Source organism: Lycium barbarum, chromosome 11 (assembly GCF_019175385.1).
Source record: "Lycium barbarum isolate Lr01 chromosome 11, ASM1917538v2, whole genome shotgun sequence".
NCBI lineage: Eukaryota > Viridiplantae > Streptophyta > Magnoliopsida > Solanales > Solanaceae > Lycium > Lycium barbarum.
The window spans coordinates 28,788,310-28,860,398 of record NC_083347.1 but is presented as its reverse complement, the minus strand read 5'-3'; the positions used below and the strand labels follow the sequence as shown (position 1 = coordinate 28,860,398).

Genomic DNA, 72,089 nt, shown 5'->3' with positions numbered 1-72,089 from the left:
GTTGGACGTTCTCCATAATATGGTACGCATGGATTAGCTCTAGCTTCCCAATTCCTTTTTGAAAATATTTGTTACATATCCTAAAATCTATTTTTTAGAATTGTGAGTTAATCTCGATTTATGTGCATGTAATCTACTCGAGTTATGTGCCTACAATCTACTGTTTAAAAGAAATGGGATTTCAAAATTCTAATATTGAAGAGGCTAGTTATATTTGAATATATTAATACATTATGACATCATTCCTTGATATTGTGAGCATGTCAGAGAGTTATATTATTAATAAATTGTATTAGTCATTTTACGTGGCTTTATCCTATATAAATTCTCGTGATACTATAATCTTGTTAACAAGATAAGTGTTATAAAACTAAGCTAAAAGAATAATAATATTAAAGGATGAAAATCATAGAAATAGAGTGACAAAAGAGGAGAGCTTTCTTATTCATCCAAATGTGTGTTCAAGTACACTCCATATGAAAACTTATGCCTCTATTTATGGTGCTAAATATGCATTCAATATATGAGATAATGGAAGAACCATTAAGATGGTGGAAGATAATGGAAGAACCATTTAGATGGTGGAAGATCCATTAAGATGGTGGAAGATAATGGAAGAGGCATTATATTTGTGTAGTGGACATCCATACTCTATATTTCTTATATTTCATAACACTCCCCCTTGGATGTCCATATATGTGCCTCGTTACGCATTATTTGCTGCCTCGTTAAAAACCTTGTCAGAAAAACCCAATGGGATAAAATCTTGACCAAGGAAAAAAGAGTGCAGCGCGTATTTTCTCCCCCTGATGAAAAGGTCACTTTAATTCTCGAAGACGACGCATTCCAATCTTGTATATCAGCTTCTCAAATGTCGATGTTGGTAATGCTTTAGTGAACAGATCCGCTAAATTATCGATCGAGCGAATTTGTTGAACTTCTATCTCACCTTTCTTTTCAAGATCATGAGTAAAAAGAACTTTGGTGAAATATGTTTTGTTCTATCTCCTTTAATGTATCCTCCCTTCAGTTGGGCAATACATGCAGCATTATCTTCGTACAATATAGTTGGAATATCCCTTTTCAAAAGAAAACCACACATTTCCTGAATATGTTGAGTCATTGATCTCAACCAAACACACTCCTGACTAGCTTCATGAATGGCTATTATCTCCGCATGATTTGAAGAATTGGCAGCTATTGTTTGTTTCATTGAACGCCATGATATAGTTGTACCTCCATATGTAAATAAATAGCCTGTTTGAGATCGGGCTTTATGTGGGTCAGATAAATATCCTGCATCTGCATAACCGATCATATCTGACTTGGATTCATAAGAATAAAATAATCCCAGATCAATTGTTCCTTGAAGATATCTGAATATATGCTTAACACCATTCCAATGTTTTTTTGTTGGGGAGGAGCTGAATCTTGCCAATAAACTTACTGCAAAACATATATCTGGTCGGGTATTATTGGCTAGATACATCAATGCCCCAATTGCACTGAGATATGGAGTTTCATCACCAATGAGCTCTTCATCATTATCCTTAGGTCGAAATGGATCTTTATTTATGTCAAGCGATCTCACAACCATCAGGGTACTCAACAGATGTGATTTATCCATGTAAAAACACTTTAAAACTTTTTCAGTGTATGTTGATTGATGGACAAATATTCCATTTGTCAAATGCTCAATTTGTAGGCCAAGACAATATTTTGTCTTACCTAGATCTTTCATTTCAAATTTTTTCTTCAAACACTCTATAGCTTTTGAAAGCTCTTTAGGAGTGCCAATGATGTTCAAGTCATCAACATACACAGCTATTATGACAAATTCAGACCCATATCTTCTTATAAAAACACAAGGACAAATAGGATCATTTTTATATCCTTCCTTTAGCAAATATTCACTAAGACGATTGTACCACATCCGCCCTGATTGTTTCAATCCATATAAAGATTTCTGAAGTTTTATTGAACAGGTTTCCTGCGAACTTTTGTATGCTTCGGGCACTTTGAATCCTTCAAGGATTTTCATAAGAATATCTTGGTCCAATGAGCCATATAAATAGGCTGTGATAACATCCATCAGTTTCATATCAAGCTTTTCACGAACTGCCAGATTTATTAGATACCTGAAGGTAATTACATCCACCACAGGAGAATATGTCTCCACATAATCAATGCCAGGCCTTTGCGAAAATCCTTGTGCCACAAGTCGTGCTTTATATCTTATGACTTCACCTTTCTCATTTCGTTTTCGCACAAACACCCATTTGTACCCCACTGGCTTGACGTCTTCAGGTGTTCGGACTATTGGTCCGAAAACTTCACGTTTTTCAAGTAAAGTTAATTCTGCTTGAATTGCGTCCTTCCATTTTGGCCAATCATTTCTCTGTCTACATTCATCAACAGATTTTGGCTCAAGATCCTCATCTTGTTGCATTATCTCAACAGCAACATTATATGCAAAAGTATTGTCGACCACAATATCATTTCGGTTCCACCTTTTCCCCGTCGAGGCATAACTTATCGAGATCTCTTCACTATCATTATTTTGAAGTATCTGGACCTTCTCTGTGGGCTTATCATTTATTATGTCTCGAGCCTCTTCTTGAGCAATTTCCCTCACATGATGATCATCTTGATAATTTATTTCTTTTCTTTTTCGAGGATGTTTATCCTTGGAACCGATTGGTCTACCACGTTTCAGACGTGTCCTGGACTCATTTGCATTAATCGTGTTACACCCCGCACTTTCAGAGCATGAGCATGACATGTACATCACCGTAGCAACGAAGTATCGGAGATGTCCCATGATGTTTTGGAAGATACAGGCCATGGGAAGTATGTAACAACGAAATAAAAAGACGAATTACGATCTCGTAAGTCGTAATCGGGAAAGAGTGTTTTGAAACACGAGAACATGGCCATTATTAGTATAATAAGTGATAAATATCATGTATGGAGAGTTTCGGAATATTTCGAGATCGAGCGAATTGAAGAAAATAAGTCCGACGAAAATTTGAGAAATGCTGGAAGGCTTTTTAGTCAACTTTGGAGGGGTATATCTCCATGTATAGTTGGAGTTTTAAGGTGTTTCAAAAGCCTAAAATGAATTTCATCGAGTCTAGTTTATAATGTAACAAAACGCTCGTTGATAGGACCTCGGAGTAGAGAATTATAGACGTTACAAACTGAACTGTCGCGCAGAAACAGGGCTGCTACAGTACTGTAGCTACAGTACGTCGGCCCACCCACTATAAAAGGGCTAAAAACCCCCATTTTCATCACAAAAAAATGCTACAATGTTCCAGAAAATTCAGCCATTAAAAAGGCTCTTAATCTCACATAAAAGTGAAGATTTTGGGCGAAATTTCAAGCTACGAAGTACTAATCGAAGTCCGGGCAACGCATAGACGCGATTATGATTTCATTTTGGAGTTGGAGGAGCTTGGGAGCAAGTGAAATGTTGAAGATTTGGCTACCTTCATATAAATAAGGTATGAATCATTGAATCTCTTTCTTTATCAAGTTTGATTAAGGAATATTTGCAAGAAAATAAAAGTTTTAGTTGTTGTGTTGATGTTTTGATCTATGGATTGAGGGTTGAAGAGAAATTTGGATGGAAATACCTATATTTATCTTGTAGGATGTTGGGGATGTTGTTATTAATGTTCTTAGTATTAATTTCAACTTCCTTACGAAAGTAAAGATTTTTGAATAGTCGTATCACAAGTGGGTTAGTTGAGAAATTTAGGAAACATCGTGTGGGATGTTTATATTGATATGGAAATGATTGTATTGATGTTGGTATTGTCATTGTTGTGTTGGTTGTTGAATTGAGAATTTCGGGCTAGGCATGTAAACAAGAGAGATGCTGCCCGAATTTCGACAGAATCTAAAAGGACTTTCATTTAGTGTTTAAGACGAGCGTATGATGATGATTCTAATGATATTATGAATGGTTATATATGTAGATTACGAGGCTACGAATAATTCTTAAGAGAGGTGCAAGACGGGAAGTAAGTTAGAAGTCGAGAATTTTCTTCCAGGTATGTTAAGGCTACTCCCCTTCTTTCTAAAGGCATGATCTTTCCGTTATAAATCTCTATGTCGTATCCATAATATCGTTGTTCCCGCAAATTCTAGAAGCCTGCGAATCTCGTGATCCTTATGAGGTTCTTGAAATTATAAAAGCATGATTCTTTTCCTACCAAACTATGTATGAATCCCATAAAAATTTTCATTTCTAAGAACGTTAGAAATTCATGATTCTCAAAGTCCTTATGATGGCAAAGATGAATAATTCCTTATGAGAACCATGATGATGGTTATGAGAGATTTATTTATCCAAACTCCAAGGCATACGGATTTCATGCTATTATGAGATAATTTTTCATTCATAGAGATTTCCATGTACATGAGCTTTACATTATTATGTTGACTATGATAAGAACGACTTTATGTTCAAAGGTTCCAATTTTATGATTTCAATGACGATATAAGAATGTCGAGCTATTTATTGATTTCTCAACTTATTCATAGATGGTGACTTTATTTCTAAATCTTCCAAAAATACATGACTTGATGCCTTATGAGATTTACGATCCTATTCTATGTTTTCTCTTAATTCTATTCTTCATCGATAGTCTCACCTTAAAATAATTGTTCCTTCAAGGTGAGACAAAGCGACGACGATTATTCCATAATACAATCGGAGGCTACCGACCTTACGTCACTCCGATATAGTTGTGGCTTTTTATTGGACTCTTATGCATGCCTTATATATATATATATATATATATATATATATATATATATATATATATATATATATATATATATATATATATATATATATATATATTTTATATTTATATATATATATATATATATATATATATATGTGTGTGTGTGTGTGTGTGTGTATTTTCTCACACCGCGCCGCGCTATAGTCGGTCGGGCAGGCACGTAGATGTGCACACCACTGCAGTGGGCATGTTATGATATTGCCCCGGACGCGGGAGGCCTGGACGCAGGCTAATGATGTTAACACCGAGCCTTAATGGCCGGGCATGATATTATATATATGACACCGCGCCTTAATGGCCGGGCATGTTACTATGTATATGTATGAAAATGTTTTTTTTTTAAAAGGCTAAGCATGCATGACATCCGCCTTACGAGGCATTCAGATGTACAGGTTATATCTCTTATTCCTTGTTACTTTTCATATCTGTGTTATATTGTTACTCATGCCTTACATACTCAGTACATTATTCGTACTGACGCCCCTTCTTGTGGGCGCTGCGTTTCATGCCACGCAAGTGCATACAGATGAGTAGAAGACATTGCTAGAAGATGTTCCAGCGGGATTGGCGAGCTCCATTTCTTTCCGGAGTGTTGCCGAGTCAGACTATCCATGTCATGGTATAATGATTTATGTTAGAGACCTTGCAGACAGAGTCACGTATTTAGCCTGCCAGTCTTGTATGCGGCTATATAAGCTGATGTATTCATTATGCATCACTTTACAGATTTATATGATTATAAATTTTATTTGATTCGAGAAAGATAAAAAGAATGATTTTGTTAAAAGTTTTCTCTATGCATTTTAGTTCATGACTTAAGGATTATGAGTACAATGAGATCCAGCGGGTTCGCTCGGCTCTAAGTAAGGGTCGGGTGCCCGTCACGCCCTATCGGGATTGGGGTGTGACAAATCGTTTGTCCTACCGGTACATCAACTCGAACTGTTGTATTTGCAACTGGAATATGAGATTTAGTAACTCTTGGAAGATTAGTAAATGCATCTGGCAGTTGATTTGCGACATTTTGCAAATAAATCATCTTTTGAACCTCTTGCTCACATTGATTTGTTCGAGGATCTAAATGAGATAGTGATAATGCATTCCAATCTATCTCCTTTTCCAACTGCTTATGTTCTCCCCCTAATGTTGGGTATACTGATTCATCAAAATGACAATCAGCAAATCTTGCTGTAAATAAATCTCCAGTCATCGGTTCTAAATATTTTAAAATTGAAGGAGATTCATACCAAATATATATCCCCAACCTTCTTTGGGGACCCATCTTTGTGCGTTGTGGTGGAGCAATTGGAACATATACCGCACATCCAAAAATTCGAAGATGGAAAATATTTGGCTCCTGACCAAAAGCCAATTGTAATAGGGAGAATTCATGATAAGTGGTTGGCCTTATACTCACAAGTGCTGCTGCATGCAAAATAGCATGTCCCCATACCGAAACAGGAAGTTTTGTCCTCATTAGCAATGGTCTAGCTATCAATTGTAGGCGTTTAATCATTGATTCTGCCAGACCATTTTGAGTATGAACATGAGCAACCGAATGTTCAACTGTTATTCCCGTGGCCGTACAATAATTATTAAAGGCCTGAGATGTAAACTCACCAGCATTATCAAGACGAATTTTCTTTATCGCATTATCTGGAAATTGTGCTCTTAACCTTATTATTTGAGCCAACAATCTCGCAAAAGCCATATTGCGAGTTGATAATAAGCACACATGTGACCATCTTGTAGATGCATCAATCAAGACCATATAATATTTAAATGGTCCACATGAAGGGTGAATTGCCCCACATATATCACCTTGTATACGTTCCAGAAATGCGGGGGATTCAATCCCAACCTTAGTTGCTGATGGTTTAATAATCAATTTTCCTTGAGAACAAGCAGCACAAGAGAATTCCTTAAATTGAAGAATCTTTTGGTTCTTCAAAGTATGCCCATGTGAATTCTTAATTATTTTGCGCATCATACTAGAACCGGGATGGCCCAACCGGTCATGCTAAATGATAAAATCATTAGAATCATTAAACCTTTTATTTACTACAACATGTGTTTCAACCGCACCAATACTTGTATGGTACAACCCGGAAGAAAGTGCGGGTAATTTTTCATGCACAAACTTTCCCCAGCTTTCATTGTAATAATATAAAGGTACTCAACCTTTCCTTCATTGGCAGTCTCAACATGATAGCCATTTTGGCGAATAACCTTGAAACTTAATAAGTTTCTTCGAGACTTGCTGCAATATAGTGCATTACTAATGGCCAATATTGTTCCTCCAGGTAGTAACAAGGTCGCTTTTCCAGAGCCCTCAATTAATTTTGTACTACCAGATATTGTATTAACAGAAGCCCTTTTCATAACCAAATGAGAGAAATATTTCTTTTCCCTTAATATAGTGTGAGTTGTAGCACTATCCAAAAGGCACATATCTCCATTACTCATCTTGGATCCAATTAAAGACTGGAGAATTTTATTTATCTTCATAAAAACAAAAATACATCGTAAGAAATACGGAAACTAACAATATAAAACTTAATTACTAATATTTGAAAATAAAACAACATAGAGAACTTAAGTACTTCTCGAAAATAAAACAACATAAGGACAACTTAAAACACATAAAGAAAAATAATAACATAACACATTCCCCAGTGAAACGATCAAATCTCAATTTCGATCTCCAAAGAAGTCTTCAACTTCCAAATGAGCAATATCATCAAGCCCATCAAAATCAACATCTTTCAAAGCCAAATTAGCTTCAACATTATCATCATATTTTCGTGAAGGCCCTGCCTCAACGTTATTTTTAAAAGTCATGTGTGACTCCACCCGGGCATTAGCAGAAGAGGCACCACCTCTATTTGCCTTTCTTTTAAAGGAATTTTGATAAAGCCTAACAAAATGTTCAGGCGCCCGGCATTAATTTTTCCAGTGACCTTTCAAACCACAACGATGACAGTTGTTCCTTGAAGGATTGCCTTGATAACCATATTGTTCTCCTTTTTATGGTGACGACCATCACGACGATTATTATATCGTCCCTTGCCCCTGCCACGCCCACACTCATTATTATGGCCCCGATTATGTTGTCTTTTTTCAGTTGGGCCATGTGTTGCTACCACATTCGCTTCCGGGAATGGAGCAGTTCCAGTGGGACGGGCTTCATGATTTTTCAATAAAAGGGTATTGTGCTGCTCAGCCACAAGAAGACATGATATCAAATCAGCATGCTTTTTGAAACCCCTTTCACGGTACTATTGTTGTAATACCAAATTGGAGGCATGAAAAGTCGTAAGAGTCTTTTCCAACATATCCTCGTCAGTTATATTATCCCCACATAATTTCAATTGGGAAGTAATTCTATAGACAGCAGAGTTATAATCACATACAGTTTTAAAATCTTGTAACCGTAAGTGAATCCACTCATAACGAGCCCTGGGCAATACCGTTACCTTAATGTGGTCATACCTTTCCTTCAAACCAGTCCATAATTCAAGTGGATCTTTCACTGTCAGGTATTCAACCTTCAATCCTTCATCCAGATGATGACGAAAGAAAATCATTGCCTTCGCTTTGTCCTGACTCGATGCTGTATTATCCTGAGTAATCGTGGCACCAATTGCAAGACCTTTGGCGTCTAGGTGAATTTCAGCATCAAGTACCCATGATAGGTAATTTTTTCCGGAGATATCAAGTGCCACAAACTCAAGCTTCGACAAATTCGACATGATGATCAAAACTATCATAAAAATATTTGAGTTAGAAATAATAAAATAACATAATCTCAAAATAGTATTTTTATTTCCACAAACCAATAACCTTTTTTTTTTCTTCCACAAACAGTATGCACAACCAAAAGTAAAAATTACTCGTACAGTTAATATATCATGTATGATAGTAAACTAAATGACATCACTGACGGTGCTACCATCCAATCCTTTTGTGAATAGTGCTATGTTTTAGAAATTCGTGGGCCACCAAATAGCTTTGCACCTTAAAGTTCGTGGCATTAAGTAGCAAATTTACATAAAACATTCTGTTTTGAATTGGTGCAGAATTGAGCGAAAAAATCGTTATGCCACATATCAGTATGCGAACTCAAATCCTTTTTCTTGACTCACCATTTTGACACAATGATGAGTCTGAGAAGTATGATGAGAAACCTAGAGTAGCAAACACGATTTTCGACCATTATCAAACTTTCTTCCTTCTATCAAATAAATACGAGCTAGAACAATTGGAACAGACTGAAACCTAGACTAGAAAAACATAAGATTCAGCCATTTGATAATTTCACTCAGCAGATACAGCAGCATATGCAAACTATATGCAGCTTCATTTATTGTCTATGAAATGGAAATCCATGATTTCATTCAGCAGGTATAGCAGCAGCATAAGACAGTCACTCCCATCCAAATCGTGGGAAAAGAAATTCCCCTTTTTTTTTTTTTTTGATGCTATCTAGTCTATGTTCACGGAAAGATCACAAGCCACAAACCAAATGTAAGTATGTTTAAAACAAATAAATCTGCCACTAAATATTTATCGAATCTTAACAGATAAATAAGACCTCACCTGAAAGAAAACCGAACTCGAACTAACGATGCAAATAGAATTAGAGAGCTTCGTGCTGATAACGTGTTATAAAACTAAGCTAAAAGAGTAATAATATTAAAGGATGAAAACCATAGAAATAGAGTGACAAAAGAGGAGAGTTTTCTTATTCATCCAAATGTGTGTTCAAATACCTCCATATGAAAACTTATGCCTCTATTTATAGTGTTACATATGCATTCAATATATGAGATAATGGAAGAACCATTAAGATGGTGGAAGATAATGGAAGAACCATTTAGATGGTGGAAGATCCATTAAGATGGTGGAAGATAATGGAAGAGGCATTATATTTGTGTAGTGGACATCCATACTCTATATTTCCTATATTTCATAACAATAAGTTGATTGTGAAGTGTTTTATTGAAGTGTTATTAAGGATTGAGCAAATACAATTTGGGGTGAAGTACAAGAGGAATGCGATAAATTATTTGATCCTAGAGATGCATATCTCATGTCGTAAATTTATTAGCATAGACGTTGTTTCATATGTCTGGGCACAATTTTTATGTCCCAGGACTGAATTAGTTTTGTGAATTAATGTGGATAGTGTGCACCAAAGTGGCATGTTCGCTTTGATTCGCAAGGCTTATTCGTTTCATTATGTGGGATTTTATTGAATTACTTCATACAATTTAATTTTATACGGAGTGTGCAGCTTGAAAAGTGAATATCTTAGTTTATTAAATTCACCTGCCCAAAGGGGATGAGTTTTCTAATACTGGAATATTTTCTCGTTACCTGCCCAAAGGGGGTAACATTGTGAAGGCTCACATTAGTTCCCCATAATTTTATTATATCGCATTCATCATAATTTTGCCCAAAGTTATTTGCAGGCCTTAAAAGAAAATATTTTAGCTTAGAAAATCTGTCTGCCCAAGGGGATAGATTTTCTATTACTAGGATTTTTTTTTTATTACTCGCCCAAAGGGGGTAATATTATTATTAAGGCTCACATTCATATTTCGAGGAGAATAATTGAGTTATACTCTCAGACTTTCTAAATCATATCATTTTGTTGTGTTGGCCTAATTACCTTGTCTCACACAGGAAAAATGTCACAGATGATGATTATTAATGACTATTCAGAGATGGAACTTAGTCTTGAGTCAGCCCAGAAATTTAGTGATGTCAACCGTGCAATGTTAGACAACCCTTTGAAAATCTACTTGTGTCGAAAGATTTGTATTGTAGGGGGATATATATATATATATATATATATATATATATATATATATATATTTCTTTTACTATTTCTCGTTGAGATAATATTTGTTGAACTTATGTGATATCTTTGGTCTTCTCTTAAATTGTTAAAGATGATTAAATTTCATAATCCTTGATTTTTGACCATATTGAAAAAGGCCAAACATAACTATTTGACTACCTTCCTCTTCTGCATAATTGTTGCTTATATGTAAGTACTTCTTATAGCATGTTATTAAGGGACTAGTTAAATGTGATTAATCCTTATAAATGAGAAATAGAGAGGTTGTCAAATCGAAAGAATATGTATATCTCCTGTATTATAGGGCATAAAATGTTTGAACGCTTTGTATGAATTTTGACAATGAAGAATAGATAATTTTGATATTAAAACTTCTGTGATGCTTAAATCAATAGTTTATTTGTTTTGTTGCGACTTTATTTGTGCTTTTATAAAGCTCTCAATCATGTTGAAGTCTGATGAACTCTGAGCATAGATGTCAATGTATACGCGTTATTTTTTTTAAAAAAAATTAGGGTGAAAGCGTATATGAGCTCCATTATTTGTATACACGTTATTGTAATGTTATATGTGGTCGAATCTCCTCCTCCTCCTATTCTTCTTCTTCTTCTTCTTCTTCTTCTTCTTCTTCTTCTTCTTCTTCTCCTTCTTCTACTCTTCTTCTTCTTCTTCTTCTTCTTCTTCTTCTTTATTAAATTGGGGTGAAAGCGTATATGAACTCCATTATTTGGTTTAGCATCAATTTTTCATTTACTTTGGAGAATCTCATTGACTTTGAAAATAAAGTTAATGACTTATTGAAATAAGGAAATGAAGCAAGCATTTTTGTGGCTTGTAAAATAGTGAGTTCTAGTATATTGTTGATGATTGAATGACCTTTTTACATGAGTCAATTAATTGAATTGGTAGATGTGTTTGTATAAAATAAGATCCTATCTATGCTATTTGTGTATCTATGTGATATTGGTCTTGAAATTACTTTTGCAGTAATTCAAAAGTAATTCAACAGTCGTGCTTAAACTAAAAATAAATTTGTTCATCGGTGGGCGTGAATTTTGTGCCAGTTACTCCATTATTTAGGTTATAATTTTGTAACTTAATATTTATAAAGCATGACATTATATTTATATTTTTGTAGTTGAAATCTATTAGAAATTAGTATTTACTAATAGTTGATTCACTGTGAACTCTTTTTAAAGATCAACAAAAATACGTAGATTCATTTTCAGAGATGGTGAGAATGTGTTTAGATTATTAAATCGTCGTCGAACATCTTTTTCCTTTTGGGAATTTCATTAAGTGTGTGAACGTATATTAAAATTAATGCTGTCGAGAGTATTGACATATATTGGTCGTATCATTTCTTGTTGTCTCTTTGATTTGAATTGATAATCTCGTTGATGTTTATTCGCAAAAATTATCATTTTTTATTCATAATGGAGCCACATTTTTATATGCCTATTTATGAAGACTTCTTTAATGTTATTGATAAGTTTTGTGTTCATTAACGGATAAGTTGACAATCGTTGATAAAGTTTTATTTAAAGGGCATATACTAATATTTACATCGCTTACCATTGAGTATATGATAACACTTAATTGAGTGCAATTACATGGCCTAATTATCCTATGTGACATGGCACAATCAGAAAAATTTGAGAATTTACGGAGAGTTAGTGAAACATCGTGTTTATGATTCAATTTATTTGATGAAGTATTTGGACCCATGTCAGAAATTTCATTATGACTAGTAATGTTAGGGCCTTATGCATATACTTTATTAGTTGGAGTCTCCTACTTGATATATTTGATTTCATCAAATGATTTGTTCAACCTATTTAATAATGGGTATCTTCGATTTTCTTATTGGTATATGATGAGCACCGTTTATATTATACATATTTATGTGAATAGATCTGCATTGACAGACTGTGATGCTTATTAAATCTTGAGACTTGTTGTCTTATGTGTGGGTATGTCTCATGTTGATAAGATCATGTTATTAGGCCAAAGTCATAGATGGACCTCTGAACTTGTCCTGATTTTCCATCTAGACCCCCCAATTGAAACGTTGACCATCTGAACCTCCGAATATAAGATAAAATGTGTCATTTGAACCCGTCGTGTCAGCTGGGCACACGCGTGAAGCTCACTTGCTGTGACATGGAAAAATAGACTAGTGACATGGAGCCATTTCATGTTACCTGTTTTTTTTTTTTTTTTTTTTTTTTTTAAATAAGCCATGTCAACAAAAACAGTTAATTTTAACAAAAATTCTATTTTAAAATCTATTTAAATAATTAAAAAAATTGAAAAACCCAGCCCATTCTCTCCGATAGCCCACCTTGCCACCGCCATTGCCGCTGCTGCCTCCTCCGCCACCGCCGCTTTCTTTTTTAAAATTTTTAATCATTAAAAAGTAATTTTAACAAAAACTCTATTTTAAAATCTATTTAAATAATTAAAAAAAATTGAAAAACCCAACTCATCCTCTCCGATAGCCCACTTCACCGCCGCCACCGCCGCCACTGCCCCCGCCGCCGCTTCAAAATCTATTTAAATAGCGTTTTTGTTAAAATTAATTTTTAATGATTAAAAATTTTAAAAAAGAAAGCGGCGACGGCGGCGGAGGAGGTGGCGGAGGAGGAGGAGGCGGCAGAGGAGGCAGTGGCGGCTGTGGCGGCGGTGAAGTGGGCTATCGGAGAGGATGGGTTGGGTTTTTCAATTTTTTTTTAATTATTTAAATAGATTTTAAAATAGAGTTTTTGTTAAAATTATTTTTTAATGATTAAAAATTCAAAAAAAGAAAAAACATTGGTCTCTCACGCTCTGTTTAAAGCAGTGAGCTTCACGCGTGTTCCAGCTGGCACGAGGGGGTTCAAATGACACAGTTTATCTTATGTTCGGGGGTTCAAATGGTCAACGTTTCAGTTGGGGGGTCTAGATGAAAAATCAGGATAAGTTCAGGGGTCCATCTATGACTTTGGCCTATTTTCTTTATTGGATCTTTATAGAGACATACACGGTATATTTTATGCCTTGTGAATTTTCTTAGTTGTTGCACATTATGACCCGCTGGACATGTTGGGCTTAGAAAATCATTATTTTCTAGTGGCGCACATGTTGATCTGTTGCCCACATGTTGTTACAGAAAATTGTAGTGATATGATTTTTCTGTGGTGCGCATGTTGATTTGAAGCGTGCATGTTATGTAAAATCGTTGAGGACCGACAATGAAATAACCTTGATATGGACTCCACGTTGGTTATTTCTTGCTACACTACCACTCTATTGGGTTTAAGTCGGCAAAGCTTCAATGTTTGTGATTGTGGATTTGTCATATGTCATTGATTGATGCATGTACTGCTACATTTCGGCATTGATAGTCTTGTTTGACTGGATCATGTTTGAAGTGATGTTCTACCAGTATGTGTTTGTGGCCACTGTTCGTTTAGCCCGAGAGTCGTTTTATAAAATAACATTTCCTTTAAGCTTTAAAAAAATTCAAGATTAAGTTAATGATTGTCCAAGTGGGAGAATGTTGGAATTTTAACTAAATGTGGACTAACATTAACTTAATTATTGCGGTTTATAAAACGGGCTAAATAAATATAGTTAGTAAACATGACTTGGCCATTCAAATATTGGATTCCTTGTTGGGCCTGAATCACCTCTTGTATTGGTGTGGACTGACAGTAGTGTAGGCCTTGTTGAAGACCTAATAAAACCTATTATGGGAGGACCCATTAGGTCAAGGCTTGACGCCTATAAATATATGGCTAGGTCCCCTCTCGTTTCCTCAACCCAAAAAGACAACCGCCCCATTTGACTACCAGTTGTAGGAGGAGCAATTAGAGAAAGACCTAGTCAATCGTTCCATACATCTGGAACGCGCTTCCGCATTGATAAACAAGATGACTAAACAGGTATGCGCCGCGTCTTAATCTTGCTTTCGTTATTGTGTTCTTGATCTGTGTAATAATCCTAAGGCTGTTAGAATTAACTTACACGTCACAGCATGTCACTCCATCTTCATCATCGGATGGAATCTCTTCACAACCTATTAATTACTAAATGTAGAAAAGTTAAAGAGGTGGAAGTCCATGGTGGTAATTGGCATATCCACAATATGGTGGTTTTCCCAAAACCACCGTAATAGTATTAATAGTGGCAGAGATAGTGGCGGTGTTGAAAACCGCCATTTCAGCTGGTTATGGTGATTTGAAACAACCATTATACCTATAAAAAACCGCCGTAATCGTTCCGATTTTTTTGAAGTGCAAGGTCTAATACGCTTTTTGATTAAGTATTGAAAAATTATGCATAGAGATCTAATTCATTTTCCTTTTGTCTAATATTCTATCTTTCTAACATTTCACATCAATTGGACACAGGCTACGAAGTATAATTGCGTTGATCTTGTTTTAACATTCAAAATACCAACTAGAAATTATTACATGTCATAAAACATTGTGGAGAACTCTAGTACGTAGAAACTGACTTCATTTATAACAATCCAAAGGTTGGCCTCAATCAACGTTTTCCAAAGAACACTAAACACACGAGAAAGTAGAATATTCCTAAGTAAACAAAAGAAAAAAGTATGGGGTGATGTGTTGGGGTCGAAATAATTAGGGCGTCATGCGGGCAACAAAGAAATCGGGCAACAAAGAAAATATACTAAAAGGCATAATATTATAATATGGTTTGGTCAAGTGACCTACATATTGAAAACTAATATAAAAGAAAAACATAAAAATTATGAGAGAATAATCTCCTCCAAAACAAGACTCTTAAACGACTACATTGTGCATGTTATTGTGTTATTTTGTGTGTGAGCGACGGATCCTCAATTTATAGAAGTCCGAAACTTTTTCTCCCTAACACAATGTAGTTTAAAAAGATTTACAGTCATATATTGTATAACCAACTATTAAAAATAATGCAGAACAAGCAAATGTGAAATTAACAATAATGTGCTTTGATCAATTAGCTAGGCCCATTTAGCTATGAGAGCCATAAGTCCAGCACCAAGAAGAAGTGAAATATTGGCCCCTAATTGAAGCTTTCCATTGCCCTGCATTCTTGGATGCATAAAATCAGCAGCTAAAAAGTCAACCAATGCCATATAAATCAAGATACCAGCTGAAGCTGAATTAAATATTCCTTCCACAATAAGAGCTGTTGGACTGTTTTCATCGTAAATATTTGTTATTCCTATTCCAATTACTATTCCGATTGGAGTTGTGAGAGAGAAAAATAAAACCATAATTGCAATTGCACGAGACTTCAATTTTGCCTGCAAAAGAGCCAAACAAGAGTTTATGTTTTGTTAGTCAACACGTGTAACAAATATTTTTCAATCAAATCATTTGAAAAATAAGTTATAATAACTCAAATTTAAATAATTTTACACTTTTAACGGATATAACTTAAAATCGAATAAACACGTGAAATACAAATAAGAAATTAAAAGTACTAGCACTTTGTTGAGTTATGTAGATTTAGCTAAGACGATTTCGAAAAGTAATACTTCTTCCTTTTGTCCACTGGTTAGCTCATGTAACGAACACTGCGTAATGTGCCGACACCTAAATTTTTGCAATACATAATAAGTAGTAATGTGCCCTCAATATTGTTCCTCATTGACTTGAAGTAGCATATGCTTTTCTGACTTTGAATGGCAAAAAATTTGTTACTATGCAGTTGGACAAAAGCCCCATAACACTTCACATTCCCTTCTCCCCCCCCCACCCCCACCCCACCCCACATATGTTGAGAATAAAAAGATCTCTAATGAAGTATTATTATGCAACAATTATAATTAGGATTGTGAATTAAATATCTTACAAAAATATTTTTGTTTTTAAATAATTTAGCCGTTGAATTGTTAATATACGTGTTCTTATCCGCAATCTATCCCGCATAATATTTTAGCTATGTGTGATCAATATCTTTTTCTTATGCAGCCAAGCAAATAATATATTATCTTATGCGGGATTTTATGTTGTCAACTATTTCAAACCATCAATCGAACAAACCCTTAGGAATCTTGTGTTAAACATAGGACAATAAACGTGTAAAAGTATGATATCTCATCTCATATTTACCCATGTTAAATGGACGGATTAGGTACAGTTACATAATTAAATTAAATTACGAAACTCAATGTGACTTATGGTTACATTAGGATTCATAGTTATCCAAATCTGATCATCAACCTCGATATACATATAACACAAGGTTAGACTATTCCAATAATAATGACAATTCAAAAAGAAACAAAAAAAAAAGTGGAAAAAAATAGTGTAATTACCTGAGCAATGGATCCACCAAGTCCCATGCCTTCGAAAAATTGATGAAAAGTCAAAGCACCTACAAGAGGCCTTATTGTTTTGGGACTTTCAGAAGCACCCAAAGCTATTCCAATAATCACAGAGTGTACAATTATCCCTAGTTCCAAAACCTGCATGCCCAGCAGAAATATAATGTTATTCGCAAAAAGAAATTTGAATATAATCAAGAGTGATACGAGAATAAGGACAAGTAGTGACTATTAGTGGACGAGAAAACAAAATCGACAAAACAAGAATTATCTGTAAATAGATCAGCGCTTTGTATTATCAAGAAAAAATTGATTTATGAATGATATCATGACTTATTGAACAATATGTTATTTAACTTCTAGTTATGATAATATCATATTGTTGACTACAATTAATATAAAATATCTCAAATCTCTATTCCATTGACAGTTGTCTATTCCATTGAAAATTGGACTCTTGAAAATTGTCTAGTCCATGATATTGCTGAAGATTCCAAAGAAACAATATTTTCAGCAATTATCCTTACCCCTAACTTGGGATATCCAGAGGTTGTTTCTGATACAATAATAATAAAAGCAGGCCAAATAAGAAACACTGTAAGTATTACGGTATATATAACTTAAAATCATTACCAGAGCGATAACACGATAACGAAGGAGCTCGGACTCAGAATCACCCGTCACTACTAATGAACCATGTGCATGTCCATGTGCAGCATGCAAATGAACATTATTAATAGCTCCTTCTTCATCTACAGACTGAGCCACAACTCCAGTTTCCTTGGATTTCTTATTGAAATATGAAGTCGCATAAGTATCCACCATCAGAGTCCCCATTGCAGCAACCATTGCCACAAATCCACTAAAAGGAAAATCTCCCCATGGGTGTTCTTTCAAACACGGCGAAGTTAAACTTTCAAATGCATCAGGAAGTACGTGTATAAAACCCGTGGCTAGGATCACACCAGCCGCGAAAGCTTTAATCATGAAGAAAAAATTCTTATCAGGGCTTAAGGCGGGAATTGCTTTTCCAAGTACTGGAATACACACCCCAATTGCACTCGAAACAAAAATGGCAGCAAGCGCTGCAATTTTGTACTTGAGTGCCTCGGTTTTTTTTATCCCTTGGTCTTCGGAATCACAAGTACAATCCCCTAATACTATAGCGGGGAGAAGAAATAGAATGGACCAACATACGACCTTTTTGAAGTTTGCCATGGCTAAAATATGGGTATTGAAAACAAAAAGGAGCTTTTCAATTTATGTAAGGATTTGAAGTGGTTTTAAAGCGACAAAGTCAGAACCGTGTGCAGATAGTTTAGCTATTTTATGGACTCTTGCCACAAGAAGCGTTTAAAAAAAAAAAGAAGAGAAAATACTCTGAGAATCAAGAATGATCAGCACGCATTTGCCAATTTATATAGAACGCAAAGTCATAACTTGAAAACAAATAAAATAATATAATAAGTTCTAATCCTATTTTGGACATACTTCTTAAACCTAACACCTAAAAAAAAGTTACAAATATTTCTCTTTAAACTTAATCCTATTACAACTATGATAGTCATACCTAATTAAGGTCCAAAACGTCTTACTATAGAGCAAATTTCCGTAAATACTACTAGATGGAAAAAGACGTGATTATTCCGTCGGAGCAAATATCTGACAGTCTTTCTATTGTAAGATATTTATTTATATTTAATTGGATGAAGGAAATATGTAAATTGGTAATCCTTTTACCAAAAAAGAAATATAACATTGAGAATGTTAAATTTCTAATAACATCTCGTTATGATAATATCATATTGTTGACTACAATCTATCTATCTATCTATGTATATTATTTTAAAAGCATCAATACAAATGTTGGTTGACGAAATCTCCCTTAAATATTGAACGAGATGTATACTCTTTATTAATTAGATTTGATGTCTCTACAACATTGATGTAAGAAAACGTAAAGTATTTTATTAATTGTAGAATCCAAGTCAAAATTTTTGTAGGATAACTAAACCTATGATTTTCAGACTATTCAAGTTCTAATTAGAGTGCGATACTATCGTCCCTTGCTTTATTTTTTGTTGTACTTCAAGTAGGATTAAAAAAAGTTGCAATAAGAACTAAAAACATAGCTAGAATAAAAATAGAATGTAAAATAAAATGTGTTAAATTTTTTACTTAAATTAATTATGTCCCTTGTGTCAAAGTGTTTTAAATTTACTTCACGTTTAATATGACAAATGTTATTTTGGAAAATAATTATTTTCTTTCCCATATTTGATCAGAGAGTGAAAAATATTTTAGAAAAAGACTATTTACCCAAGATTGATAATAAAATAAGCAAATCGGAGATTTATTATCGTGTGGGGGAGTAAATATTTGGCTTTATACATTCAAAACAAACATTGCAATCCAGAAAATAATTTAAGAATCGTATACTTTAAATTTCTAACAACTATTCGAGGGCAACAACTATAAGAAAACAAGTGGTATATCAACATTTGTATTTTATTATTGATTCAGGCAAAAGTGTAGTACCTTACTAGAACGATAGAAAATCTTTGTAAATTAACTAAACAAACTAAAATTGATTTGTTAGCCAATCGCTAATTTGACTACAATTTGATGCATAATATATTATTCTTTTCAAGTTGCTTATCAGTAGTAAAAAAATTATTGTATAGGATAAATCTCATAATTAGAAAATCAGAGAACGCATATTTTAACTTTCTAAAAATATCTATATTAAATTTAGTTATTAGGTGACCCGTGCAATTTATTATTTTAACATAAATATTATAATAATCGATAAGGAATATTCGTGCAGCGCGGTACATAGAGACTGGTTAATATAAAATATCTCAAATCTCTATTCCATTGACAGTTGTCTATTCCATTCAAAATTGGACCGTCTAGTCCATGATATTGCTGAAGATGGCAAAGAAACAATCAGCAATTTATCCTTCTTCTATTTTTATACAATTTGGTTAATACTAATAAATGATAAGATTATACAAATTCATACAGGAAAAAAGAGAGACAAAGAAAAGGACAAACTTGAAATTAGTCCCAATGGAGAATAAAAAATTAAAATAAAAACCCTTCATCTTCAGATTTAAAGTTGACAATATCAATTTGAAAAAATAGTATATAAAGCTAAAGAGGAAAAAAATATACATTCCTTTTAGGTATTGAATAGTAAACCTGTCACACAATAAGTGCAGACTCAATTAATCTATCACACAATAAGTGCATGCTCAATTCTCGTTACCTTTCCCCCTTTCCTTCTTTCCTTGATCTTTCAAGTGAAATAAAATCCTTTTTAAAGAGTAGCAAAACAATTTGGACTTAAAATAGTAATAAAGAATATTTACACTATCAAGTCATTTAATAAATAACATATACAGAGTAGAGTTTAAGTTTTGTGCACCGTCAGTGTATAAAACTATTTACACCATCAATTAATTTTAAAGGTAGTATATTTACTTTACTTATATATTTCAATTTATGACAAAAAAAATTAAAGGAAAATTGAATCCTTATTGTAAGTAACCAAAATTCTTTCCTTGTCTAGCACTATTTACTAAAAATACGTTTTTCATCATCTTTTTTTTCTCAACTTTAATGGTTTTCATTTCAGTAAAGTAAACTCTTCAAGACCAAATTATTTCATCATTGAATGCTATTTACTAAAGTATTATTTTCTCTCAACATCATGGTAAATCAACCACTTAAGTAATGCTTCAACCCCCAAACATTAGAATCTTAAAAGAAATGATTCATTAACGTCACAAACATTGGAAACTTTTATTAGGGAATTGCTGCAATTCCTTATGAATCAAAGTTGTAGTGGCAATAATGTTACCATTAACAATATTCTCATTCTGGTGATACAGGATTAAAGTTAGTGCTGCAGTGGCGTACGCAGGATTTTTGTAAGTAGTGACGAAATTTAAAGAGGTGAACAAATAAATAAATCATTATGATGATATCATAATTCGGGAAAAAAATTAAAGTACACTACTACAACTCTTCTCAATGAATTATCATTTTTTAAAGCGTATCTATAGATGATAATGGATTCACTAATTAGAAAAATTAATAAATAGTTTTTTCCCTATATTAGACACCAAACAACTGTTAAAAAGCTCAGTTTTTTTTTTTTTTTTTTTTTTTGAGAAATTCCAACTAGAAAGAAGAAGAATGAAAATATTATTAAGACAACTTATTACCAAAAAACATATTAAGACAAATTAAAACAGAAAGAGTAACACGTAGTGTGTATGATCTCCTAAAAAAATGCAAGTTATAGAAAAAATACTTAACTTTTTTAATGTCCAACTAGAAAGAAGAAGGATGAAAAATATATTAAGACAACTTAAAACTGAAAGGCTAACATGTAGTATGTATGATCTCCGAAAAAAATGCAACTAACAGAAAAAAAATACTTAATTTTCTTAACGTCCAACTAGAAAGAAGAAGAATGAAAAAAATATTTAGATAGCTTAAAACTGAAAGGCTAACATGTAGTATGTATGATCTCCTAAAAAATGCAACTTATAGAAAAAAAATACTTAACTTTTTTAACGTTCAATTACTAGAAAGAAGAAGAATGAACAAAATATTAAGACAACTTAAAATTGAAAGAGTAACGGAGAGTAACACGTAGTATGTATGATCTCCTAAAAAAATGCAACTTATAGATAAAAAATAATTAATCTTTTTAACGTCCGCAGATTCCAATTTGATTTAGATACTAGTTAAGAGTAGTAGATCTTATTAGGGGTGTCAAAGGTACGATTCGGGCGGTTATTTTATAAAACCTATACCACACCGATTTTTCGGTTATTTTTTATTATTATAACCAAAATTACATTTTTCATAATCATCCCATCACCTCGGTTTTTCTTCGGTATCGGTACGGTTCGGTAATGTTTTTAAAACAAAACTTCATGTAAAAATCACTAGTAAAAGTAAGAACACGATACCATGCATACTCCGGTTGAACTTTGACAAAAATTCTCTAGACATTTTTACTGTTTAAAAGGTGTTGAATCAAGAAAACGTGAAAGACGACAAGAAAGAGATTGATCTCACTATTTTATGATAGTGTACAACAATGTTAAGCAAAGACAAAAGATATAATTTAAATCACACAAGTGGGAAGAAATCAATAAAGATGAGACTCAAGAACTGAGTCTGCTATGATTAAGTATCTAAAAGAGAATATAATTTAAATCATATGAGAGGAAATATATCTAATATCTTGTAGTTTGCTATCCAAAATCATTCGAATACCTTGTAGCTTACATGTTACTAATCCAGATCCTAGAACTAATTTAGTTTTAATATATAGAAGTAGTATAATAGGTTTTGGTTTTAGGACTTTAGGTGTTAATTATGTTATCGGCTCATAGTTATTTCCATCACCCAGGCCCAAGGCGAACATTTTAATATTTTATTATTTTTAAACATAACATATAAAATATATTTACATATAAGTATATTCGGTACGGTTCGGTATTTCTCCGGTTTATTTTTGTAAAAATAAAAACCAACCTAATTCTTCGGTACTATTATAAAATTATATAAAAACCGTCGGTTTTCTTAATGAAAACCTAAAAACCGTTGACACCCCTAGATCTTATTTTCTTATTTTAAAGGAGTCAAGAGATCGAAAACTTAGTTGGCATCCATAATTTAATGACACTAAAAAATGGATTAAAAAGCTCAATTTTCAAGGTTCGATCCCGCGTCCGCAGTGGGATTATTTGAGCACTGCACCAGTGAGCTGACAAAGCCCTTATGTTGAGTATGGCCATTTCATTTATTTTTATTTATACCATATTTTGTTCTATATATATATATATATATATATATATATATATATATATATATATATATATTCCCAACCAAGTGGTGTCGGATGACACACTTGGGTATACGTGCATCCGCCCTAGTGGTAGAGTTAATTATTTAAAAATTAATTTTCTCATATCCATGGAATAATACGAATAAATCCTGGAAACAATACCCAAACAAATATACATGTATAGAAGGAAGTTGGATACGATTAAAGATATGGAAATAGAATTGGCAAAAGTTTGGTATGATTGTTATGGACTGAGGTCCCATTTGTTTGCATTTAATGGGGGTCTGAATCTGAATGGTTCAGATTTCAGCCCATTAAGTGCATTTGTTTTTTTTTTTTGTTTTTTAAATAGTCTCTTAATACATCTGAAAACATCTGACTCGGTCAGATTTCAAAAAGAATCTTAATGGGATTCAGACTCTCAAAAATGTCAAATTTATTTGCTTAAAAAGCTCACACGTCTGTTTTTTTTTTCTCTTTTAAATTTACGCTTCTCTCTCTCTCTCTTTCTAATTTACCCTTCTCTCTTTATCCCCAACATCAACGATGCTCTATCTCCCTCTTTATCAGTAAGCTATTCATCAAATTCTTTCTTCTTGAACAGGTAAGATGTTGGATTTTTTACAAGTATTCACCTATCTAACAAACATTAGTTCGTTAATTAATACATGAATGGAGTGTTCTTTTTCCTCTCTTAAGTTTTGAATTCGATTGTTTTGGTGTTGTTTTTCCTATCCTCATAAGCCAATTGCTAATTTTTGTATTAGAGTTGTGCATTATTTAGTTTCAACCAAGAAAACCTATATTATCTATTTTTTTTATTTTCAAGATTATTATCTGTACACATTTTGGGTGATGTACATGTTCTTCTTGGTGCTATTGAATCTTGTGTAGTGTTAGCTGCGTTAAAATTGGGAAACAAGTCCATGGATATGGTTTAACAACTGGGTTAGCATTAGATTGTTTGTTGAAACTTCTTTAGTTCATATGTATGTGAAAGGTAATAAGTTAGGATGTGCATGTAAGGTGTTTGATAAAATGCTTGAACTAGATGTGTCTAAATTTTGCAACATCTATGTGTCTCGTATTCAGTTCCTCTGCAATTTTTTTTTCGTCTGGTATTCAATTCGTTCCCCCAACCATTGGCTAATCTATTTGTTGAAGAAGAAACATAATCAGATACGAAATGGGATTGTTATATTAAACTTGTTAATTGAACAAAATCAGATTAATTGATAAGACAATAGCTTTTCTTGAGATTGTAGATAAGTAGTTGCACAGATTAAAGTACTTAAAAGAAGTACTTGAAGGATAACTTTCAAAAGTTACTATGAGGGGTATATCACATTCTAGAAAAAGAAAATTGCTTGTGCATTTTCACTATGACCTTTCTTTTAGTCTAATATGCTATGATGATCATTAGAATTTTATATTTCAGTTATGGAACAAGCTAATGAAAATTCAAGATTGACTTGGAGATTGGAGGTAGTAAAAACATTTTTAGAAACTTGTATTGAAGAAGTGTCATTAAATGGGAGACAAGGAAGTAGTTTGAAGCCAGATTCATGGAACAAGGTTAAGGTTGTTCGGCAAACTTCTCATGACTTTATAGTCACACAAAAGAAGATGAAGAATCATTATGATTATTTAAAATAAAAATATCAAGCTTGTTTGCCAATAACTAAAAAGACTGGTAATATTTATGATCCAGCAACCAATACCATTCGAATGTCTAACGAGGAGTGGGATGAGTATATAAAGTTCATTATCTAGTAATTTTTTTTTCTCTTTTTTGTTTTAAGGAGAAACGGTTTGAAGTGTATATTGAAAGTATGATCTCTTATATTTGGATATAGGCTCATCCAAAAACCAAGACATTGAGGAGTGCACCTCTACCCTTTCCGGAACTTTGTACAACATTATTTGAGGGTTCTACTGCAACGGGCATTCATGGTTGGAGTCCAAGTTGTACAACTCCGCGGCCCGGTGCCTCTTCTGTAGCTACTAATATAGACATAGATTCACTTGATGACATTGAGGATCTACTTGGTGACAAAAATGATGGAGCTTCTAAAGATTTTCCATCTCAATCTTCAATTCCAATTGAAAAAAAGAATCTGGGAAAGAAAAGAAAAAATGCATCGTCCCGATTAGAAATTGATGAGAAGATGAGTGCTGCATTGGAGTTACTGATTAACAAAAACAACGGGCCTGATGTTGAAGAATGTATAGAAAAACTAGACAAGCTTGGATGGGAAGAGACATTGTACTCTGCAGCTCTTAGTATATTTTGTGAAGGTGATAGCTACACAAAAACATGGATGAAACTGAGAGGGGTCGACAAATTAGAGAATTATGTCAGAACCATGGGGAAAAATTGGGAATTCTTTAATTTTTCTAATTAGCTAGTATCTATGCTAGATGAAGATTTTATGGAATCTAGTCTTTATTTTTTATTTTTTTGGTTTTTTAATTATAACCTCTGGAACTTTGTGGTAATATATTATGCTTATGGAACGTATTTTATTGGTGAAAAATGCTACTTGTATGTCTTTTTATGCTTGATGAGTATAGAATAATTTTTTATAACCATTGTATACTTTTTTATCTTGATGAAATACATAGGTAGTTGTGCTTACGATTGTGTATTGTATCTTTTTTCTTGGTAAAACAGATTCAACATGGATATCGATGGTCAAATATTATGGTTGATGAGCTTGTATTGGCAAAGAAATCGTTATAGACTCAAGTATGATAGAAGAATTAGAGATTTAACATCATCTTTATCCAGTCAAGAGTATACATTAGAACTATTATCTGGCTCTAATCGACAATGTATAGAATTGATGCGCATGTCACGTGATGCATATGTTCGGCTATGTCAACATTTTAGACATAATGGATGGCTCATAGATAGCAAACATATATCCGTCGAAGAGAAGATAGCAATATTCTTAACTATTATAGGACATAACGAGCGTTACGTCGTAATCAAGATAAGATTTCAACATTCTTTGCAGACAATTCAGAAGTATTTTCACGAGGTTCTTGAGGCAATGATGAATTTTATAAAAGAGATGATAGCACCTACAACATTTGATTCGAATATGAATATTCCTGGTGCTCATAACAGGTTACGAAGAATTTTTAAGGTATTATTTGTTAAACGATCATTAAAGAATTTCACAAGTTTTTTTTTTATTCATTTTGTTGACATATATTTATATATTGGCAGAGAGCAATAGGTGCACTAGACGGGACATTAGTACATGTTGTTGTTCCCGCTAATCAACAAATTGTTTACAGAGGAAGGGGAAAAGGTAAATGCTATCAGAATGTTCTGGCAATATGTGACTTCAATATGGTCTTCACTTATGTTTATGCTGGATGGGAAGGGGTAGCACATGATGCACGCGTTCTAACTGAGATTGCATCTAATCCAGAAAATGGTTTTCCATTTCCTCCACCTAGTAAGTCATACAGCTTAAACAATTGAAATGCTTACTTAGCTTTTCGATATGATCGCCTAACTTATTTTATTTTAATGTCAGATAAATACTATCTATGTAATGCGGCATATCCTAATACTCGAGGATTTCTAGCACCGTATCGTAATATTCGATATTGGTTAGGAGATTATCATCGTAGGTGTGCCATAACGAAGGTGGAAAAGTTTAATCATGCTCATGCACAACTTAGAAACGTTATCGAACGTTCCTATGGAGTACTGAAAGCAAGATTTCCTATATTGGACAAGATGGCTCCATATCCTATTAATATCCAAAGAGATGTTGTTATTGCATGTTTTGTCATTAATAATTTTATCAGGAAGGAGCGCATCAATGATGACTTGTTTAATCATTTTGATACGCCTCAAGTGATATTTGATGAAGAAGAACAACAAGAAGAAGCATCAGATGAAACAAATAGACCTAGTTGGACAGTTGAAGATTCTCAGATAATGACCGATATGAGGGAGCAACTTGCACTCCAACTAATGCAAAGAAGATGAAATACTTGAGAGTTCTATATTTTAGTTATTTGAATTTTTTTTTCCAGTGTTGGAGTGTTACAATTTGATGATTGTTAGTTAATTATTCAAATACTCTAATATTTATGTGTCTAAATCATAACTGTATTTGAGATATTGTTTTACTTTGTTGGATAGGTTTGATTTATAGATTAATTTATGTTAAATTTAAATTTTTTGATTGCATTTTATAAACAATTTATTTTTAAGGATATATCATTTTTTGAATAATTCAGATAGTTCAATAATTGTATCAAACATAAAATATTCATTTATATCTTTAAATACTTTAATTTATCTCTCAAATAGTATTTTTTTGCTTATCTTAATATTTGTTTGATATAATTTTTAATTTGAATTATATATTTATTATGCTTAAATATTGATATATTATACAGATTCAGATGATGAAAAACAAACAGTCTTAATCATTCAGTGTTCAGATCTATATATCACATCTTAATATTCAGATGTGTATTCAGATTCAGATGTCTTAATAAAAAAAAAACAAATGCAGCCTGAAGAAGAATAGCAAAAGATGCATTAGGGCTATGACAAAGAACTTCGGGGGAAATCTCAGAGATAGAATTGGTAGATCCATTCAAGGAATTTCCTATGTGTAGAAGAAGGAGAGAGAAAATAGATTGAATTTTGAGGGTAGGGGAGACGGTGGGTTTGCAAAGGATACAGAGAAAAGGCATTGTTTGACATTCTTTTTGCAAAATATTTACCAAAAAAAAAAAAATCTAGTAACGTGTTGTACCTGATGGTGTAAAACAATAGTACACTGGCAGTACACCAAACTTAAACTTGAGTAGAGTAATAAGTAATGATTAGTAACCTAACTTAGATGGTAAGTAATTTATTATCAAGTTATTCGGATGGTATATATAAAGATTTTTTACACTGTCAGTATAACAATAACAACAACATATCTAGTGTAGTCCCACAAAAGTGAGGTCTGGGAAGGGTATAATGTACGCAAGCCTTACCCCTACATTAGAATATAGAGAGGTTGTTTCTGGTAGACTCTTAACTTAGAATAAAATAATAATAATAATAATAATAATAATAATAATAATAATAATAATAATAATAATAATAATAATAATAATAATAATAATAAAGCATGCTAAATAAGAAACACTGTAAGTATTACAGTATATATAACTTAAATCATTACCTGGTTATGCTATCTTTCATGGCATAACCACAAAGGATGACTTGGTCCCCATCATTCTTGCTGACATGTATCGAGCGTTAGGCCAATGCCCAAACCATCATAGGTAGTTCCAAGGGTGTAACCTGTTGCTACAACGGTGGACCGTGAAACACTTGAACAAATTCGAGGGTCCTCAATACATAAGCAACCATAATAAAAAGGATACCCTCAAATTAACATATAATGGATGTTTTCTGACTTCATATCTGAGCGAGATGTAGCTAGAGAAAGAAAGTGTCCATTCTTACCGATCATGGGAATCCAAGGGATCCGCCCTTAGGCACCTACTAGGGTCTTGAGACAGTTTGGGAGAAGACAAGTGATACCCTAAGTGAGGAACATGGGTAGATATGTGATTGACTATGAGAAGGATAAGATCCGAGATGTTGGAGGAATCATCCAAGAATGGAACAGTTGACTGACTGGGGTCCTGACACTTTAGCTCAAGATAGGTTTCATCCTGGGTGTGACGAGGATTACAAGGACTGGCTAAGAGAACATCTGCAAGCCACCCTCACTCCCGGACCCAACCTATACCATTGTATCCGAGACAAGTCAATTCCAAAGCCGAAATCAAGATGCGTCTGACCCAAAGGCGACCAGATGATAGGGACGCTAAATACTTGGAGAAGATAAAACATGATCAAGCCATCGTAGCTAGCTTGACCCATGAGTTGGATTTCACACATGAGTGTTTGGAGGACCTCGATACTCAAATGTAGGGGGCAATGGATAAGATTGCACCACTGGCATTAATAGAGAAGGGTTTCTTGGTATATTCGTTGCTGATATCGACTCATCTCCGGATTCAGGCCCTTCGAAGGGGCAAGAAGGCTCGGACTGTAGAGCATCATCATCTGCCACTGGAGGCCACTTCTGCTGATTTATTTGTTTGCTTATAGCCCCTGTCGGCTTCTCACATTTTGTATCCCTTTTTGGGAAATATATTATTTGTCACGACCCAATTTAGAATCGCGCGGGCACCTACCATTCCCACCTCGGTAGGATAACTCTCAATCAAATAACATATTTTCCACATAAAGAATAAAATTCATTTGCTTCAATATATGAATAATTAATAGCGGAAATCAAATCAATATATTAACCCAAATAGCGGCAGTGATTACAACAAATAAATAAATACAATGACTTATTTCTATTCCCACGACCTGGTCTAGACTAGTACAGGAACGACTAAAGTGGATCCTAAGCATAATAATAACTCTAAGACCCAACCCCCATCCCGGAATGAAAGGGATGGGGCCTTCGAGATAGGCATCGTGCATCTTCTGAACATTTCAACAATCCATCACCTGAAACACTCTACACCCCAAAAGGGATGTAGCAAGAGTAGTATCAGTACAATCAACAAGTATTGAGTAAGCACCAAAGGCCGACAATGGTTAGAGGCACATATCAGTAAAAGAGTTCACAAATAAGCATGATAAGTAAACTAGATCAACAATGTACATTACCTACCGCTCGTCATAACATCAAGCTTTTCAAATTCATTAACTCTTCCTTAGTGATCCGATTTCCCAAATTACCTTATACATTCTTCTATCTCACCTACAATCCACTGGGCAATTTCACACAAGTATCACAAGTCAAATATCATTACGCTATTCAATCTTAGTATAAAAGTCAACTCGTCATTCTAATATTCATAATTCACCTAATTCTTGGGAAACCAACACGTACAACTGGACCAACGAACAATCAACAAGGATAATCCAAGATCATGGCCTATGGTTATAGCACTAAGCCCAATTATATCAAGTTTCAATATACTCAATCCAAATCCATATAACACTAGTACATATCAAGAATATCACAATAGAAGCCAAGTGCAATGCAATGCAATAATGGATGAAATGTATATGCAATGCTCTGTACACATGTACTCCAGACGGAAGTATCGACGTCTCGGTAGCATAACTCAGGGTGACTCACGAGGTCCATGTACTACTCATCCCAGATCTTTCCCCAACAAACAGACGAGACTCCACATCTTTGCCCACAGAGGATTTTCATCAGCACAACCCATGGGGGACCCACGGAGTCCATGTACCTCACAGTTCGGCAATAACCTAGGATACCGCTACCACTCAACCACGATTCCGAGACAACCATTGGATATCGGACCTCACGTCACTCTCATCCAAACCAAGCCCAGCTCATCACAGTGTTTCCTCAAGTATCAACAATGTATCAACAGTATATCATGAAGGATGAGAATGTGTGCAATGTATGAGTTCAATGTCAATAATCAGATCAATATCATAAGTACCACGCATGGGTACGCCAACAATATCATGGAAAGGCTACATAAGCCATATAAAATACTATCCTGTATCAAGCATCAATAAGAAAGTTACCACAATATCATGAACAAGATATATCAATAGTCTCCGATAATCAACACGGACAAGTCACATAACAATATTACCTCATTTCTTTTACTGCCTATCAACATTACTACACGACAATTTCACCTTATACTTACAAGGCGTCCCTAATACCCAGTCTAGAATCAATTCACAATCTTTGGTACATTTTATCCATTTCAATACCAATTAATATTTACTATTTATAGCATAGAACAAATTATGCGCATCATACGGGAATTCCTCATGAAAGGGACGTAGTAAACTAAGTACCGAACAACTACTCCTAAGTCACAAGAAGTCAACTAATATTCAATGAAAACCAACACATGAACCTAAGAAGTCTATTGGCCACAAGCCCGAACATACAAATCGCACAACAGTACCATCCTAAGAATCCATCCTAACACCAAAATCCTATACATACATTCTCTGTTTCCCTCTAGTACATGAATATGTAAATCTAACCGGAGTCTATCAAAAAGGAAGCCATAACCTACCTCGAGGCCGAGCGGGTGCCACGAACATCCGTAGATCTTCAATTCATTCATCACGTCGTAATCCGCACGAAGGAACTTGAAACAATCATGAGACCCAAAAATAGGAATCACCATTAGAGCATTTATAAGAGATTCAGATTGATAACAAAAGTTGGGAATTGAATATTCCTAGATTCTCTAGGCTTTCCCATCATAATAAGGCTAGGTGATTTATTAACCTCCATTCATGATCAAAGTCAACCACTTAAGCTACTAGCTAGGTAAAGTCACCATATTTAACTCTATTATTTAGAAAGCCATTTTCAAGATTCATGGAAGAAACCCATTTACAATTTAGGAAAAAGATGAGAATCTAAGTTAGTAACCATTCTAGGGTGATGAACATGAGAGATTGAGCCAATATAATCCATATTAAGAACATGCTAATCATTTGACCTTCTAAGTCTCGGAATTGGTGATACCCATTTTCATTTGCTTAAAGGAGGAGACCTTAGGAACAATTAGCTATGTGAAAGAAGAGATTAGAAGGTTAGGAAGATTACCATTCCCAAGAAGATCAGAATTTGAACAACCAAAAAGGCTTGAGGGGCGGCTGAGCTTTAGGGTTTTGAGAAAATGGGGTCAAATTCCGAAATGAACTCTTAAATAGGGAAAATTATTGCGTGTCACCGCTATAGCGGTCAACCAACCGCTTCAGCGGCGCCGCTTCGGGGTCCCCATTGCCGCTTCCGCGATCTGATGCAACCACCCCACCTACGCTTTAGCGGGGTTGTGGTCTCTAGGGCGCGACCGTTACGACGGTCATCCCAGCGCTGGGGAGGCCTGACTGGGTCCCCGACCCGGATTTTGATATTTTAATTCCTACCCGTACAACGGGTCCCTCTAGGCTAGATGTCCGCCGGAATTACTTAGCGAACTGAAAAGGTTCAGGATGTCAAGGTTGCGAATATTTCGGATTTTACGGTAACGACTAAACGGGTCATTACATTATTATTATTATTATTATTATTATTATTATTATTATTATTAATACTATTGTTGTTGTTATTATTATTATTATTATTATTATTATTAATACTATTGTTGTTGTTATTATTATTATTATTATTATTATTATTATTATTATTATTATTATTTATGAGGGCAATGGTTTGATTTAACAATTTGCACAATCATGATTCAAAACGATTAGAAAAGCCTTGGTGCAAAAAGGTCTTAGGAATGCGTGCAGTATAATTGTGTGATTACATGCTTACGTGCTTTCATGCGTTCCTTCTGAATATTGGTTGATTCAACATTTCGATCAGTACCCAAAGATATACACAAAGAACACCAAATTGCCAAGGAACACCACTTCCCCAAATGCCTAACCCATTTTTGCCTCTCTTAAAAAGGTTGACTTGTTGCCACGAATGCTCAAGATAGCCAAAGTGCCAACTTGATCAGCGAAGAGGGAAGCGAAGACTCGCTTTGTGAGAAGGTCAATAGGTTAGAAAGGAAGATTGATCTGGTTATGGAAAAGATCAAAGAAGCCGATCAAATTTTGGACTTGGTGGGAAACACCCAGAAGGGAACCACAAAAATTGAACACTACAAAAAAAAAAAAAAAAAAAAAAACCTTTCAGACATGGTCGAAGGCATGGCAAGAAGCTACATACCTCTTTTGGACAAGTCGGAAACGCCCACGCAAGAATTTGAAGCACCTGAAGAGGAGTCCGAACCTTATAAGGAGGAACAAAGTAGGCCATCAAAAAAGTCGTAACCGTTTCCTCCGTTGTTGTCACTGAGAACTATGAGGTGCCTCAAGTCCCGACTCGCACACCATCACCAACATGGTGGGCAGTGGCCCTCAAAGCCCATGCTTGTTCCTTTCAAGTCGCACCAAAACATGTGCCATGTGTGGAAATCTATGAGGTAATGAGGGTTTAGGAGCCACGTGCTCCGGTGGTGAGAGACTCCCGCCCTGCGCCTCAATATATGCTTACGAAAAATGTCCATCTACAAAAATGAACCTGGACACACTGCCAACTAATGCGTGGCTCTTAGAAGAAGGATTGTAAGGCTGATTGATGACAAGACAATCGAAAACCTATGGGGACCACACTCTCTATTGGTGCATGACCCAATCATCCCCAATAAAGAAATTACGCAGGACACTCAAATCTGGTGCTATGACTTTACCGTGTTCAAGGATTCCTATGCAAGCATCTTGCAAAAGCTAGTAAGCAGCGGAAAGATCCGCCCGGGTGAGACTGCTTGGAAGTTGTCATCCAATAGGCCAAACAGAAAGGGAATTTGTTTGTTTCATTGTGGAGCACCAGGGCATGACATCGAGGAATGTGAAGCTTTCAAGTTCGAGTTGGAGTATCTGGTCCACACGGTTTGGGTAGTACTTCTCCCTCGTCACTAAAAAGTAAGGTCGTTGACCGAATGCGCGGTTATAAGGATGACAACCAGCCATGACTTCAATGAGAAGTCATCTTTTGGGTAGGTTTAGGCGTCCCCACTTTTGAATCAAATAGTATCCTTTCCTATATGTTTTTATGTAATAGAAACTACGTCCGACCAGATGTCCCAAGGGGAATAAGTAGGAAGCCCTCATCAAGCCTGGTGTGGGAACTTTTGGGGTGGAGAAAAATTAAAGGACATTCTATGTAAACCGAACTACGGAGGTGCCTGATTTCCCACGGAGGGATACGTAGGCAGTCTACGTAAGACTCGGTCCTTATATTATCAAAGCTATATATATCCCCCATCCCCGCAAGGAGGGCATCAGAGAGTCACTTTGGGATCAGTCCCGACGATGTCACAAAAACAAGTCAACCATAGACTCCCAAGCCGAAATCCAACAAACTAGAAAAACCTCAAATACCCAAAACCATCCACAACAAGAAAATAGGTCTTAGCGAAGGGAAAATCAGTCGTTAAAAGTCCTAATCCGGTGGCTATTAATTAGTAACGATCGGAAAAAATCCCGTCATTGTCGGTCACTAAAAGCTCTGTCTTTAAAAGTTGACGATCGGATTTAAAATCCGGTCATTAATTTAGCGACGACAAGAAATCTGGTTATTGTACCTCCTTTAGCGACCCCATTTTCCTTTAGTTGATTGTCATTCCGATCGTTAAATCCTTTAATTACGACAACAGATCCGGTCGTTAAAAGTTCTTTTACTTTTGCTAATCGTCTGTTAATCTCAAAGATCCAGTCATTTGTGATAACATGTATGAACACACATTCAAAAACATATCAATATTTATATAAATTTCATGGTCAGTCAAAGAACAAGAGCATCATATTACAGAAAATATATCCATCCAACTTGCATAACATTATTTTTCTCTACTAAAATAGGAAAATAGAATTGTAACATGTAGAAACTACATCTTCAAACAATCCCTGTCCAAACAAAGTAGGGTTCGCTTGTGCTTCAACAATTTCAGCTGCTACAACTTGCTGGGCACGGTTTTCGAGGACGCATTCTTTAGAACTCCAATAACTGCATTTACTAAGAAGCAAATGAATAATTTAAGATTGCTAGGTTGCTACCACTATAAGATGTAAAACAAAGAAGTGAAGAACATGTCGCAATATGTCTGCACGTCTTGCGCCAATATCACTAAATCTAATATTCGTAAAAGTGTCAATCTATTACAAAAACCCACCAACAGAAGAATAGCCGCACTATCAGGCGCAACTTTAAATAGTTTGAAAGTTTAATCTCCCATTTTTTCAACACATCTATAAACCTTAAAATTATTAGACAATTCAATCTTCAATTTTTAACGTATCAGTACACTTATGCAACATTCAGAAATGCCCACATATCATATCACTACTTAGACTAGAAAATTGGCCATTGTCCAGTTTCAATTACTGTAAAAAAACTTAACTAAATCCAAATAACCTTGAACTGGTTGACATTATAATCAGACCTTCAATCAACAGAACATTCTTTGACGGCGGTTATGCTATGGCCTATGAGTAATTTCCCCTATCTATTTGGTGACCACATCAAATTTCCACCAGCCCTCTATAACTCCAAATATCTATTTTTAACGTGTCATTGCTAATTGACCATGTCTTAAATTTCTGCCATGCTAGTTAACTTGTCTAAGCAAAAGCAATGAACTTAAGAAGAATTATTCTAAACCATCACCATTTCATTTCTGGCACTTTGATCAGTTAGAAACAAAATTAAAATAAAATACTAAGCCCAGTAATATATCCACCTAATTACAGTATATATATATACTAGTATTACTTAATACCCAACAGAAAATCACAACCACAATAAGATTAGCTTCAATAATCACGCTTCATCCGATTCAACAATAAAAGATATCACTAAATCTATTGCAAATAGTTATCATGGAATGGATGGTAGAAAGCTTACATGTGTTCCAACTTATCTTCTCATATATATGTCTTCTCGTAAGTGCATGCACAAGGGGTACATATTGCCGTCACAAATTAAGATCTTTATACTTGTTCTAACCTCTTACTAATCACCTTCCAGAATCAAATGGACCTACAAATTTCCATTAAAGTCAAGCAAAACAAAGTACCGAGTCAATTAAAAGAAATATTGTACCTTGAAGCAATAAGATCTCAAACTTCTCCCATATCTCCTTCCTAAGGCACCAGGCGTAATGAATGTATATTTCAGCTTTTGAAGTTAATACCACTTCAGACTTCCGAAACTGAATGGATTCATATCAAGCTAATAGAAAAAATAAATGGAAAAAGGCAATGAATATGTTAAACGAGTTCAAGATATTATCTCATGAATTGTAGTTTGTAAATTTGAACATCAAGTTATCCAAATACATTAGCAAGCACATAATAGATTGGAAACACAACTTTTCCGTCTACACTAATTCTCAGTTTACACATGTGACTTGCTACCAAATGTTGATTCATTATGAGAGGTTTTTGGCATGTAACAAGAAAGGTACATCAACTATGTGAAAGCTGATGTTTTGTGCAATGTCAAAAATCGTGGCCAAGTTCGCTTGGTCATAACATGAGTTCTATCATATAGGCAAATTGACTTTAAAATATTCTAGGATCTGTAACATTTAGTTGAGGGGATTCAAGATGTCTTTCCTAGTTGAATCTATATTCCAAGTCTTGCTTTTTCAAAAGATATTATCTTTCTGTGTCCAAGTCTATTCTTAAAGGTACAGAATCTTCTTTTTCTGTTTGAGAAGTTAACACAATAGAGTCTAATTAATTCATGGATCCCTGTCTCCTGTCACAGTCAACTTCAACTATCATCCAATATAAACAAACAATTATTGAAAAAGTTAAGTCCTTTTAATTTGGCAAACTACACCATCTCGTTCGGCCTTAAACTCTTCATATCCAACATTTAGCACTAGAATAGCTCATTCAACAACCATACAAATACACCGGTAGACCATCGACTAAGTTTCATGTTTATCCAAAATCACCATTGAACCTTCTCTTAGTTATTGAGTAGCCAAACTCAATTCTGACACTTGTTTATCCATTGAAAAAACATCACCCTTTAATGTACAACTAAAATGGTTTGAGATTTTTTATGGTATAGAATATAAGAATTGTATGCAATAAGAATCTTTTGGAGATTTACTTTCCACTTACTCGTACGTCGTAACACATCGAATGACATAATTGTCCGATTCAACATTCTGGGATTATAAAAGAAAATTGGCTCCTCTAACTCATCCCTAACAGACAAATCCATGCACAATTACACCTTTCTGAATATAGTCCATTTGTTACCCATATAATCTATGCAAAAGGCACCAAACAACTTGTCTTACACATAGCTGCTCTGATTTCGATTCTCACTATTCTTTTTCCATCTTCTTGATTCCCCTTTCTTTAAGTAATTAAAAAAAAAAAAAAATTTAAGAAAAAACATTGGGCAGGGAGCTTGATGCAAAATAATCTGGATAAAAATTGCAAATATATCGCATTGTCCAGCTAACCTTCTTTCATGGCACTCGAAGCTTAATTTTTCAAATCTCTTTCAGCTCAATTGCCTTTTTTTCAAAATGAGTTTCAATAGAAAAATTAAGAGTCCAAAAGCCTAAATAGGAGATTCCAAATTTTCCATCTCATTATGAGTGTATAGTAAATCGGTATCTTCTTGTGATATAAGTATGTTAACTAAAAGATCACTTAACTAAGAGAAGACTTAAAAAAAGGACACCTATATAAATTAGTTTATGGTCTTTTAGAACCTAAATCATGTTCTCTTGAGTGAATTGTTTAGGAGATACTAAGAAAATCAGATTACGACCTTGACTCTATAGAGGCCAATAATAGCAAAATTTAGCAGCACGTGAGCTCAATGATATAAAAGAAGGACTTGCTCGTAGAATGAATATTCTATGGAATGATATTTGCAGCAAAATTTTGAAGAATCTAATAGATCTCAACATTCTTTCTTTCTATCACCATTAAAAAACTGCCACACTTTTAGCATTTATATATAGTTGCATAACACTTGATAATGGCAAATTATGTAGAAAAACAGACAGTTTAACTCAGCTAGACAGAAGCTCTTTCATCCATATTCCATAAAAACTCATGCTTAATTATTGCATCAATTCGCACATACAACTATAAGAAATCCTAGAGTATGTTATATACTAGAACACAAACCAATCATTAATGTTGGGAATAAAATAGACCCGCAAAAATAATATTCACGGTATTAGTGATAAACGCAGAACACTAACTTATGGTTAAATCAGCAAGAATAAAATGCAGCAATAATGACACCAAGATTTTACGTGGAAACCCTTCTGAATAAGGGAAAAACCACGGCCAAGAGGAGCAGCTGATATCACTATAGTAAGGAATTTTACACTGTGTAGTAACGAGTACAAATACTCCTAAGACCACTACACCCTCAAAAGGAATAACACTCTTTTGATTTTCCCACCTCACTACAATATCACTCACACTCTATTTTTCTTCACAGACTATTTTCTTACAGTCTATGGAACACCTCACTTTGCTCTCACTCAGATGTATTGTCTGAGATTTTAGTGTGTATAGCAAATGATCTTGGTGTTATACAAATGAACCATAAGCCGCCTATTTATAGGAATGAATTTCCTATGATGAGGTAAGCGCTTACATCACGACTATGATGAGCTAAGCGCTTACATCACGACTATGATGAGGTAAGCGCTTACATCACGACTAAGATGAGGTAAGCGCTTACATCACGGCTATGTGAACAAAAGAATTGACTTGTTGGCCAATTCCACAATTGCTACCAATGTGATTTTGTCAAAGGAAGAAAAATCTTCCTTTCTTAAAATATGGGATAGAGGACTGGACCCCACAAATCTCCCCCTCCAGTCCCATTCACCTGAAGGAGGGTACACTGGCTTCTAATTTGAGTGCATGCCGACAAGTTCTTTGCACGATTCGAACTTGTCTCTCGGTACCACCTTGGTCAGCATATCTGATAGTGCGACACACTTCTGCAACTTCGACTGCCATGGTATAGCTCCCCCTGAGCTTCCTCTTAGATACCTGAGTATCCACTTCATAGCTTCCCAATGCTCTTTCCCTGAATTTTCGAGAAATCTGCTAACAACACCGACTGCATGAGCAATATCTGGTCGAGTGCATACCATTGCATACGTCTTGTTGGTACCAGTTTTCCGAGCATACAAACTTTCAAGATGCTCCCATAGGGTCCGAGCATGTGTCTCTCCAGAAATATGGTTCAACACATTATCGTCAACCCACTGTCTAATAAAGCCGCAAACTTGCCGATGCAACAAATTCCACTCTTTATCTGATTTATTATCAGGATTTTTATTTCCAAAGACAGGTTGATGAAAATTCTTGACATAGAGCAAATCTTCCATTTTGCCCTTCCAAATGGCATAATTTACGCCACTCAAGGTAACCATTCTACTAGTGTTGGCTTCCATCGTTTATCACAAATACAAATACTATTTTATTCGAAGACCAAAGTAATTCTTTTCTGATGTGAAAGTTCAAACTGTGCTGTAACCACAGAGCATACTCAGACAGAACCTTGGCTCTGATACCACTTGTTGAGAATAAAATAGACCCGCAAAAATAATATTCACGGTATTAGTGATAAACGCGGAACACTAACTTATGGTTAAATCAGCAAGAATAAAATGCAGCAATAATGACACCAAGATTTTACGTGGAAACCCTTCTGAATAAGGGAAAAACCATGGCCAAGAGGAGCAGCTGATATCACTATAGTAAGGAATTTTACACTGTGTAGTAACGAGTACAAATACTCCTAAGACCACTACACCCTCAAAAGGAATAACACTCTTTTGATTTTCCCACCTCACTACAATATCACTCACACTCTATTTTTCTTCACAGACTATTTTCTTACAGTCTATGGAACACCTCACTTTGCTCTCACTCAGATGTATTGTCTGAGATTTTAGTGTGTATAGCAAATGATCTTGGTGTTATACAAATGAACCATAAGCCGCCTATTTATAGGAATGAATTTCCTATGATGAGGTAAGCGCTTACATCACGACTATGATGAGCTAAACGCTTACATCACGACTATGATGAGGTAAGCGCTTACATCACGACTAAGATGAGGTAAGCGCTTACATCACGGCTATGTGAACAAAAGAATTGACTTGTTGGCCAATTCCACAATTGCTACCAATGTGATTTTGTCAAAGGAAGAAAAATCTTCCTTTCTTAAAATATGGGATAGAGGACTGGACTCCACAATTAACACAACACGTAAGCTTAAAAATTCAATTCAACCAAGCAAGGGCAATAGAGTAATAATCAAATTTTAAAGTTAACATAGGCAAAATAACAGATCGAGCATACTTTAAATTTAGGCGATTAGTATATTTATCCTAAATTAGAAAAATTCAAAATCAATTTAACCGTTTCTAACCACTGACATTACAAATTGAAAAGACATATAGAATTAAAATTAAAATTTCTTAGAACACGGGAATGCCGGACAATTATTGAATCATAAATGGTTGGCAAGAACAAGTTTCAATGTTTCTGACTTGAAGTTAGGGGTTTCGGCCAAACCTACGAATGTAACGATTCCCACGTTGGGATCGTCATGAAAGCATAAAACAGAGAAAACAAAAGCGAATAAAAGTTAAAAAAATCAGATTTCCATTCAACATATCAAATTAAACTTTTACAAGGCTTATATAGACTAAGGGACTCAACTTAAAATTATATTAAATAAGGGACTTAACTATAAATATAAAAACTTTTAACAACTCGTAACTTTTTAAACATAACTATTACGCGGTAAGCTCAATGTACTACCAATACGTAACAACAAACTAGAATCATTTTCAAGTCAAATGTAACAAGGAAATCAAGATTGAAGCCTCATTCGTTCAACTACATGGTCTAAATACCCAATTTGCAACTCAAATCACATAAACATCAAAAGGAAAAACATCAACCAATCTGGAATCAAATTTTCTAAACACATATCTACACCTTACATGAGCTTAAAAGAATTAGGATAAATCAGAGATTGCTATAATAGGGTTTAGTTTAGCGGGGAAGATAGAAACTTACGAAATCCAGAGTTGAAAATCCTTTGTGTCAAAGGGTTTCTCTTTTTCTTTTTCCTGGGAGGAGTGGTTTGGGCCGGGGAAATTTTTGACAAAATTTGCGCCTCTTTTTCGCCCCTCCACTTTTAGTTTTAACCACCGGATATTATGTCTCATAAACTGGGTAATATCCTTTCGTTTCGTTGTTGTTGAGCTAAAAATTGGCGAGAGACGCATCACACCACGAGGATGTGATTGCCATTCTATTTGAGAAAGTTGCTATTTGAGAAAGTTGCTGCGTAGAATTAACTAGAGGTGACTTTTAAGTTGTGAAATTACCGCAAGTGATTTGTGGGGATCATATGAAATCAAAATTTAATTAAATTTGGGATTAAAAAAATTAGGATTTTAAAATGTATTTTTTCAAACTTCTTAATCTTTCACAAAATACAAAAAAGATCCCAATTCATTTAATCCAACCCCCCATTTATTTCAAAATCAACATTAGTCCATATCAAATCAAAAGCTCTCATTCAAAGACACACGAACTGAACTCGAACTCAACTGCTCCTTCAAAGCGAACTGAATTGGGAAGTCAACTGCTTCTTCAAAACCGTCCCTCATCAACCTCTTCAAAAGCCAAATCGACGAACTGCTGCTCTTTATTTCTCTCCGGTAAAATCGCTCAACTTTTTCCTCTTTTAAAGTTAGAGTTTTGAAATCAAAGTGCGAAAATGATGATTTTGGTCACAGAAGAAGAATAATAACATGGATTTGTCTTCAATGTTGTTTATTTTGTTGTTCAATGCTTGAGAAACCCTTATTTGCTGTATTTTCTCGACTTGTTAGGGTTTGTGTGTTTGTAAATAGTGTATGTGATTGTGAAATTATGGTTTTTGGTGTTGTTTATGTTCTCGTTCTCCTTAGGATTTCGAAAAAAGGGGTTGTTGGGCTTGACAAAACCCTTATTTACTCTATTTGATCCACTTGTTGGGGTTTGCGTGTTTTTAAATAGTGTATGTGGCTGTGAAATTATGGTTTTTGATCCTGTTTATGTTCTTGCTCTCCTTGGGATTTTGAAAAAAGGGTTTGAATTTTTTTTTGGATTTTTTCCAACAGCTGAGTAAGTTGTTGCAGCAACTTCAGCACTTGTTTGATAGTTAAGGCTGGTGTATTTTGTTTAACTTGTGATGGTTGTGTATTCGTAGTGAAATAGATGTTTTTTCTGGTTCAAAAGTTAGGGTTTTGAAATTAAAGTGTGAAAATGATGAATTTTGGTTAAAGAAGAAGAGGAAGAACATGGGTAGGGTGTCTCTTCAATGGTGCGTATTTTGTTCAATTTTTGACGGTCGTGTGTTTCTAAATGTACACTGATATTGCTGATAGTGAAATAGATTTTATTGTCCTGTTGTTGTCCTTGTAAGGCTTAGGAAAAAAAGTCTTGCCTTTGTTTTGTTTTTACCCAACAGCTGAGTAATACACCCAAACAGTTGTTGAGGTTGTTGCAGTAAGTGAATCTGTTGTTGCAATAGATTCACAATCTGTTGGAAATTTTGATCCAAATCAAGACAACAACAGAAGTCGATAATTACCAATTACACATGACATCCAACCAACACAATCGAACACTCAAAACACACGTAACGAGGTGGCTGGTCCCAACACACATCACGGCCCAACCTAAGGCAATATCCATCCCGACTTCATACCCGAAGGTTCACATGCTGTCTCTGACATTATAATCTAAATATGTGATTCACTATACAAAGTTTCACCAAAGGTAAACTATAACCTACCTGGACTGCCGAACCGCAACACCAACAAGCCATTTTTTTGCCTTGCCCTTCCTCTGAAGCTCAGAACCAAAGTAGTCTAAGCATAATTAAATACTATATTAGAAATCATAAAGAATGATACTAATATTACTATGATATCAATTAGGTCCATTTTAGCACTAGAATTTGGGGACATGGGCCCATAAGGGCAAAACGGAAAATTCGGGGGTAAAGTACCATATTAAGTACTAGGTGATCCTAACCCAACCATAAATTATTGATTTGAATCCGGAATTGGCCTAAATCTGATTCCAAGCGAAAATCCCCAAATTGGGTATAAACTCTAAGTCTCCAAATCCGAATTTCAATGTTAAAAGGGGAAGATATATGCTTAATAAGCTTAGTTTAGTCAATATCTAACATGAACATCATCAATTCATCATTAATAATCTAGGGAAATATTCTTCCAAAACCCTCTCTCAAATTCCATCTCTAAGGGATTGTTAAGGGAAGGGAAAAATCTAAGATGATTGTGATTAAGGAAGAGTAAAGGATTAGGCAAGTTTTACCTCCAAGAATTTCTTCAAATTATCTTCAAGAACAGTTTTTCCAAGCTCAAATATCGAGATGAGAAACAATGAGAGTCTAGAACTTATTTAAGACACATTTAATGAAGAATCACTGCCCGTCACCGCTGTAGCGGTACCTGGACCATGCCAGCGGCGCCGCCCCAGCCACTACCTGGCTGCTTCAGCGGTAATGACTAAAAGTCATTGACTGCTCCAGCGGCAGGGATACTGATCCAGCAGTGCTGCTACCGCGGTGCTGGTGCCGCCAAAGCACGCACCAAACACCAGAAACTTAACCCAAGATTTCCTCCCGATCCGATTTTTTGACTAATTCCCGAGGCCATCTGCTCACATACTAGACACATAGTCCCACATAAAAATGCACTACTAACGCGTCTGTGGCCTTGAAATTCCCAACGGAGGTCTCGTTGATCGATTCTACCCCCGGTGCCTTAACTCCAAATTTTACTCCCAAGTCCCGAAATACACCCAAGTGCATTGAGAACCAAACCAAACACACACAAAAGTTCTAAATGACCATCCGGACCTCCCGGAATTGACAAAATTTTGAAAAAGGTTCATTTGCGTAAAAGTCAACTTTGGGTCAACCATTTTTCACTCTAAACGTATATTTCCACCAAAGTTGCCCAAATCCAGTCTAGATATCTCAAAAAGCGTGTCAACGGTCCCCTCGGGTCAAAAGTGAGCTAATCAATGCTCGGGAATAGCGAAAACGTCGAAAAGACTAAAACGACCAAACGGGTCGTTACATCAGATACCAATTGAACCGTTGCTCGTCCTCGAGCAAAGAAAAGAAGGAAAGTAGGGAGGTACCTGAATCAGTGAACAGCTGGGGATATCGGTTATGCATATCGGACTCAATCTCCCAGGTAGTCTCCTCATCCAGACGGTGCTTCTATTGCACCTTCACAGAATCAATCTCCTTCGACCTTAACTTTCGAACCTGCCTATCTAAGATCGCGATAGGCTCCTCCTCATAAGTCAAATTCTCATCAAGCAATATAGAATCCTAACGGACAATTTAGGTACCATCGGCATGGTATTTCTTCAGCATCGAAACATAAAAGACCGAATGAACTCCCGCCAAGCCTGGCGGTAATGCTAACTCATAAGCTACATTGCCGATACAATCCACAATTTCAAACGGACCAATGTATCTGGTGCTCAACTTGCCCCTCTTACCAAACCTTATAACACCCTTCATGGGTGTAACCTTTAATAGAACCCAATCATCAATAGCAAACTTCAAGTCCCGGACCTTCCGGTCCGCATACATCTTCTGGCGACTCTGAGCCACAACGAGCCTGGCATGAATAACTCTCACTCTATCAAGGGACTCTCTCAATAGATTCGTGCTCCCAAGTCGAGCCTTGAACCCATCGAACTAACCAATCAGAGATCTACACCTCCTACCATATAAGGCCTCAAAAGGCGCCATACCAATACTCGAATGATAATTGTTATTGTATGCAAACTCTACCGGGGACAAGTGCTGATCCTAATGACTACCAAAGTCAATAACACATGCTCTCACCATGTCCTCGAGTACCTGAATGATCCGCTCGGACTGGGCATCGATCTGGGGATGGAAGGCCGTACTAAAGTCCAATCGGGTACCCAAATCCTCATGAAATACCCTCCAGAATCGGGAAGTAAAGATAGTGCCCCTATCGGATACAACAGAAATAGGGATGCCATGCAATCTCAAAATATCCTGAATATACATCTTGGCTAATTTCTCCGCGGTATAAGAAACCTGAACCGGAATAAAGTGAGCGGACTTAGTCAATCGATCTACTATTACCCAAATAGAATCAAACTTGCCAAGGGTCTTCGGAAGACCCACGACAAAATCCATGGTAATCCTCTCCCACTTTTACTCGGGAATGGGCATCCTCTAAAACACCCCACAGGGTCGCTGGTGCTCATACTTTACTTGCTGACAATTTCCATACTTAGCCACAAAATCAACTATATCTCTCTACATATGACGCCACCATTAGTGCTGTCTCAAGTCACGGTACATCTTGGTCTCTCCCGTATGAATAGAATAGCGTGAGCCATGGGCCTCAGATAAAATCAACTAAATCAGATCACCAACACGAGGAATGCACACGCGTCCTCTAATTCTCAGAATGCCCTCAGAATCAATCACACCCTCTTTGGCCTCACCCCTTGAAATACTATCTCGGATCTTGCTCAACTGAGCATCCTCAAACTGATGAGCCTTGATCCGATCCAATAATAATGATCTCGCCTCTATACAAGCCAAAATCCTGCCCAGGACTGAAATATCGAGACAGACGAAACTGTTGGCCAGAGTCTGAACCTCCATGGACAACAGACGCTTGGAAACAATCAATCGAGCTAAACTCTCCATACTCACGGCCTTGCGACTCAAGGCATTAGCCACCATATTTGCTTTACCTGGGTGATACAGAATAAAGATGTCATAGTCCTTTAAGAGCTCCATCCATCGGCACTGCCTGGAATTAAGATCTCTCTGGGTAAACACATGCTGAATGCTACGGTGATTGGTAAAAATCTCTCTGGGTAAACACATGTTGAAGGCTACATTGATCGGTAAAAACCTCACAATGGACACCATACAAGTAATGCCTCCAAAGCTTCAAGGCAAAGACTACTGCTAACAACTCCAAATCATGGGTAGGGTAATTCTTCTTGTGAACTTTCAATTGACGGGAAGCATAAGCTATCACTCTACCCTCCTGCATTAACACCGCACCCAAACCCATAGGGGAAGCATCACAGTAGACAGCGAAGTCTTTGCCTTCCACAGGTAAGGCTAGGATCGGGTTTGTGGTCAAAGAAGCTTGAGCTCTTACAAACTCTCCTCACAATCATCCGTCCACTGGAAGGGAACATCCTTCTAAGTCAATCTGGTCAAGGATGAAGCAATGGCAGCAAAATCCTTCATAAAGCAACGGTAATAACTGGCCAAACCCACAAAACTACAAACCTCCATAATGGTAGTGGATCTCGCCCAACCCCTCAAAGCTTCAATCTTCTGTGGATCAGCCATAATCCCCTCCTTGGACACCAGATGGCCCAAGAATGCCACAGACTCCAACCAGAACTCACACTTGGAAAATTTAGCAAACATACTATGCTTCTTCAACAATCCAAGAACGGTACGAAGATGGCTCTCATGCTCTCCTCTACTCTTGGAATACACCGAGATGTCATCAATAAACATAATCACAAAAGAATCAAAGAACGGCCTAAAAATGCCATTCATCAAAGTCATAAATGCAGCCGGGGCATTGGTAAGCCCAAAAGACATCACTAAAAACTCATAGTGGCTATATCTCGTCCGAAATGTTGTCTTCGGAATATCCTCCATCCTAATTTTCAACTGGTGATAGCCGGAACGCAAATCAATCTTCGAAACACCGAAGCACCATGAAACTAGTCAAACAGATCATCAATATGAGGCACAGGGCAATTGTTCCGAATAGTGACCTTGTTCAACTGGCGGTAATCAATACACATTCTCATGGTCCCATCTTTCTTCTTCGCAAATAACACTGGGCACCCCAAGGGGAGACGCTTGGTCTAATGAACCCGTTGCTCAATAAATCCTACAATTGTTCCTTAAGTTCCCTCAAATCGGCAGGTGCCATCCAATATGGTGGGATGGAAATGGGGCGAGTACCCGGGTCCACGTCGATACAGAAATCAATGTCGCGATCGGGTGGCATACTCGGCAAATCCGACGGTACCTCCACGACCTCGCTCACAATAGGGATAGACTTAAGTGGTGGAGATGCAGCAGTCGTATCATAAACGTGCGCCAAGTACGCTAAACACCCCTTGCTTACTAACTTGTTTACCCGAAAGAAAGAAATAATCTTCTTCGGAGCGAGACTAGGAGTGCCTCTTCACTCAAGCCTAAGAATGCCCGGCATGGCTAAAGTGACTGTATTGGCGTGACAGTCCAAGATCGCATGATAAGGAGAAAGCCAGGACATACCCAATATAATATCAAAGTCCACCATATCCATAATCATCAAATCTACCCAAGTGTCGTACCCCATAAAAGTAACTAAATAAGGCAGGTAGACTCGATCAATAACCACAGAATCTCCGATCGGAGTAGACACGTGAATAGGTATATCTATGCTATTAAAGGCAAATCCCAACTAACGGCATGAAATGCAGATACATACGAATAAGTGGATCCAGGATCAAATAACACAGATGCTGCTCTACGACGGACATAAATGGTATCTGAGATCACAACATCTGAGGCCTCTACCTCGGGCCTACCAGGGAATGAGTAACAATGGGCTCTACCATGCCCATACTGGGATCCCCCTCTCGCACTCTGAGTACCACCTCTAGAACCATGGGAAGTACCGCGGCTCGACTGAACACCACCTCTCTGAGAAGTCCCACCTCGACCACCAGATGATATAGGAGTCCTCGGCAGCTAATAATCTCGCCTAGGTCGGGGACATCTCCTGGAAACATGCCCAACCTCTCCACAAGAGAAAGAAGTACGAGCAAAGACCGGAGAACAGTAAGAGCTGATTTGTCTCAATTAGGCTTTTGACGGCGCGGAGAAAGATCTTATTTGAATTCAGGGGATTCCTCTATAAAGAATAAGAGGAGTCGACTGCTGAAACATGAAAGATAAAGACCCAGATGAAACAGCCATGTCCACTGGTCTGGAGAACAAAAGCACGGGCCTTGGCGCCCTCAACAATAGAAGCATGCTCAATAATGGACTGGAAGGAAGCCCTCATAGACTCCATCTGAAGACAAGGAATCTATAGCGAGCACATTAGTCCTCCAACAAAACGCCTGATCCTGTCGGTCTTAGTAGGGATCAACGGAGTGGAATAGTGGGCCAAATAAAGGAAACGGGTCACATAGGACCCTAAGGACATGCCTCTCTGCTCAAGGTGTAAAACCTGCGCCTTACGAGCCTCTCTTAAAGACCGGGGCATATACTTCTCAAGCAAGGCGCGGTAGAACTGAGTCCAAGTCAAAGGAGGAGAACCCTTAGGTCTGCACACCACGAAATACCTCCACCACGTCTTCGCGTCACCGTAAAATTGGTATGACACATAATCAACGTCGTGGGTCTCTACTATCCCCAAACGATGCAGAATAAGCTCATAGGCATCCTCAAACGAAGTACCAGAGAATCTCGATGGCTCTAACTTCCTGAACCTCCCCACCAAGTCCTGATCAGCAGCAGTCATAACGGCGCCATCCATGGGCCTGATATCCTCACCAGGGGCGTGTATAGCATCTATACGAGGAGCCATAGCTGCGGCGGAATGTGTCACCCGTGTAGGTCGGGCTTAGGGGTTTGTGCCCCAACCTTAGTCTGTGAACCCCCACCGGGAGTAGCAACACCGGCGGCCGCCTGCTGGGCATCAAGGTGAAGTAAAGTCCTGGCCATAGTTTCATGCACGGCCTGGTCAGAAGTAACAAGTTGTGTCCGTGCTGGGGCCACGACATCCTCTGCGGCCTGGTCTCTACCCGACTGATACTCGGGATCAGGAGATGCAGACCTTTCTTGTCGCTGGCCCACCGTCGGAGCTCTACACCTGGTTGGGGCAGCCTCGCGGCCTCTCGTTCCGCCATGCCCTCTGGTTGTCGCTCACCCTCGGTTGCTAGCAGTAGCTATGGGCTCTGGCACTTAACCTCGAAAAATAGTAGCTCGAGTCCTCACCATCTGTGAGAGAAGAGACAAGAGTCAGATACCAATTTGATCTTTTCCGATACCAAATTGAATAAAGTAGCACGACAGAAAGAAAGAAGGCGAGATTTTCTAAATGTCCTATAGCCTCCCGCAGATAAGTACGGAGCTCATCATATTGCTCCACGAGACTTTACTAGGCACGCTCTTGTATTAAAGATCGGGTAACCTAGGGCTCTGATACCAACTTGTCACGACCCATTTAGCCTAGGCCGTGCGGGCACTTACCTTCCTACCTCGGTAAGCGAACCCTTATCCCAACAACGAACCAATACGTAAATTGAAGTGAATTAAGTAGCGAAATAACAAATACGTAAGTCTCACGATATATATAGATAGGTAGTAGTAAAAAGTGCGAAAGACAATAAATACCCCCAGAGTCTAGTCTGAATAATACAAGAGCATCTAGGGAGAATAATACAATCTGGAAGTAATAATACATGATATCTATGTCTCTGGAATAAAAGTAAGACATATAATAGGAAAGTCTTCGAGGTTAGCGGACGTCATGCTCACCTTAGAAACTCGAGTGGAAGCTGAATAGTCGATCAGCCACGGGTCAGAGAAGTAGATCCGACCTGGTACTCTGCATTCATAAAAGAATGCAGCAAGTGCAGGTCAGTACAAACAACAGTACTAGTAGGCATCATCGGCTGACTAAGCATAGTTAACACAATTCAGAAATAAAGCAGATAAAACAATCCAGTGATCACAACATCTCAATCAAGTCATAATGCAATGCAGTGCAATAATGGTATGAATTCGATGTCATGCCATGCAAATGAGGGGTACACATGTACTCCGGACAAAAATATCGACGTCTCGGTAGCACACCCCAGCGTGACTCGCGAAGTATAAGTGACACCCGTCCCGGATCCTTGCCCAGTAGATAGACGGGACCCTGGCTAATTGCTCACAAGGGGAGTCTCACCGGCACCACCTTGGAGCACCCGCGAAACCCATGCACTAACAACGATTCTGGGATAACATCAGAATCGAACATGCAACAATAATGCCCGAATAAATCATCAGACATCGGCCACCTCACAATCACTCAATTAAAAGAGTGTGTCAAATATTAGTTTTACACAATCAACGATTCTAAAATTGAACCTCGGACATCGGCCTTCTCACAATCACTCATGTAAAATAGTTCATCAAATATCAGTTTCATAAAATCAACGATTCCGGAATGGATCTTTGAATATCGGCCTTTTTACAATCACTCAAGTAACAGAGGTTATCAAATATCAGCTTCACTCAATCAACGATACCGGATCATCACCGGGTATCGACCATACATGATGAATATAAGAGAATGTGTGTAATGCATATGTTAATCATCAAAAATCAAGTTCGATATCACAAGTACTACAACGAGGTACACCAATAATGTATCACATCACAATACCAACGGTGGGTATGCCAATCATATATCAATAAGTCAAGTACCAACAGTGGGTACGCCAACAATATATCCAAGTACAAATTCCCCCCACGGGTATGTCAATTCTATCCAAATCAAGACGACAACAGAAGTCGATAATTACCAATTACACATGACATCCAACCAACATAATTGAACACTCAAAACACACGTAACAGGGTGACTGGTCCCAACACACATTATGGCCCAACCTAAAACGATATTCATCCGACTTCATACCCGAAGGTTCACATGCTATCTTCGAAATTATAATCTAAATATGTGATTCACTATACAAAGTCTCACCAAAGGTAAACCATAACCAACCTAGAATACCGAACCGCAACACCAACTAGTCATTCTTTTGCCTTGCCCTTCCTCTGAAGCTCAGAACCAAAGTAGTCTAAGCATAATCGAATTCCATAATAGAAATTATGAAGAATGATACTAATACTACTATGATATCAATTAGATCCATTTTAACCCTAGAATTTATGGACACGGGCCCACAAAGGCAAAACGGGAAATTCAGGGTAAAATACCAAATTAAGTACTAGGTGATCATAACCCAACCACTAATTATTGATTTGACTCAAGAATTGGCCTAATCTGATTCCAAGCAAAAACTCCTAAATTGGGTATAAATCCTAAGTCTCCAAATCCGAATTTCAATGTTAAAAAGGGAAGATATATGCTTAATAAGCTTAGATTAATCAATATCTAACATGAACATCACCAATTTATCATTAATAATCTAGGGAAATTGTTACATCCCGTATTTTTGAACGTCAGATTATTTGTAAGCTGGGGTGGGGCCCACACATCGAGATTTTTTTTGGAACATCTGAAAAGTCATATGAATCACATATGTAGAGGTAAACACAACTCATGAAGTACCCTTGGGCCAAATCAAAGTGGAAGTCCTCCAAATGAATATTTTTAAGAAAACGTTTTCGGGTGACCTGACTTTAGGGGGGGGGGGGGGGGGGGGCAAAAACGGTATTATAAGTTTGGAATTTGGAAAACTACCAAGAAATAGAAGTTGTAGATAATTGAATTATCTTTCCATCCATAGGTCGTGGGTTCGCAGGTGACGTCGGTACAAGGAGATATGGACGTTTTAAGGTCGAAAGGTCAGTGGGCTAGGCCCAACTCGGGACCAACCGAGTTGGCCCAAAAAAATGAAAAGAAAAATTTAGGCCCAAAGTGAGGGGGTGGCCGGCCATACCTGGTCCAAGCCCACCAAATTAATTAATTTCCATGTGGCAAATTAATATAAAGGACCATGTATGAGTCATAAACTCATAGAAGATTCAAGAGAAAACTTGAAACCAAGAACAAAACACAAAGAAGAGCAAAAATATAAGGCCATTCGGCCATGGCTTGAATTTTTGCCCCTTTGAAATCTTTCTCCAAAAATTGTTTTCTTATGGTATTTCCACTAATTCAAGGGTCCTTTACAACTTGGTGTAGTTGGTTTGGAAGAAGGAGCACTTATTTCTTCAAGTTGACAACTTGTTCAAGTGAAGAAATTTGTAGAAAAAGGTAAGAATCAATTCCTTTTTCTTATGTTATGAAGGTTTGTTTATGTTGTAGTATGTAGAAATGAGTGGAAATTATGAAAATATGGAAGTTTGCAAAGTGGGTATGTATGTGTGTAGAAGGATGAACCAATTTTATTTGTTATGTTAATTGTGTTGTTGAAGCCTTGTAATGGAAATGGAAAGAAATGGTTCAAGTTGGTATGGAAAATTGTTGAAAATGGTTATAGGAAATTATGTGATTTTAATGTAGTTTTTATGAAATTATGGAAGTGAAGTTCTAAATGTGAATTATTATGTTAGTTGGTGGATTTGGAGGGATGTAAGTCCATAATAGCATGAAAGATTGGTTGTTAAGTTGTTATGGGAAGTTTTATGATTTTATGGTAGATTTATGTAATTGTGAAAATGAAGTTGTTAAGATGTAAATTATGATTATGGTTGATGAAATTGGAAGATGGAAATATGTTATGAATATGTAGATTGAAGATTAGAAGTTTTGGATGGATTATGGTTTTGGTGGAAAGTTTGTATATTTTGTATATCTTGTGAATATTTTGAAGAAATGATATGAAATGCTTCCGAATTATATTGTAATGATCTTGATTAGTAATGAATGTAAAAACATTGAGATTGGTTTGGAAATGTGAAGTTGGAATGAAAGTTATTGCACTATGTTGGAAAGAGGACTAGTTATGCTATATTGTGTTGTGTAGTGATTGTTGTTGTTGTTGGTGTTGTTGTTGGGTTGTTGTTGAATTATTTTGGCTGAGTTAAATTCTCGGGGATGCTATATGTATAGGGGATATGCTGCCCAAATTTCCGTAGACAAGTATGAATTAAGATTGAATTCTTAAAGGCTTGAAGTTGATATTTGGTAATTGTGACCAATTGTAGATTTTGAAGGAAACGGGAATTGAATTTGGACTAGCGTAAAGGGCGAAAAAGGTATGTAAAGCTACCCCTATTCTTCTTTTGGCATGTCCTAGGTGTACTAGGATCGGATTTGAATCTCGGGAAGCGTTCTATTCATCGGAATCCTCGTTCAAAAATGCCCCTTTATCATTCAATGGAATTGAATCCTTTAAGGATATTTTGGTTGAAAGAATTATGTAAACTTTTACAAATTGTCTAGAAAGTTATGGAATGTCCCTAGGACCTCTATAGGTGATTCCATAGGCATAATATACGTAATTCGAGCCCTTCGCTTCGGTTGTCCCGAGGTGGACCACTATTTCCGATTTTACCCTTTTGTATCTATGATTTGTCTTCGAGCGGTTCTAAAGGAAATATTTTAACTACTCTTCTAACTACTAGAAAAAAAAATGTTTTAAATGCTCCCTTAAGTCTTATAAACTATTTTGGAACATGGAAACGATTGTAGAAAGGTTATTTCTCCGTAATCCATTATGACATCCGAAATACACTCACTATGATTCTGTCCGATTTCATTATTTCGATTTGTCATCTGATAGGTCTTATTGAGTCTCTGGAAATATATGACATTCGTTTGAATTATTTTGATAAGCCTCATAATGTATTTTGAAACATGAAAATGATTACAAAAAGCTTATTTTGACATATGCTATTGGGATATCCGAAATGCATACACTATGATTACTGCTCCGCTTCTGTCATATGGTTTGTCATCTGAATTATGCTACTGAGTCTCCGTAAATGTGCTATATTTTATTTTGCATTAGTTTCTCACTACTCCATTCGTGGATGCCTCAACGTTTCCTTCACTGAGCCCGGGCCAGGATATGTTATCACGCGTATTCCACTGCATTGTTCGCCGCGCCTCGATGTGAGGGGGTAGGTATACATGTACATGGGTTGTGGAGTATGCTGTGCCATGTACACACATTCTGATATATGATGATATGATATGATATGATATGGCCATCTGATATGTTTGACATGTGCACATTCTGATATGATATGATATGTTACAGAGTTATTCCCTACTCTGGAGTTATGATGTGCTGTGGCGCCAGTGTCGGGGTGGCGACCACGTTCTGTTTACCCAGTCCCGTAATGGGACCAGATATGACATATGTTTTCTGCATGCACTATTTATGCTTTATGATCATCATTTTCATATTCTGGATATCCCGTTCATTTTCTGTACCTTCTGCTTCGGTTATGACTTTGTTCACTATGTTCCGTGCTTTACATATTCAGTATATTTTCCGTACTGACCCCCTTTCTTCGGGAGCTGCGTTTCATGGCACGCAGGTACAGACGATCGATTTGTTGATCCGCCCGCTTAGGATCCTATTCTGCTATCTTGGAGTGCTCCTTTGTCCGGAGCCTATCTTTTGGGTACAGACTTTTCTGTTGTACATATGTTTGTTATTCAGGGGTACGACGGGGCCCTGTCCCGTCATATGTTTCCGATATGATTTGTAGAGGCCTGTAGACATACGTGTGGGTTCTGTATATGTTTTGGGTTGATATGATCGGTGATAGCCTTATCGGCTTCCACGTGCTATATCTGTTCATCTATGATAACTAGTAACGCCAACTGACTTTTATATTGATATATTCTGCTAATATGCTGATTTGGGTTATTGGGTACGTTTGGGTGTCCAGCACGGACACTAGTCGCGGCCTACGGGTTTGGGTCGTGACAGAAATATTCTTCCAAAACCCTATCTCAAATTCCATCTCTAAGGGTTTGTTAAGAGAAGGGGAAAATCTAAGATGATTGTGATTAAGGAAGAGTAAAGAATTAGGCAAGTTTTACCTCCAAGAATTTCTTCAAATTATCTCCAAGAACAGTTTTCCCAAGCTCAAATACTGAGATGAGAAATAATGAGGGTCTAGGACTTATTTAAGACACATTTAATGAAGAATCACTGCCCGTCACCGCTGTAGCGATACCTGGACTGCCCCAGCGGCGCCACCCCAGCGACCACCTGGCCGCTTCAGCAGTAATGACTAAAAGTCATTGACCGCTCCAGTGGCAAGGCTACCGCTCTAGCGGTGCCGCTGCCGCGGTGCTGGTGCCGCCAAAGCAGGCACCGGGCACCAGACACCAGAAACTTAACCCAAGATTTCCTTCCGATCTGATTTTCCGACTAATTCCCGAGCCCTTCTGCTCACATACCAGACACATAGTCCCACATAAAAACGTGCTACGAACACGCCTGTGGCCTTGGAATTCCCAATGGATGTCTCGTTGACCGAGTCAACCCCTGGTGCCTTAATTCTAAATTTCCCTCCCAAGTCCCGAAATGCACCCAAGTGCATTGGGAACCGAACTAAACGCACACACAAGTTCTAAACGACCATCTGGACCTCCCGAAATTGACGAAATTCCAAAAAAGGTTCGTTTGCCCAAAAGTCAATTTCGGGTCAACCATTTTTCACTCTAAAACTATATGTCCACCAAAGACCTCGGAAAGCGTGTCAACGGTTCCCTCGGATTAAAAGTGAGCTAACACTACTAAAAAATCATCGTTTAGTGACGGAATATTAGCGACAGACCATATTCTGTCGCTAATTAACGACGGATTAGCTACGGATTTCTCATTTTGTCGCGAGAAAAGCAACTAAAATTTTATCTCATTATATAGTGACGGATTAGCAACGAAAACTGAGTTTCGTCACTAATAATTAGCGCGAATTTTTGGCGCCTTAAATTTCACTACAGATTTAGCAACAGAAGAGGCGCGACAAATTTTATTTTTCATTAGCGACGGATTCAGCAACGAAAAATCCGTCGCTAGGCCTTTAATTTTTCTCGAAAAAAATATATATTTGCAGCAACGGAAAAATTTGTCGCAATATTAATTATTAAAAGAAATCAATATATTATTCAGCGACGTTAAATGTAAAAAAAGATATCTCCTAGCTAGGGCACACATTATTTCATTTCAGTTCAAACACAGTAGCCAACACAGATAGAGAGATAGTGTGTGCAAAATTGCTAACATAGAGAGAGAGAGAGCACAACATAGATCAAAATAATGTGAATCTAGGGTTTCTATTGTGTTTTTCTCTTCTTCTACTGCAACTTTTATCTAAAGGAAAGGTATGTTTTGATTTTTCTATGTTTTATGGGCAGTTTCTTTATTCTTTATCTCCTTCTTTGTGTTTTCTGACATTAAATCTAAAACGAAATTAAGATATATGTGTTTTCTTGCTTATTATCTAAAGGACAGAGTGTCTTTAAGTTTTTTTTTTGGCTAAAATCAAAGTTGGGTGTCTTGAAAACTGTTGGGTTTATAATTTATTTGAAGGTCAAGTGTGGGGAATCTCTATTTCGGCCAAAATCTGATGAAAATGGAAATTCGACCTTTGTTTGTGCTAAATCTTGTAGGATAATATTATTTGGTGGTTAAAGTTTGATTTAATTTGTTGCATGTCGAGAAAAAGCTTGAAGAACTCAACATTCTTTATATCCTGTGATTTGAAATCAGTGTTAGTGAACTGGGTTTCTTACTCAATTTTTTTTGTTTCAGTTTCAGTTTGTCATTTTTTTTAACTAAAAGGTGAATGATATTTTCTGTTTCACTAAGTTATTTCAGCTTGTTCTTCCATTTAGAGGTCATTCAGTTGTATTAATGATATGAAGACAGATCTTCTGGCTGCGTTGCCTTTTGCTGCTGCTCTGAGTGTTACAATGATGCATCCTGGTTGAAATGTTACTGCATCTTTAGAAGCTGAAATAAGTGTCAGGTTGCTGATTGTTTTTTAGGCAAGCAACTGCTATAGTGGAGACATATTTTGTGCCTTACTTTGCTATTTGATGAACTGCTACTACATTTGAATGAGTTTTGTATCTGCACTTTGAGAGTTGTTTACTCTGTTTGAATGATTGCATTTACAACAAACATATGTGGTCTTTGATAATTAATGATTCTAGCACTTTCTTGTTGGACATGTGGTGTGGAGTATTATTTGCTCCCTTGGAATATGGAAACTGAAGCTTCTTTTGGTATTTGTAATTTCTTAAGGCAATTCAGCAGTTCCACTGCTGCTAGAAAAGTTGATTTTACAGACCTTACATAAGAATTGTATCTCATTTCTTGTTTACTGCATGAAAGTATATAGGAACCTTTTTGTTTGTACATATTAAAAGATAAAAAAAAGTATATCATCTACTGTTGTACTATGATTTTTCTACTGTAATCGATTTCAAATTGCAGTCATCCGCATAAATGGTATCCGCAAATTGCAGTCATATTTATGCATTGGAGGTGATTTTCTTTAGCATCACTGTGGTTAGTCTTTGTGTATCTTTTATTAAATGGATACTTCCATATTAATGGACTAATTTTTTCGTCCTGTTTCTAATGTCCGTAAGAAGATTTTGACCTGATGAATGTTGAAGGAGTTACAAGAGGGAATGTGGCAAACCATCTCCAGGTATATTTATATATATTTTCATATGTTTCCTTTAATCTGCTTTATATTTTTACAAATGGTATATATGTATGCTTTTTGTTACTGCTCAGATATATGTATGTTTTTGTTACAAATGGGATATAAAACTGCATTGCTGTTGATGTTCTATGTTGTTACTGGTGTGCTTTTAGTACAGTATTTTTAGCATTTTTGTACTGCTAATGCTAATGAAATGCAATGCAAAAATGCTAGTTTTTCAGTATTTCTGCACTGCGTTTCAGCATTTCTGCACAATTTTCAACATTTCTGTAAAGCGTTTCAGCATTTCTTCTGCACAATTTTCAGCATTTCTGTAAAGCGTTTCAGCATTTCTGCAATGCGTTTCAGCATTTCTGCACAGTTTTTCAGCATCTCTGCACTGCGTTTCAGCATTTCTGCACAGTTTTTCAGCATTTCTGCACAACGTTTCAGCATTTCTGCACAGTTTTTCAGCATTTTTGCACTGCGTTTTCAGCATTTCTGCACTGCGTTTCAGCATTTCTGAAATGCAGTGCAAAAATGCTAAAAATACTGTACTAAAATGCTGAAACTTAGTACAGAAATGCTGAAAAACCTATGCAGAAATGCGAAAAATGCAGTGCAAAAATACAAATACGCAGTGCAGAAAAAAATCACTGCTGAAGCACAACACTAAAAAAATACTGAAACGCAGTTTAGAAAATCGTGCAGAAATGCTGAAACGCAGTGCAGAAATGCTGAAAACGCAGTGCAGAAATGCTGAAACGCTGAAAAATTGTGCAGAAATGCTGAAAAACTGTGCAGAAATGCAGACCATATCTCACCATATCTCCAATAGTTCCTTTGGAGGATCACAAGATCTTCAAATTATTGAGAAGTGCTATCCCATGCAGAAAAGTATATTCTTGACGTTGACAAATGAGCAGGTTTATTCTTAACTTTCTAATATATAGGTGTTGATCGTGTTCGTTTCCTTTGAACTTGAATGCCAATAAAGATGGCTGAATACAATCTATGAATTACCAATGTCGTTTCATGGTTTTCAATTACTGTTTATTAACTTGTCTATAAGAATGATTTGCTTGGAATAAGAAATACGTTTTAGTAGGAAAATTGCAATGTAAATTGGCTACTTCGATTGAGTCTTTGTATATGTAAAACCATTATTCTAAGAAGTTACATTTTGCATAACTTGGGGGCTTATCGAAATCCCTAATTTGCTGCTAAACTTGAAATAGAGTGACTGTTGCCTGCTGTTGGTTTTTCGAGCCACATTTGGAGTTGGGTTTGTTGGTAAGAAACTGCTGCATTTTGGATCATTTGGCTACTGAACTTCAGGTAAGCTATTACTGCATAATTTTGGTTAACCGTTACTGCAATTGGAGCCTTATCAGTGTTAAATGGGCAGTTCTGTTGTATAAAACACTGTTAGGATCAAGGGTGCTATGTTGTTACATCTCCTTGTCAAGGTGTACTGTCTTAAAGGCTGTTGTGACACTTTTAAATTCATTGTTGGGACAACCTTGAGATAATTTTGAGTGTTGTTGCACTGAGAACATATTGCTGCACTTGGTTTCTATTTTGAGAACTAAGGTGTAATGGTTGTGCAGTTCTGAATTTTAATGACTCCTGCCTTTATATTTTGTTGTTTTGCTGCTTGGCCATTACCTACAGTTGGCTTCTATGATCGGTAATGAATTGAGATTAAATGGTTGCTTGGTTTTTGCCATTGCATTTTGGCCTAATAGTGAACGACATGTGCTACTACATTTTATGGGTTGTTGTTGTATTTGTGATTTGGCCATTGCATCTGATGAATTAAGCTCCTACATATCTTGGTGTTGGAACTGTTGTGCTATAAGGTTACTTGCTGTTCCATTTTGAACTAAGCCATTGCTTTTTTTTTTTGGGCTAAACATGAATCTGCATTGCTGTTGATGTTCTATGTTGTTACTGGTGTGCTTTTGCTGGAATTTGTAATATTGTTACTGCATATACCAAAGGCGACTTAATCTAAGGATGGGTACTTACAACCCCACCACAAGTCCATAACTAACTTAACCTTCCAGCTCTTATAATATACAAATGCCAATTAGTACCTAATTGTATATGCGAAGCTTATTTTTTTTAGTCGGTCCAAAAAGAACACAGTTGTTATTGACTCTTGAAAACTAATGTACTAACATATGTTGAGATGGGGAGGATTGAACCTTAACAAGTCCTTATGACTGAAGACTACAGATTACTAAAACTATATTCTACTGGTAAATATTCTACAACTCAAAAACTTATAGATTTTAGCATGAAGATCACATGAATTATCTGCGGAAAAGAAAATCCCAAGTAACCTTGCCTCCAAACTTTTTAAAAATATTGGTGTAGTAGTTGGTGTGTGAATATGGATGGATCTAGTGTTGTAGCCGTTATTTTGCCAAAATCTTCCATATTCCACATTCCTCTGTCAACTCATGGTCCGATTCTTTAAAAGGTAAAAAGTTATTGTTTCAAGTTATTTTTGGAGTAGCAAGGGAGAAAAGATGTAAAGATAGTATAGAAATTCCTTAGAACTCAAAATATGGAAGAACTTAACCAACTCAAATAAACTAGTAACTGATACTTTCATCTGAAATTTACATCCTTAACAAGATATATGCTGATTTTTCTTTGAGATTGGAAAGAAAGTTTACCGCTTCACTGCTATATTAGTGTCACTTTTACTTTGTTTTAGAATAAAATAATACATGTGATGTGAATGTAGAATAATTCTACTTACTTCATGCCCATTGGCACTATAATTGCAGTTACACTTCCCTTGCATTTATTAAATCTTTGTTCACATCTCTCATGTGATTTGCTTTGTGTTTCTTTATGGATTGTTGTATGGCCAACTAATTCTTCATATACATGCATGTGTTTTGGTTCCTTTTGCCTTTTTTTTTTTTTTTTAAGTTCTGCCTGTATTAGTGTTTTAAGCTAGTAATTTCTCCCATTGAATACAATTTAAATTTTTATGCAGGGGCAACCCCCTGATTGCATACTAAAGGACGCAAAAAACACCAGCAAGCTAAGTTATTCAAGTTTGCTTGGGAGCATTAATCCTATGAGCAGATCTAGAGTTTATCAAGCTTTGGCAGAAGAAGATATTGAAGCTGTAAGTAGATGAAATTCAAAACTAATGAATTATGAAATAGGGTCACTGGAAATCATACCTTTCTTATACTTGAACATTTGGATACTTTTCTCCATGTTACTTATAGTTTTGGTGTAAAGGGTTCTAACTATGACGTGTAGATAATTGGGATATTTTGTTAAAATGAATGTGGTTGAACAACACAAGCATAGTGTATTGTATACATTTTCCAACCATCTAAGTGCTATTAATGCAATTGATTAAACTTATCAGTAAAACAGAAAGGAAAACATGAGCAGAAGGTGTAAACTTGTGGTATATGGTATTAGCTTAGTGCTAGCAGCCAATTAACTTGTGGTATATGGTATTAGCTTAGTGCTAGCAGCCAATTAACTTGTGATATATGCATTTTGTGGGGCTTGTTTTAGTTTCTTTATAGTCTAAAGTTTTGGTTTCAAGTCTGTTTTGATGTTGATAAGTAATGAAACATTATTGATTGAGAGTAGTTCTTTCTCAGGATTATACGGCTTAAGCTGTAACCGTGACAAGATATCGGATGGCTAAAGCTCTTTTAATTTTTGCAGGATGCCAAGGGCAATGATGTTGATCTCAGTCTGATATTGATCAATGTGAAGCATATTACGAAGCTGCTAGGGGAACAAGGAAGAGAAGAATATGTGGTCTTGGATCTCAAGCACAAAGTTATCTGCTTTTTGTTGGAAAGAACAAAATTATGCACTAACAATACTTGATGGATGTGTGGGTTCTTTTGGTAGTTGACAGCTTGGTGTTGTCGGTGTTTTGGACTTAACGATTAGGATTTCGCTATCTATTTTGAATTTTTTTTATAAATATTATTTTATGTGAATGTCAGTTATTTTTAAGGGTATTTATTACTTTGTATTTAGTATGTGTTAACAGGTAAATTTAAAATAAAATAAAAAATTGGAAGAAAAATATTTGTGACAGATTTGCGACGGATTTCGGTCGTTGCTAGAGGGAAAACAGTAGGCTACAGACTGCGACAAACATTGTATTGTCGCTAAATGCAGGCACAAATAATTCAAAGATTTTGCGACGAATTAGCGACAATAGTTTTCGTCGCTAATTTACTAAAACGACGAAATGAAATATAAAATTAGTCACGGAATTCATAACAATAGCAACAAAATAATCCGTTGCTATAATGTGGAACGGATTTCATACGTCGCTACTCTGTCGCTAAGTTTGCTACGGATTTTATTTTTCCGTCGCTAATAGGTTAGCAACGCGCAAAATCGCAACAGACGACATTCCGTCGCTAATCCGTCGCAACACATGTTTAGCAACAGATATATGCTGATTAGTGACGGAATACGTCTGTCACTAAACGCTGTTTTTTTAGTAGTGATCAATGCTCGGAAACAACGAAAACGTCGAAAAGACTAAAACGACCAAACGGGTCGTTACAGAATGATACTGAGTTTTTTTTTCTTCACGAGAATAAGGACAAGTAGTGAGTATTACTGGACGAGAAAACAAGAATTATCTGTAAATAGCTCAACGTTTGTATTATATATCCAGAAAAAGTGCTTCATGAATAATGACTTTTTAAACAGTATGTTATTTATGTTCTCCCTTATGATAACATCTTATTGTTGACTACAATCGTAAAAAATATCTCAAATCTCTTTTCCATTGACAATTGTCTACTCCATCGAAAATGGTCTTGTCCATGATCAGGGACGGCTCCATACAATCAGTGACCTAAAGCCAAAAGTTAATAAGATATCATAAATATTTTAAATAAGATTAATGTATTGTTTTTTTTCGAAATTCACTATTTTAAATTTCTTTGATGGAAAGCTATAAATTAATCCTTTAGAGATTATTCATTCAAACATTTATTTTAATGGACAAATAAGAATGTTTGATTTAGAATTGAGTTAAAAACGGAATATAAAACCATCTCTGCAAAAAAAGAGAACAAATAAGGGATATAGGAGAAATCATAACCAACGGAGTAGGTGTATATATTAAATAATGAGATAAAATTATATATTATATCAAATTTAATACCATTTCGAAGTCTTTTAATATAATATTTTGAATTTTCTTGTATAGTGACATAGTAATGCATTAAAAGTTCTTTCATACTATCAAGTTTTCATTTCAATATTTTAAGTTACGATTAATTATAATTCTTCAGCAAAAGTCTTCTTATAACCACTAAATATTACTAATATATATTGCAAAGATACAATTAATATTGAAAAAGTTCATTATTTCCTTATATATTCATGACATCAGAAATGTAGTAAATTCTATTTTTAAATTCTTTAGTTTTTAGTTAAAAGATAGTGAAATTTTGTCTGATATTTTAGAACTCTGAATTAAACTACTTAAATCTTCATATCTACCAGTAAGATTTTTAACACCAAGATTGTATTGCAACAAATGGTTAATATTATATTAAATTGATAGAACCTTTCCCACGTTATATAATAAGATATGTGATATTGACTTAAATTTATAATTCTGAATTATATTCGAGAATGATATTAGGCCCAAAGGAACAAACAAATAAATTGAAAACCTTAATTTTAAGATTTAAAGTTGGGAATATCAATTTTAAAAAATAGTATAAAGCTAAAGAGCAAAAGATATACAGTCCTTTTACGTATTGAATAGTGAATCTATCACACAATAAGTGCAGGCTCAGTTCTCACTTTACCTTTCTCCCTTTCCTTCCTTCCTTGATCTTTCCGGTGTATTAAAATTCTTATTTTATGAGTTGCAAAAAATAGTCAAAAAGAATATTTACACTATCAAGTCATTCAATAACTAACATATACGGGGTAATAAGTAATGATAAGCATGCCTCTAGCAACAAGTTTTACACTATACTTGGCAAATTTTCGTTGCTCTTCCATACGTCATTTTCCCTAAGCGCTCACAATATGCCATAATAAATATCCCATGAGAAAGATAATCAGCCCTTCCAACTCCAATCAAATCTGTGTTCCTTGGTTATTCTGGAGTTTCGGAGGAATATTGCTGCCGCTCAGCTTTCTTGCGTGTTACCTTGTGCTAGCTGATTTTGGAGATTAGAATCATGTTTAGACTTCCTCAGTTATTCTTGAGTTCTCCTCATGATCATTGACTCGATCTGCCTAACGTTCTAATACTTGCTTAATTGGACATGTGTGTCATTGGAGTAGCATTTGATTAAAAGGTCAAAAAATCATTCAATTTACATGAGCTCTTGGGTATGTGCATTGCATGTAATTTCATGTTAGTTATTACAAATTTATTGTGTGATAGTTTACAATAATTAATTTTTTTTTTCCTAAGTGGCAACGTAAGTCTAAAAATGAATAATGTTGAGTTAATATTTCATTTGTCCTATGTCTTAAATTTTAAACCATAATTATAATTTAAACCACTGTGAATTCTATTTTTAAACCGTAAAAAAACCATTTAATATTTCACGCAAAATCATTAGTGTTATTTGCTCTTCAACCACTGTTGGATCCCTCTCTCTAGATCTTTAACTACTTTCTAAGTTATATTTTCTAATTATTGAGTGTTCAAATATTGTACGAAAAACTTGATGAAACCTACACTTAATCATCCTATAAGGTGTATCTATAACTAAATATATTAAAATATAATTCTTAAAAGATTAATTATAAATTCCATACTTATGTTTTAGACCTTTCCTTATTTAAACAGTACAGAACATCTTAATACAGTCAAACCTCTCTATAAATGTCATTCGTTATAACAACATTTTACTATAACGGGCTGATTTTCTCTGGAACCGATTTTTCATGTTATATTTTACTTCTCTATAACAACATTCTGCCTATAACAGCAATGGCATCCGTTATAGCGGTACACTCTTTGTAAAATTACCTCTCTATAACAGTCATACTCAAATAGCGTGTAATAATATTTTGTAAGAAATATATTATATGACAACAAAAGTGTCGATGAAGAGCCTTAACCCACTGTTACTTGGAGATAGAAGAGTCAAATGTTAAGCACTTAGAAAGCCTTCAAGGGAAAGCTATTGAATTTCCTTTTGCTGAAAGTTTGGACAAAAAGTTTCGACAGTTCAAGTGTTATATTATTACTAAGAGACTAGAATTTACGAAACAACCTACAATTGTAGAGTTCTTAGGTCAAACTTGAAATATCTAAATTCTCAATTAATTTAAAATGCATATGTTCCATATATTTTAATTATTTATCTGTATGATACAACTAGTTATGGATTTAGTAGTAATTTATTAGTCTTTTCAATTTTTAATTTATGAGATATGAAAATCAATTGACATTTTAAAATTTACAAGTATATTATTTTCGTTTATAACATAAAAAGTATAAAAAGTTAATTGTCTGCGTACTTTTCTTTGTAACAGCTAAATGAGATCTAAATATTGAATGTCAGTATACATGCATAACAGCACCTCACTATAGCAGCCATGAAATTTTCGGACAAACGCTGCCACTATAGAGACGTTTGAGTATTTTGAACATTAAATACTTTATATAGATCTTTTTTCTTATTTAAACTTCGTAATTTAGCTATAATCGTTACCTTTTTTATTTTGCGATTGCCGTAGGAAGAAGTTGTCTATTGTGAGTTAAGGCAGGTGAGATAATCTACTTCTTACTTTATATCATCATTTATCATGACAAACTCTCGTAAGATTCTACTTTGAAAACTATTTTAAATGGAAAGTTATAAAATAAATAGGACACCGTCTCTTAAAGGGAGGAAGAAAAGGACTCCTAATTTAGTAGATTTTGAAATCGTAAATGTTGGGGAAATAATTAAAATTTATACGTAAATAAATATTAGGATTATAATTAATTTACATTTTTGCCTAATACAAAATCTATTTATCTTCCTCCTTAGTCTAAGCACAATATACTGGAAAAAAACAACTTAAAGACAATTTTGACATAGTACTCTCATTATTTAATCACAAAAAGCTAAATAATGTTGAGGAATAACTCAAATCGGCATCACAAAAGATATCATTTATGTAGATCTATTACATACATGTGCATCTATTTTACCGAGCCACCGCTGCATCTAACATTTTTTTTTTAGTTTCTGCATCATCTCATTAAGTAATTTGCTCTAGCTCAATTTCTGCAAAAGTGGTAGTGCCTCTGATAAGTTGGTATTTTACCAACTTATTTCTTCTTTAATCTTAGATTGGTGCTATGTTTTGATTGAGAAAATAGTGCATTTAATGTCGTTTACTTCCATTTTATAGGTTCATATGATTGAGAAGAGCTTTGAAAGAAACCAAGCAAAAAACAAGTCAAAAAGAGATCAAATTGAAGAAAACTGAAAAGTGGCTAAAAATGCAAAAAGGGGCCAGATTTGCAAAAATTGAAAATCAGGGGCTGTTTTGGTCTAATTTTGAGTGGAAAATTTTTGGGACTACAAAAGCAAGACTTGAAAACATTATTTTTCATCTTTGGCCATTTCATACAAGTCTTGGAGAGTGAGGGTTCATCAACCACGCCATTGGAGGAGAAGATTGGAGCATTTTAATGATAAATTTCTTAGCCCTTTATTCAATTCCTTGTTTTGTATTGTATATCTAAGTGTGTAAAAGTTTATTCCATTACTTTAATCTTGTTTATGAAAATATTCATTTGCAAAGTAGGATGAAATCTCTTGTTATGCTTATGCATTGAATGATTTTTATTTCTATTGAAGTGGGTCTTTGTTGTTTTAGTTAATCTTATTCTTTAATGTTTCTTAAGATATTAGCTAACCCTAAGACCCACCCATTTACTTCGATTTTGAGCTCGAGCGGGGAAGATTGAGGTTGGAAAAGATTAATTAACAAGAATTTGGGCTTTAAAATCAATCTAATAGCTTAAGCTAGAGATAGGAAAGTTACTTGAGATTATATTGATAGCGCTTAATATCACACTCTAAGGCTTGAGAAAGCTTAAAGTGAAATTCATTGGTTTGGTCGAGAGACTTTTGATGAGAGTTTAGAGATCATTATCTAATTAGCATAAATTCACTCTTAGTTGTAAAATCGTTAAATATATTGGATCGTTACTTGAGCGTAATTTCCTTTGTAACCATACTTGTGGCCATCGATCATTTTACCCGCTTTCTAGTTAGTTTTATCTTTGTTAGTTGTTAAACCAAAAATCAAATATTGAAAAAGTGTCTGGCTTAGCTTAGTTAGTGATAATTCATTACTTGTTTAAATCGCCTATTATATTATTCCCTATGGGATCGTCCCTAACTCATAGTTGGGTAAATTATATTGCATACGACCGGGTACACTTTCTCTTTGAAGAATGGATTTGGACGTTATCAATTTTGGCGTCGTTGCCGAGGAACAATTTGACGTATTGGGTTAGTTTGGGATTTAAGCTTGCTTGCTTTGGTCCAAACTTGTGAATATGTGTTTGTGATTTTTTGTGTTTCTTTGTGTTACTTTTTTATTTTTGTTATTTATTTTTGTACTTGTGTCACTATGGAATCTTGGAATGAAAGTGGATTTGATGGTTGAAACCCATATTTTGATGACCCATGTTCATATTGTGGAGGACCCCACTTTTGGCAAGATTGTGAAAATGCTCCCGGGAGAGAGATGTGTGCACCGTCTCAATCCTATGATAGGAATATTTATAATATATGTGGTGGTCAAGGTGGACATTGGGGTGATTGTCCCAATTATTTTGCTCCCCCTCCCCCAAGTTGTTCTAACGAAAATGGTAGTTGCGCTTTTAAGTTTGATAGGAACAATGACATGGCAAGCGAAGGGAAAAGTGCTGGATATGAAGGAATCATGGCAATGCTCCAAACATACTTAGATCGGGAAGCTAAAATGGAGGAAGAGTGAAAACTCATCCAACAATCCATTTTAGAAAATGGAGAAACTTTGAAAAGAATGAATGATTCATTTGAGGATGTCAATTCCTCAATTGTCATGGAAGTGTCTACTCCTCAAAATGAATTGGTTGAAGAAAAGATTTCAAATTTGAAAGATGAGCCCGACAATTCTTGTGACCACAACGAAAGTTGTGAAAGTGAAGAAGTGGCTCAACTTGAAGAAGAGCAAAATTTTGAAGAAGAAATCTCCAATTCTCAAAAAGAAGAAGTTGAGGAAATTTTGAAAAGCATAATGGGGAGGAATGAAGAATATGGGCAAGTCTTGACCAAATTGTGGGAAGAAGTTCAACATGGAGATGATGAAACTATCCAAAATGGGTCTCTCACCATGGATGGATTTTTACAAGCTTTGAACGACTCTCACCATGAAGATAAGCTTGCAAAGTGGAATTTTGAGCCAAGATTGGCTAATGAATCAAGCTAAAAAACTTGAAGTCTATGAGGATCACCGTGAAGGCATTTCACGGATGACGGAAGAATTTCTAAAAATGCATGTTGAGTAAAGTCAAGAAGTGGAGCTACTTGAAATTGCTATTTGGAAATTGGAGGCCAAATTGAATGCAAAGATTGAAGCATGTGATGCTTAATATCAAAGGGCCATGGAATGTAATTTTGAGATGAATTCAATTGAAGAAGAGGTTAAGAATGATTTTCATGATATAATGGTGAATTGCCAACCGACCAACCCAAATATAGTGAATGATGCCGAAGTTGAAGAAATGATACTAGAGGTGAATAAAAAGGTTCACAAAATAATTTTTTAAGGACTCTAGTTCATTTGTGGCTGAGGATGTCAAAAATGGAGCGAATTTGAAATTGAAGCTCGTTGGGCCACATTCTAACCATTTTTCAACATTGTGCTTGGTTGATGATAAGGAGGTTGAACTAACCGAGCCTATGGAGGATTTTGATAATGAAGAAGAAAGCGCTTTCATTTTGATGTTTTCTATGCCAAGAAGACAAAATGACATCCCTCACTTTAAGGCCAAGAAGTTGTAACGACCCTCTCGGTGTTATGGGAAACATAGAATCACCCCACCAAATAGAACCTTCCCAAGGGTAGAACGAGCTAATAGAAACTTGATTGTATAAGTCTAACAACTGAAAACTTAACTTGTTTGTGATAGTTGTTTGATTTAATTGAGTCCATTGGGGGGTGACGTAGGAAATTAGAACTCCGTTGGGAATTTCGAGGCCACAGGTGAGTTCATATGGTGTTTTTATGTCTATGTGCATGTTTTGTTTGTGTTTGTGAGGCCTTGGATGAAATATTGGGTGGTAGAGTTGAAAAACTAGGAAAATAACGAGCTTACTATTCCAGTGGTACCGTTGCGGTGGGGGAGGTATCGCTACAGCGGTGAGCTTCTCACCGCAGCGGTCAGTTGGTTACCATTGTGTCCGCTATGGCGGGCACTGGACCGTTATGGCGATGTCGCTATAGCGAGATCAGGCCTGCCATGGAGGAAGTCAGGTATATTATGGTCCGCTATAGGGGGCACTTGGCCGCTATAGCGAGACCGCTGCATTAGTGATTTGACCGCCACAGCGGTCGCCGGGGACAGAACCTCGATCTTTAAACACTTAGTTCCAAATTCTTTATTCATAAAACTCCAAAACAGTTCCCCACAAGCACCTAAGGCGAATTTCCACACTAGGGCAAGAATAACCTTGAGAGGTAAGTCTCAACATTCCTTCCATCATTACGTTATCATCTTCATGATTATTATCCCTTTCATGGGTCTACAATGGTGAATTAGAAATAGTAACCCTAGAACCTAATAGACCTTCTATAATTGATGGGTTATGATTGTTATCATGTGTTTATAATCTAATGGCTTGGGTTATCTCCTTTTAATCAAGAATTGAACCATTAGAGTCATGAACTAAGTGAATTAAGACTAAAGGTTTCATAAAAATAGTAGTTTGACCATGGAATCTACTTGTAATAGATGTTTTGATTAAATAGCCTTATAAATTGATAATTGGTGGTTGCTAAGGCAAATGTTAGGTTGATTTACACCTAGAAATCATTCACCCATTAGAATGGGGCTAAAGGGAAGGGTGTTCTTGAATTGATTTTGTGACTAGAATGATTATGACTTATTGAGCATTCTAATTGCTAGACTTTGAGCATTCCGAGGCTTTACGGAAGGGAAAGGCTGTAGCGGAGTGATTCGTATTGTTCCAGCTCTATGTTTGAGGTAGGTTACAGTCTACTTGAGTTAGACTTTGATTAATTGATTGTATGTGTTGTGAAATTGATAGGAGAAAGCATGTCTAGTCTTCAAACATGATTGTGTGTGGTTGAACTTCCTATATGTTTTTTTTTTGAGTGATTATGTGGGCTTCGTGGAACTATTCATTGTGTTGGGACCTACAGGTTGATGGTGTTGTGATGAGAATTTAATATGATCTTCTTGGTGGAATTGAGATACGAATGATGATTTGATTATGGAAAATAATGTGACACTATATGTATATATATATATATATATATATATGTATGTGTGTGTGTGTGTGAATAGACACGTTTGAACTGGGGTGGAGATGTGGCCTAGTTGTGATCTCGGGTCCGAAGAGTGAGTCCGAAACGAGTGGTACATGGATACCTAGGTCCCCTGCAGGTCATGACTACTGAGAAATGACATCACTTAGCATGTGTGTACATCGTGTGAATGGTTATTGTTGATAGACTTATTTTCATTGCTTGCGTCTGTTGATTTGACTCTTGATATCGTTGGTGACTTGATCGTTATTATTCTTGGGTGACTTGTTGTTAGGCTATTGATTATATGTTGTTGACTGGCTTGTCTATTTTATTGGTTTTATGATGTATGCACGATACTAATTTTAGTCGGCCTATGATATCTACCGGTACATAGTGTTTATACTGATACTACCTTACTGCATTCTTTTGAGTGCAGATTGTGATCCAGAGGCTGCTACTCGACCTCATATTTAGCTTGAGGCCATTTGCTGACAAATTGAGGGTGAGCTTCTATCCGTGCCAAGCCGCTCGAAGATCTTCTTTTATGATGTCTATTTCTATTCCAGACATTATTGGTTATTTATTTATACAGCTTACATTCCTTAGGCATGTTTTGGATTAGGGTCCTTATACGGTGACTTTCGGATTTTAGGGTTTGTAATAGTTAGGACTTCCGCATTTACTTCGTTATTTTATGGCATTACTTAATTTGATTTATCTTGTGCTTGAATGGTTAATAACTGATTGAATCGGTTAATATAAAAATGGACTTAAATGAATAGATGGCTTACGTTTTGGTTCGCCCACTAGGAGTTAGTGTGGGTGCCAGTCATGGCGGGTTGGGTCATGACAGAAGTGCAAGATGCGACACTTGAGAGTTGGCGTCTTTGCTTTTCTACCACCGCCCTATGAGCGTCATCATAATCTTGATTCAAAGTTGGGGCGCAAATTCATATCTTCCAAATGGAAGGAAATGTGGTGAAGTTGGTAACCGTCGTGCCGCGACGTTAAATGAAACGCCTGGTGGGAGGCAACCCATTGTTTTTAAAATTTTAAGTCGTTTTTGAAATTTTCTTTTTTAGAATAGCTTAGTAGATTATTTTTGACTAATCCACAAAGTTTCAAAATTTTTGGAGTTGATTTGAGCAGATGAGGTGTTGGAGCTGCCCAAAAACAGTAGCTGCTGCTGAAATCTGGTTTTAGGTACAGGGTAAATCGCAAACATCTCATGCGATTCGCAGGTCATGCCTGAGTCTCGCAGGTGCTGACAGTTAAAAAAAATAATTAGGTGACATCACCTGTGGTTTGTAGGTCATGCATGCGTCTTACCGGTGTGTTCGCAGGTGCTGACAGTAATTTTTTTTTTCTTTTTTTTTGGTAGTCTGATGCAAACTTCAGGGTGTCCGTCAAACTATTTTATGTTTGTTTTGATTATGTCCAGTGAGGATACTGCAATGTTTGTAGTTGGGGGTGGCATGTGGCAGCACATTATATTTTTGTTATGCTTGATTTGTGGCCTTGACAAGCTTTTGCCTTATGTATGGATATTGTGGGCCCTTGCCGGGATTTTTTTTTGTAAGTGTGGCTATGGATAGACGTGGTTACAAATGGAACTTGCTCAAATTTTTGAAAATTTCTTTCTTTTGGCATGTTGTGGATTAGTCACTTTTATTATCTTATTTCCGTTCTTAGTTAGGTAGTTTAGGAGTAAAAATGATGTTGGGACGTGATTTTTTGCCCCTTGGCTAACTTTTGACTTGTTTGGTACCAACTTATTTAAACCTTAGTGTATGAATTCCTGATTTTTGAAAAAGAAAAACGATTGAAGTAAGGATTCTTATTGTGACCTTTAGATTCAATTTTTGGCTCTTACATTCACGAATTAGTTCCTTTAGGATATGAGTAACTTTTTGAGTTCATTTGTTTCAATTGGTTCTTGGATACATATTCTACTTGAGTTTTCATCTGCCATGTGTGTTGAGGTTTATTTGTGAGTTCTTTTGCATTATTTGTGGTCTAGAACTTGCCCGGAATGAGTTTCAAGGCGAAATCTTATACTACACTTGGTTTGAAACATGATGTTAGGCCTTCCTTGGACCGCTTTTGTGTCTTTAATATCCTACCCTTGCATATTTTCCTTAGTCAACCCCTTTTGAGCCTTTAACCTTTTCTTTGACAACCATGTTACAAGTTTTACCCCGTTCTTCATTGATCCATCTTTTGGCACCCTACCTCCTTAAGTGCGTTGAAAGTGTAAACATAGGCTAAAAGCCTAAGTTTGAGGGTGATGGTTGGAAAAAGCTGTTATGTGGGAGTTACTTTAAAGGTGAAAAGGTGAAAGAAAAAAAATGAAGTAGTAGAATAGAAAAAAAAATTAAAAAAAAATGGAAACTTCCTTGCTTTTTTGGAAAAAAAAAAGGAAGGACTAATAAGAGTTGTGAATAAAGGGATGACTAGTTGGTGAAATGAAAAATGAAGAAAGGGGTGGAAAAATTTCAAGGGAAGTGTGTTTTGAATGTTGAAAATT

General features: G+C 35.9%; 3 protein-coding genes and 1 long non-coding RNA gene across 4 annotated transcripts; 2 read left to right on the top strand and 2 right to left on the bottom strand.

Annotated features, from left to right (window-relative positions):
• Positions 1 to 15,376: 15,376 nt before the first annotated feature.
• LOC132617933 (zinc transporter 5-like) lies at positions 15,377 to 18,342 on the bottom strand. Its single transcript, XM_060332997.1, has 3 exons — positions 17,642 to 18,342; positions 17,000 to 17,149; positions 15,377 to 15,982 (listed from the first exon to the last, which is right to left on the bottom strand). The coding sequence occupies exons 1-3, from the start codon at positions 18,224 to 18,226 to the stop codon at positions 15,677 to 15,679; spliced, it is 1,041 nt and encodes a 346-aa protein (XP_060188980.1). The 5' UTR covers positions 18,227 to 18,342; the 3' UTR covers positions 15,377 to 15,676.
• A 5,010-nt stretch (positions 18,343 to 23,352) lies between these two features.
• LOC132619107 (uncharacterized) lies at positions 23,353 to 27,025 on the top strand. Its single transcript, XM_060334071.1, has 4 exons — positions 23,353 to 23,484; positions 25,901 to 26,032; positions 26,116 to 26,350; positions 26,432 to 27,025. Exons 2-4 carry the CDS (start codon positions 25,937 to 25,939, stop codon positions 26,890 to 26,892), a joined length of 792 nt encoding a protein of 263 aa, XP_060190054.1. The 5' UTR covers positions 23,353 to 23,484; positions 25,901 to 25,936; the 3' UTR covers positions 26,893 to 27,025.
• Positions 27,026 to 34,254: 7,229 nt separating this feature from the next.
• Positions 34,255 to 40,892, bottom strand: LOC132618437 (uncharacterized). The gene is made up of 4 exons (XR_009574100.1): positions 40,606 to 40,892; positions 35,612 to 35,740; positions 35,414 to 35,548; positions 34,255 to 34,525 (listed from the first exon to the last, which is right to left on the bottom strand). It is a non-coding gene; the product is annotated as an uncharacterized LOC132618437 (long non-coding RNA).
• A 16,943-nt stretch (positions 40,893 to 57,835) lies between these two features.
• LOC132617997 (uncharacterized) lies at positions 57,836 to 60,997 on the top strand. The gene is made up of 3 exons (XM_060333066.1): positions 57,836 to 57,945; positions 60,036 to 60,170; positions 60,734 to 60,997. Exons 1-3 carry the CDS (start codon positions 57,907 to 57,909, stop codon positions 60,899 to 60,901), a joined length of 342 nt encoding a protein of 113 aa, XP_060189049.1. The 5' UTR covers positions 57,836 to 57,906; the 3' UTR covers positions 60,902 to 60,997.
• Positions 60,998 to 72,089: the final 11,092 nt, after the last annotated feature.

Coding starts and splice junctions, on each gene's coding strand:
- LOC132619107 (XM_060334071.1), top strand. CDS start 25,937: ATGATGAATTTTATAAAAGAGATGATAGCACCTACAACATTTGATTCG. Junction 26,033..26,115: donor GGTTACGAAGAATTTTTAAG/GTATTATTTGTT, acceptor ATATATTGGCAG/AGAGCAATAGGTGCACTAGA. Junction 26,351..26,431: donor TTTTCCATTTCCTCCACCTA/GTAAGTCATACA, acceptor TTTTAATGTCAG/ATAAATACTATCTATGTAAT.
- LOC132617997 (XM_060333066.1), top strand. CDS start 57,907: ATGCAGAAAAGTATATTCTTGACGTTGACAAATGAGCAG. Junction 57,946..60,035: donor TGACGTTGACAAATGAGCAG/GTTTATTCTTAA, acceptor ATTTTTATGCAG/GGGCAACCCCCTGATTGCAT. Junction 60,171..60,733: donor CAGAAGAAGATATTGAAGCT/GTAAGTAGATGA, acceptor TAATTTTTGCAG/GATGCCAAGGGCAATGATGT.
- LOC132617933 (XM_060332997.1), bottom strand. CDS start 18,226: ATGGCAAACTTCAAAAAGGTCGTATGTTGGTCCATTCTATTTCTTCTC. Junction 17,150..17,641: donor GTTATCGTGTTATCGCTCTG/GTAATGATTTTA, acceptor CTGGGCATGCAG/GTTTTGGAACTAGGGATAAT. Junction 15,983..16,999: donor TTGGTGGATCCATTGCTCAG/GTAATTACACTA, acceptor GCTCTTTTGCAG/GCAAAATTGAAGTCTCGTGC.